We start from the raw sequence: 72,089 nt of genomic DNA, 5'->3' as shown, positions 1-72,089 counted from the left end.
TAAGAGCAAGTTGGACAAACACCTGTCACTTGTTCCTGCCTCTGTACAAGGGCTAGACTAGATGACTTCAAGGTCCCTTCCAGCTCTACATTTCTATGAGTCTAAGGCCTGGTCTACACTGCTGCTTAAGTCGATGTAAGTTACATCGCTCAGGGGGGTGAAAAAATCACCACACCTGAGCGACGTAGCTTACATCAAACTACTGAGGTGTCTACACCATGCTATGTTGATGGGAGACACTCTCCCGCTGACTTAGCTTCTGCCTCTCGGGGTGGTGGAGTAGTGAAGTCAATGGGAGAGCGCTCTGCCATCGACTTATCGTGTCTTTACCAGACCCGCTAAATCAATGTCGCTGCATCAATCGCAGCGGTGCCGATTTAGCAGGCCAGTGAAGACAAGCCCTAAATCTTATGGCTGGGATTTTTAAAGATGTTATGTCCCCAGTTCCTACTGAATTTCAGTAACAATATTGCATTACAAATTGTCAGGTTAAACACCTTAGATGTTTTAGATAACAAGTTTCCTTGCATGTGGCATTAATATAGAACTCTTAAATTCTTAAACCTGAAAGATTTTTGTGTAAAATGTAACTCCTGTCCCTGAGTGCTATTTGCTTTACTTAGGCTAAGGATAGACTACAGTTTAGGTCAGTATAAGTTATATCGCTCAGGGGTGTGAATAAGCCAACGTAAGCTACGCCTACCTAAGCACCAGTGTGGACAGCGGTATGTCGGTGGGAGATCTTCTCCTGCTGACATAGTTACCACCGCTCATGTCACCGTAAGAACTCTCTCCCATCAGCTTAGAGCTTCTGCACTATCAGGGCTACAGCAGCACAGTTCTGTAGTGTAGCCGTAACCTTAATATTTAATTCAGCGCCCAACCCTGAAACCGGATCCACATAGGTGCTGCCTGCAGGCCAAGCATTGGGGCCTCAGTTAGTAAAATTACACTAGACTAGACAGTTTTATTTGTAGTCATTTTAAAATTCATTTTCAGGGGTTAATGCTGTAGTATAATGCTGCACTATTTCTGTTCACCCTTTTAAAAATACAAATAAATATTCCCATGCAAATTATTTTCTTCGCATTTCTTCCTAGAAATCTTTCTATTGATCTTATATTTTTGTTTTTACAAAAGCTTATATTTACAAAACCTTAAATTGTGGGCCAGTTTTTTTGAAAGAGAACCTTACAAATCACACTTGTAAAATCTGCAGGATTGGGACCATTTCAGACACTGGCACACAGAATATTTTATGAACAAGTACATGGTACGTTATTTCATTTTAGGATCCAGCTCCAGTATATGCTGCTTTGTCTACTGACTTGCCAGAAGTGCAAATAGAGATCACTGACAAGCACAATGCGCTCAGGAGATTGGTAAATCCAACAGCTAGAAACATGCTGAAGATGGTAAGATTGTATATAAGAACCTCTTAGTGTTACGATTCTAGCAGTGGTTTTCAAAGATCTCCATAATGGGACCCACCAAGAACTCACTCCTGGTTTGCTAGACGCTAGCTGGGACCTCCATTAACCATTCAACACATTTGGTTGTGATTTCCGGACTCCTACTTGTAACCCAGTTCGGAGCTACCACATTCAGAACGAGAACCCATGTGTCAGCGATTGAGAAGCGGCTCTTTGCTGCCATAGTACAAATAGTTGAGCTGGCTGGAAATTTTGTGACAGAACATTTTTCTCTTGTAAAATGCTGACTCATCCAAAGTGAAACATTTCATGGAAATGTGTCAGGTTTGATTAATTTTTTGAGGGAGTACCGCCAGGTACTCCAGGGCTTCCAGGGTCTACAGCTCCAGAGCAGTTCACTACACAGATTGCCCCAGGATTGGAGACCCCAGGAATTCTAGGATCCCTGATACAGAGCCGGGAGCTCTGAGGCCAGTAGGTACTCTCAGAAACTAAGTACCAACACCGCAGCAGGGAGCCTGGAAATCCTGGGGGCCCTCAGGGCTCCCTGCCATGTTGCTGGTAGCCTGGAAGACCTGTGAGCCCCAGTTCCTAGGCTCACAGCTTAGCTGTAACTCATAGACCTTCTAAGCTTCCAGCTCCCTGTCAGCCCTGATGCTGATGGGGAGCGGGTGACTAGAAGTGCTGGGAGCCTTGGCTGAGCCCATTTTGGAGATTGGTCTCTGAGGTGGAAGTTAATTTTGAAATTTTCCAAAGGAAATGTTTCAGTTATTTCTAAATCAGTCTCCTTCAATTCCCTTCCACGGGGAAATTTTGAAATTTCTACTTCTCACTTCAAAAACAATTTCTTTCAAAATTTTGCAATTTCCCAAGGAATGGAAATTTGGACTTTTAACCAAGTAGCTGAAAACATTATCTAATGTATCAAGGTGGGGAGACCACATAGGTTTCCAGGGGGATGGAAGGAGAGGACAATAAGAAAAGAGAGTAGATGGGAGAGGAGCTGTGAAAAGTGAATGCTAGAATTATTGATGGCCATTGAACAGGATGCAGTGAGTCTGAAAACAGACTTCCATTTGGTTCTCTACAAAAGCATCTTACTTATTCAGTTAGTTGCACATTCCATGATTCTCTGTATTCCATTCAAGTTTAATGTCCAGGACACTGAATCTATTCGATTGCAATATGTTTTACACCCTTAACTTTTGTAATACCGAAGAACCAGATTGTTTTAAAGTACTTGTGAAAACTAAAACAATGAGAGCATTACAATGGAAACTGAAGTACTCTGGCCACAAAAAAAGTGCATCATTTAAGCAATGTACCTATTCTGTTGGTCATTATGGCTCCATCCTGGAGAACCACCCTGAGGGGTGAGAAGCTCTGTCTTCATGCAAATTCAAGTTTGTTTAATTAGGTTCTCAATCATGGTGATAATGGTGAAAATTTGTGCCAACATTAGTGGTGCTCTTTTTGGAGTGGACATTTATTCAATAGGTACTGAGTTGAGACCAACGACCCATTTAGCGTAGACCAACAAAGAGACACATCAACATCCTCCCAAGCCATCCTCACCACCAATTATATTGACAAGCCTAGTTCTAAATTCTAAGAACTGCACAAATCCCATGGGAATCAAAAGGAACCTCTGAAAAATCAACCTCTGAAAAATCAAGCCTCCTTTATTTATATGCCTATCTGTAGATTTAGGGTTGATCAGGGGATTTAGACACACACAATTCCCATTAGTCGGCTTTGAAAATCTCAATCTGGGTTTCTAACTTCAGGAAAGCGAACCAAAGCAGGCAAATCAAATTCACATTTGCTGATTGTTTTACTCTTTGAATTGCTTAAGACTGCCCAATATCTCCCATTTCATTAAGGTATGGAATGCTGAAGCTGCAAAGAATGCTAAAAGTTGGGCAGAACAATGCGTTTATTCCCATAGTCCTGTATCCAGAAGAAAAGTTGGAAGTAAGTAAAATATGACTTTTGGCAAGCAATGTATCATTAAGCAGTCTGGACTACATGACGTTGCCTCATATGTGAGCGAGGAGAGAGAGAGTAAAGGGAGCTCTTGCCCAATAGCACACAAGGGACAGTCATAAGCTAGTTCCCAGAACTGGGGAGACCGTAGTGGTGTAGAATGATATCAGTGCTATAGTAATCTACACGAAGAAAGTGAGTCTGTGTCCCACTGTAATGGCCAGTCCATATAAAGGAGAGGAGTCAATTACGGCTACCAGCAAGAGCAGTTTGGCTCTCCACAACTGGGAAAGGTGGGAATCAGATATTATGGTGATGGATGCCATATAGGTGTATAGACAGATCCCTCTTGCAAAGACCAGGAGGTTGGCCAGAGTGGAGCTGGGTCTTGCAGATTTGGGAAGCCTCAATTAGCTGTGAGGAGTTGGGAAAATATCATTGTTTAAACTGGTTCATGTTGAAAACTTTAACAATAATTTAACCAGGTTCACATCTAAACTTAAAGGGTGTGATTCTCGTTTACACTAAGGCCTGTTTTATGCCACTCTCGCAGTGTAAAGGGGTAAATGAGGATGATACCAAGGAGTTTAGTGTGCCCTTATGTTAAATGGGCAAGTATTCACAGAGCATTGTTCATGAGGGCATTTCGGGGGGCTGATGCAATTTCAAAGCAGTCATTCTTTCTTCTAGGTTGTTTTTTCTCCTGAATGATGAAGGTGTTACAATATTCCCAGAAACTCTTCATTATATAATTGGTGGACTCTCTTTCCATTATTTAGATATCACCTGTGGTGAAAATCTCTATTATTCAAGTGTTCCCAAATCATGTTCATCTGCACTCCAAGGCTGGTTTGATAAGAGAGATTCCTTCACATTCGGTGTTGGACCAACATCATCAAATGCAGTGACTGGACACTATACTCAGGTATGGATAGTGACTATAGCATAACATGCCACATTTGCTAAAGAGTCCTCTAAACTTGTGCCAGAAATCTTATGCATGCAAGCATTCACATGAGAACATGGCATAGTTGCATATCTAACTACCTGATTTTCTAATGCAAATCCAGGTTTTGGGGCATAAGACTAATTTTCTTGATCAAAATTAGATGCTTAAAAGTTTGCATGCACAAAATTGGTGACACAACTTTAGACGCCGTACTGAGGTGATTTGGAAAATGTGTTTAATTTGGATCATCACTAAATTCATAATTTAAGAAGGAAACAGATGCAACTTTTGACATGAGGTACATTATTTTTTCCACCAGGGACTATCCAACATCACTCCTTGAGCCATAATATTTAGTCCACTATATTTAAGCAAGAAGGCACCCCTTCATAATCCTTTTATAGCAGATAAGGCCCAGGCAGTGGATCCCAACTGGTCCTTATTTGACAGACAAAGATTCAGGGTAGTGTCTCATCAATCATATCAACTGAAGATTTTGTCCAGTGCTTCCCCTTTCAAAATGAACCATCCTCTTGGACTTCTGGAGGAATCAGAATTTATATGAGGGGGTAGGACGCTGCTGAAGGTTTGATCTGTGAAGGAGTGGGAGCCGGTAGCAACACTATCTTTCCTAGAATCTCACCTCTAATGTCATCTAACTATCTGAGGATCTTCACTTAGATTCAGCATCTGGATTGCAGTGCGGTCCTGCTTACATTACAGACACAAGGAGATTTGTGATGTCTTTGTAACATAAAGGACTCAGCCCAGATTTGAACATCCAGTATATGTCTAGCCCCCAGTCTAAACAGCAGAGAACACAACTTCTTTAAATACTGAATAAAACTAATTTGAAATGTGCTTCTGTTTGCATTAATGACCCTCTTTCTAGGGAAATCACCGACACACTAGTCAAACATACTTACTTTTAGAAGCCCTCACGGCATCACAATTATAGTATATTGACAAAACGGGGACATCAAGGGGCAGATTCTCAGCTGATGTAAATCAGGGGAGCGCCAGTGAGGCCCAGGGTGCTACTTTGATTTATAGCAGCTAAGGAACTGACCTATGAAATCTACATATTTTACAAAATTCTGCCCTATTTCCTGCTGTCTGAGAATTACACTCAGTGATATCACAGTGATGCTGTCTAGTAGTGAAAGCAAGGAATTGCTAGCTGAGGGACTCTGCCATGGATTCACCATGTGATTGTAGGCAAAGTGTTTCACCTGTCTCTGCCTCAGGTTCAACACCTGTAAACTAGAGATAATGATACCCATCATGACATCCTTCTTAGAGAGCCTTAATATTACTACTACATGGTACAATGATTCTGTGCAAAAATCTCAGTGGCAAAGTTAAATATCACTGTTAAATGTAGATATTATTATTGTTACTCTTTACAAGAATAGATAACATTATCTAATGTGTTTATTTTCCTATTTACAGATGGTTTGGTATAAGTCTTATGAGATTGGATGTTCATTTGCTTTCTGTCCATACTCGGCTCTGTACAAGTACTATTATGTTTGCCATTACGACCCTGCGTACGTATTCACTGTGGATTTTAGTCATTTTATAAATCCCTTTTGTCATTTCATTTCTGAACTAATTCAGTAAGACTTCAGCTAAATAGCAGCATGCATGATAATTACCATGTGTGATTATGAATGGATGAAGTGTGGTAAGGGTCAGATATGTGAATCTCTTGAAAAAATGTACAGGGATACTTACACCAAAATTAAATTCTTCACTATGAAACCCCCCAGCAGAATATCATGAAGATTATCTTTGAATTCCATCACTTTTCCGCATCAGTAAATTAAGACCATCATGGTATGTAACCCTCTCAGACTGAGCCCAGTATATAGTATTATGGCCCTACCAAACTCACAGTCCATTTTGGTCAATTTCATGGTCATAGGATTTTAAAAATTGTAAATTTCATGATTTCAGCTATTTAAATCTGAAATTTCACAGTGTTGTAATTTTAAGGGTCTTGACCCAAAAGGCAGCTGTGCAGGGGATTGCCAGGTTAGTGTAGGCAGGTCGCGGTACTGCTACCCTTACTTCTGTGCTGCTGCTGGTAGCAGCGCTTCCTTCAGAGCTGGGCAGCTGGAGAGCAGAGGCTGCTGGCCAGGAGCCCAGCTCTGAAGGCAGAGCCGCCGCCAGCATCAGCGCAGAAGTAAGGGTGGCAATACCATACAATACCATACTTACTTCTGTGCTGCTGCCTGTAGAACTGGGCCCTCAGGCAGCAGCCACCACTCTCTGACCGCCCTGCTCTAAAGGCAGCAGCGCAGAAGTAAGGGTGGGATGGTGTGGTACCACCCTTGCCACCCTCACTTCTGCGGTGCTGCTGGTGTGGCGCTGCCTTCAGAGCCGTTACCCAGCTACCAGCTTCCGCTCTCCGGCCGCCCAGCTCTGAAGGCAGTGCAAAAGTAAAGGTGGCATTACCGCGACCCCCATAAAATAGCTTTGTGACTCCCCTGCAAGTCCCTTTTGGGTCAGGGACCCCAATTTGAGAAATACTGGTCTCCCCTGTTAAATCTGTATAGATAGTGTAAAAGTACAAAAAAGACCAGTTTCATGGGGGGGGGGGGGGGAGTTAAGACCAGATTTCATGGGGGGAGACCAGATGCGTTTTTCATGGCCATGAATTTGGTAGGGCCTTATCTATGATGTAGAGAGAGAAGAAATTGGCAAGAGAGACAGGAACTGAGGAAGATGGGAACGTTTTAACAGGAATGGGCAAATCAAGGACATCTGGCTAGAGAGAATGGAAAGGAAAAAAATAATGAAACGGGTCTCATACAAAAATTCACTTTATTCACTTTGTTTCTACTCTATTTTATATCCTCCCCGCTTGTCCCCTGTCTGTGTTCTCAGGTAAGCCCCTCATCCTGCAACTGAATCCAACACAAAGGTTGCAATTGAAAATTCTTTGGGGGGATATACGTGTCTCGTTTTATGTCTGTAAAGTAGTTGTTGCACACGTAATAATAATTCATAAGGAACTGACTTTGGGATAAAATGTACCCAGTGAAGATGTCAGAACTGGAGCTGTCCGAAAAAGAGAATTTCTGTTGTGTGGAAAATTCAGAGATTTTGAATTTTAGCCTAAATTAGGACAAACAGTCAAAATCTCAGATTTTTCTGTGGAACAAAATATTCCCAAAGATTTCATGTTCCTAAGGTTGAAATGTTTAATTTCATCCTTCTCATTTTTGACATATATTATATAATATTAGCAGCTGAAAGCCTGTGCTGGCACACAGCTCTAATTTGGAAAGTCATGTATGTAAAAAGCCAAAAATTGTGGAGAATTTAAAAATTGGATGGTAACAGACTGTGAATCCCAGTGATGATTTAACTACTGGTGATATTTCCATCACTGCACACTGACTCCACCGACATTCTAAACTTCAAGGTGTTATGTGGGATTATTGTGTGTGCTGTTAATGTTGTGTAAGCGGATGTGTTGATTTGTGTGTGGATTGTGTTGTGCTGGAAATGTTTTGAGGATTTGTGTGGGTGGCGAGTGAGAGGTGTGTGCTACAGTGAGGGGCTATCTGTGTTCGGGGTTATTGTGTCTACTGGTTGTGTATTTGTGTGGGTGGTTGTGTTGATTTGTGTGAGAAGGTGGGTTGTGCTAGAAGATTTGTGTTGATTTGTGTGGGTGTCAGCTGAGCACACGGGTGTGACAGCTGGGCCAAATAATCCACCATCTGTGGAGTTTTCCTCATATAATCATGCAAATTCTCTGTGGAGTAAAGACTGGTGATTGGTTGAGTTGCCTCTGATATCACAATGGTCTAGGACTCTGGGCATGACATAGATACATGCCTTACTGTAGCTATACACCTCATGGGTGTAATTTGTAAACTCAAAATTACTGAGAACTTAAAAATTGGACTGCAATAGACTGTTAAACCCAGTGATGTCTCAACCTGGTGATACTGTGAACAAATGAGCCCTTAATCATGCTTCTAGCTGTTTCCATCACTTCACCCTGACTCAACAGACACATTAGGTTTCAAAATGACACACAGTGACATTCATGGAATACACCTCTACCCCGATATAGAGTGACCCGATATAACACTAATTCAGATATAATGTGGTAAAGCAGTGCTCCGGGGGTGGGGGGGGCGGGGCTGCGCACTCCGGCAGATCAAAGCAAGTTCGATATAACGCGGTTTCACCTATAACCCGGTAACATTTTTTGGCTCCTGAGGACAGCGTTATATCGGGGTAGAGATGTACATTATATTATATTTATTATATGATTTGAAATGATAAAGTCAAAATGAAATCTTTTACCTTATTGAAATGATTCAGTTCAATGATTTTCCATTGAAAATTTTGTTAAACTTTATATGTTTCCGTTTCCACAATGTTTAAATGTCAGTGAAACAGCATTTTCCAACAGAAAACTACTGTCAGAAAATTTGACCAGCTCTGGTCAAAATGCTACAGCCCAGATTTTAAGTTAGATGCTTGCAATTGCAGGAATGCATTTGTACATGCCAATGCAGTATGCTCATACAAAACACTAACTAGTTATGCCTACATACATATAACTGATTTGCATGCATCAGGCAGGTGATGCAAATGTACATGCACAGTTGTACTCACCTAACTTGACTAATGGCTGCAGAACCAGCCTCTTTTGTATGTACTCTGAATAGAACTTTGAAGTATGAATGAAAAATGAGGTTTGTCAGACATTTTATGTAATTTTAAAATTTTAGGGGAAATGTAGTAAGATCAGCTACGACACCTTACAAAAAAGGAGACCCATGCGGCGACTGTCCTGATGCTTGTGACAATGGACTGTGCAGTAAGTTAATATATTATTGTACCACCTACATATTTTTGGTGTGTCTCATGACGTGCTGAATTCCCTAATCCAGTCCAAGTAGAGCATGGGGGTTTGACGCCTCTGTTTGTAATGAGCAATGATACATATAGACACCACATTCTCTGGTTCAGGGCATTACAGCAGGTGTTCCAGTTCTGCCAGACAGCTATTCCTCTTTTATCTACAGGATTCTTACTTTTTCTGTAGTGTCGTTGTCACTCAAAAGCAGCTGCTATGTAATATGAATGAAGTTATTCTCCCTCCCATCCAGTCCCTCCGTGTCACAGACCCATAGTTCATGTCATTAGTAGGCAGTGCACCTAAGCAATGGTATTGCAATAACTGTAGCGTAGATTCCTTCTATGCAGTTGGTTTTTCTAATGTTACATTTAGTAATAAATTATGCCTGGGGGAATGTAAAGGGTTGCCACAGAGATAAATCAAAAACATCCTGTGGCCTGACTGTGCTCTTATTCAAGTTAATGGCAAAACCTACGCTGATTTCAGTGGGAGAGGAGCAGGTTCATGGTTAGCGACGATCCCTTAGCCACACAGAATCGTCAGCACTTGTAAGAGTCTAAGGCAGCTTGGGGGAAGAGGAAAGGAAGAAAAGTCAGGGCCCTGGTGGGGAGAGGGTTGTTGGTCAAAACTCTTTCTGCCCGTTTCCCATTACCACCATTCTGCCCACATCCCTCTATCCAGCCTGCTCCTTTCAATTCCTGTCTCCTCCTACCTGCCCCCCACCTGCCCTGCAGCCATCTCCCTTCCTCCTCTCACCCCCATGCCAGGCAGTCAGTCATTTCTGTAGGCAGCTGCTTCCGCCCACAATCCCCTCACACAGCCAATGCACCAGCAGGGGGAGGGAGTATTGAGATCCTCCCTTCTGGCTCCTGGTCCCATTGCAGTTGCTGATGGGGGGAAGGAGCAATATAAGAACAACTCCATTCTCTTTGTAGCCCTGCGGGATACATGAGTTTTCTTCAGGGATGTGGAAATGCCTGAGAGGACCACCGCATGCATGAGTGTCGTTCCCAGTGCATGACACTTCTCAGCCCTGCCCTCCCTTGGCATGGACCCCTGGGTCTGTGAACAGGACTCCACAGTGTTCAGAAAGGGGGTGCTGCAAAGTCAGCTGAATCTCCCATCTGCACTGAGGAGGAGAGTCATGCCTATGGGCAGAACCGGCTCCAGGGTTATTGCCACCCCAAGCAGCAGAAAAAAAAAAAAAAAGCCGCGAATGCAATTGCGATCGGCGGCACTCTGGCGGCAGCTCCACCGCACCGCTTTTTTCTTCGGCAGAAATTCAGCGGCAGGTGCTTCCCTTCGAGAGGGACCCACCGCCGAATTGCCACCGAACAGCCCGACGTGCCGCCCCTTCCCCTTGGCCGCCCCAAGCACCTGCTTGCTGGGCTGGTGCCTGGAGCCGGCCCTGTCTATGGGGAGTACATACCATGCCTGTCTCAAGGGTATAATTTGGTCCACAGCTTTCACTCCCTTGGTTTATGTTGGTTTTGCTGAACTAAGGCAGGAGTATAAACTGAGTAAGGGGCTCAGGATTTGGCTCACACTCTGTGGATAGTTAAGCTTCTGTGACCCTTTAATTGAGGAGAAAAAACGGAAGTGAGAAAACATGTTTAATAAGGGTAAAATTCACCCCTGTACAGGAGACCAGCCAAAAGCTTGTGCAACACAAAAATTCCGGTGAATCCCATCAATGGTGCCTAGGCCTTTGTGCTGGCTCTCCACACAGGGGCGACTTTCATCTAAATGCGAATATATTTGAAAGAAAAAAAAAATCACAAGCTAGGATTGCTTTAGTCTCCGAGATCTGCTGTGCATTGTAAAGCACTTTGAGATCTGATGAAAGGGGCTATATCAGTACTGCAAAGAGCAAATAGAAATTTTCAGCCTGAATGACGTTCATAGTAGATTACAGTAAACAACAATACAAAAGAACAAAAGTGAAGTCTCCCTGAGAGAGCACAGTGTCTCCCCCAGAGCCAGTGCTAGCCATTGGGGGCCCTAAGCAGGAATATTTCCTGCCACCCCAATACTAAAACAGGCAAGTTCTTAGAATAAAAAGCTAGTAGGAGGGGCCCTTGAACTGCTTGGGGCCCTAAGCAATTGCTTAGTCTGCTTCTGCCTAGCGCTGGCTCTGGGGTGTCTCCTATAAAACACGATGCAGCCGTTCTGCATCTCAGAATGGCTGTTTATGTTGGCAGACAAGCGAGTTCTTAGAGACTTAAACAAAACAAATGGGTAACAGTCATAGCAAAATAAACCGCATTAACCATGTGCTCCCATTTCTTTCAGCCAATCCTGGCAAGTATGAAGATACATACTCCAACTGTGGTCAAATAAAAAAGGAATTTACCTGTCAATACCCGTTTGTCCTAAAATATTGTGCCGGTTCCTGTCCGTGCACCACTGAAATACAGTAATAACTTAAAGTTAGCCTCTGCCGTAAAATGAAAATAAATAAAATCATATATTTCCAAACTAGATATAATTCTAGATAAAGATTCTAACAATGTATTCTGCATTGTGTGCGGTGATCCTCCTCCTGTGTAAGTTTCATGTTCTATTAAGTCTCACTTAATTATTAACTAGGGGCATCTGGTCTTCTCAATCTGCCTGTAGAACTCCTTACAGAAGGAGCTGATTGAAGGAACTTTCTTTTAAAATGGGCAACGCTTATTTGAAAATGTACTTTTTAGTTTGTATGCAAGAAAAACAAGCAAGGCTTGAAGCCCATAGAAGAAAGAAACCTGACACTTAAGTATATTAATTTCACTTACTTAATAACTTGATTTTGTTTTTGTGACCTTTCTCTTTGTCATATTCCTGCAAAATAAACACCTTAATTATCTGTTTGATTATCTTCATTGGAGCATAATTCCTACTTTCCGCTCTACCTGGAAAAGCAAACAGTTACAAATACCTGGATACATAGCAAGCTCACAAAGCACTTTGTTACATTTTCACATGTGAAATGCTATTGTGGACAAAAGCAAATGACCCAGAGAAAAAACAGACAGAGATTTCATTGAAAGCAAATAATTCCTATTAATTCCACAAACACACTGATTCATCAGGATATACTAACTTAAAGCATCTGAGTTGTCCCATTGACTTCAGAGTGTCTGCTCATGTACTTAAAGTTAGGCATGTGATTAATTGCCTGGCTGAACTGAGGCCCAAAAATTTTTGTAGCTGGTTAGTTCAAAAAATGAAAAGGTGGGACGCGTTGATCTGGTTGGAGAAAAATCAGTAGGAGAGCCCGATGCACAAGGGAAATGCCGTGAGCCTAAGCTTGAGGTGTCTCAGATGTATCGGGCAGTCAGGGGAGGCAAGGTTTTCCACTCTGTATAGTTTGGCCCCTTGCATGGATTCCTCAGCCCTCTGATGCAGTCTTGAGGTGTGAAGAATTTCCCTGCAGCCTTGACGATGCTCATAGGGTTGTAGATCTGAATGAGAAATGCATCCCTGTTCATCTGCTGCATGTTTCTGACAACCACCAATTAGGAAAAAAAGGGAACCAAGTTGCAAAATGTGAACCAGTGTCTCTAGGGAATACAGATATTGAGGAAAATTGCAAAGGAGTAGAGGGTAAGGTGAGCTCCCAGAGCTTCTTTTGGACCTGTTCCAGAGCAGTGCTCTACACTAACATAGGGAACAGCAGAATAGTCTAAGACACTTTCTGGTTAGGAATCAGGAGTTGTTCTCCCAACCTAACAAAGATATAGGCCGTGCACAAGACTGGTACTGGTGGAAATCAGCCCATTAAATAGCCAGCTCACCATTTACTAGTACAAAAAGGGAAGAGGCATTTACAGGCCCTTAAGGAAATGTGTCAGGAAGGCATAACTGAGCCTTCATCCAGTTATTGGGTCTCACTCATAGCTCTGGTTAAGAAAAAATAAATGGAAGCAGCAGCTGATTCTCTGTGGACTATAGAAAAGTACATGAAGTTACTTTAAAGGATTCTTATCAATTACCATGAATAGATGATACCCTGGATGCTATAGCAGGTTCTTCTTGTTTTCCACACTGGATCTAAAAAAATGGGTACTGGCAAGTGGAAATGGATCCAAAGGACAGAGGAAAATTGCTTGCACAAGAGGACAACGCCTGTGGTCATTTAAAATGATGCTTTGGCTTGTACAACGCACCATCCACATTTGAAAGGCTAATGGAGAGGGTAACGTATGGAGGGTCTTCCTCATCCTCTTTGTTTTACCTAAATGATATCCTGGTGCGTGCTAAAGCCTTTGAACAAGAACTGATGCATTTACAGATTCTCTGTGATAACCTGAAGGCTTCCATTTCTTTTGATGGTTTGTAGAGCAGCGATCAATGAGGGCACAAAGGGTATCCCAACACTCCTCACATTTGGGCATGAACTAAGGACCCCAGCAAATCTCTTGCATTGAGTTCCTGAAGAGGAACAAAGGAATTTGGACCATTTGGACTATATTGAAAACCCTAAAATCCAAAATTGAAAAAAACAAACAAACCTTACATCTTTGAGGATAGCCTCCAATAAAATGAAAAGGCTCTATGACATAAGGTCATTCGGAGGGGGAGGAGTGGAGAGACCTGGTATGGTTCTACATTCCTAGGAGAAGGAAGAGTAGGAGTCCTAAGCTAAGTAAACCTTGGGAAGGACCCTCTTCTGCACTGGCCCAAATAAAAGTGGTGTCTAGGATATAGTTGGGTCCCAGGGCTAAACCCCAAATGTATCCATAAAGACCATCTCAGAAGGTATCGGTGGGATAGAATTTCAGCTTGGTTGCCCCCCAGAACTGGCAATGTAACTGTGGGTGCTGAAGCCGGAAGAGTGGTTACAGAAATGAATTCCCCTTCAGAACAGAATGAAAGAAGTCTGATTCAACCAGCAGATTCCACAGAAACAATAGACACACTTCAAGAGCATTGTGACATACCTCGGGTACAATCCAGACGAATGAGTAGCTGCCCATTAACCTGGGATGCCCTTTACAAAGCTTTGCTGCTGTAGCCTCTAGTCTGGACTGCTCACAAACAGCCTCCAGCATGCAAGTCACTCCCAGCTATGTGTGTGTGTGTGCTGCAGCCAGCCAGCCACACGTTGGCTCTTACCAGCCTTGTTTATACAGCAGTGTGACCCCACCACACTCCCAGTCTTAGATTTTCCCCCAGAAATGGATGCCCTGTACTGTTCAGCCCTCTCCTGCACAATACAAGCTTATATAAAGTCCATCATTTTATTAATAGAAACAATATGCACATACCTTGTCACTCCAAATGGCGTTTCCCAGGCACTTCAATTCAAACACACTAGATTAGATAAAATAATAGAACAAATTTATTAACGACAAAGAGAGATTTTAAGTGAGTACAAGTAATAAGGCATAAAAGTCAGAAATGGTTACCAAAAAAAAGATAAACCGCAACTGGTGTCTAACGTAACAAGCTATGTTCAATTCAAAGCAAAGTTTCTCTCACCATAGGTTTTCAGTAATCTTACTGACCAAACTTCTTAGGCTGCGACCCCTTCCCCAGTTCCATGCTGCTTCCTTTGTTCTTTCTGGTGCAGAGAATAGATGGAGACAAAGAGAGAGAGAGAGTGGACGGGTCCATTCGGTGTCTGTCCCTTCTTTTTATAGTCTTGTCCCCTCTTTGAGAATCATTTCCAGCTGGGAGCATGGCAACAGGCAGTCTGTGTGGACAGAAACTCCATGCTCTTTCTTTGCTAAAATGTAGATTTTTCACCCTTGCCCCCTTTCCTGCCAAAGTATAGCCACTTAGCAGGTAATGGCCCTGTTAGGAATATTAGTGCCAATGTAGGATCCAGGGCTGTAGTTTCGCCTGAGATAGTACTTTGAGTTCTGCTTCCCTGTTTGGTTTTGGATATATAAACATTCTTACTAATATGTGTGAACAAAGGGATTCTTACTAAGAACAAAGACAGCTACTGTGTATGTTGCTTTTGCCTAAACCAGATGGGTTTGTTAGTATAATGGGAGCAGTTAGTGTGTTACTGGGCATGGTGGGAATGTAATATATGAGTTCACACTTGAAGACTGTCTCAACTTCTTATCTTAAAGCAAGGTCAAGCAACCAGTTGGGATGGGCAAGGGGGGATTGGGCAGGGAAGGTAAAACACTAAAAGACCAGAGAAATGCTTGCCCCTGACTGAAGTACAACCTCACTCCTTACCCCTCCCATGGCGTACAAAAGGGGTGGGAATGAAGACCCCAGCCCGACGACCCCGCAAAATGGAACATGACCATAAGTTGTAAGGGGTGGGACTGTGGGCGTGCATTTCAGGTATAATTATGCCTGCTGAGGATGGGGGAGTCGGAACACTGGAAAACAGGGCTCTGCAGCATCAAAGTTAGGGTATACATATGCCTGCTGGAAATTAACCCTAATAAACATTGCATTGCTTGCACTTTGGACTTCTGGTCTTCTGCTTTCTGTCTGCATGACAAGAACCAGGGGACAGGGTGAAGTGAAAGCCCTCTAACAGGCCCATTGACCTTGTTTACATCTGGCTGAAGCCTTGGCTTGCCCTTTGTCTCTGAGGAAGTGGTTTGGACACTCCCCAGACTTGGGACATGTGTTAGTAACATCATACAGTGCAATCTTATAATTTTACATACAATGTTGCCAAACATATTCTATTAGGACAATACTGACCAGCAAATTATGAGCTTTCAAATGATACCTCACAAGGCATACCTTGTACAAAGTTTACCAGAATAGTGGACACTGGGGTATATTCTGTCCCTTACAAAGCTGCAAAAAGGTTAGCCACTGGCTGACCTGGAGGCAGCATGTCAGAGCCCTCTTTTCTGCACAGGGTATCTGCCACCATGTTTTCTTTAATCTCCATATCAAATTATTGGCATATAAGACTCCAACGTAGAAGCTTGGAATTTGACCTTTAGTTTTGTTTAGCCAGATCAATGTGACTGATCGGTTAAGACCCTGAACTTTCTGTTAAAAAGGGAAGGTCTTAACAGCTTGACTGTCCACACTAAAGCATAGGATTCCTTTTCTATAACAGAATAATTCTGGTGTCAGTTGTTTGTTTAAGAAAGCAATTGGGTGCTTCCCTTGGGTATTGTTCTCCCCTGTTTGCATCAGCACAGCACCTAGAACAATGTCTAATGCACCTCTATGCAGTTCAAATTGTTTATCAAAATCTGAACTAGCTAGTACAGGCTTTTAAGACAAGAGTTGCTTTACCTTATGAAACCCTCTTGACGTGCCTTCATCCATCCAACTTTGTTAGGTTTACTCTTTTTACATAGATCTGTGACTGCAGATACCGTGTCACTGAACCCAGTATTCCAACTAAAGACCTCTGGCTGCTCCACTTTTACACCCAGAGGTGTTTATGGTGATGCGTGCCTCTTTGAGCTTTGACAGCACAATTTCCAAGTGTTTTTTTGTGATCGGCCCAAATGTTGCTAAACACTGCGATGTCATCCACACACGTCCTTGCAAAGCTCTGTAAATCCTTTAACATTTGGTTGACTAGCCTCTGGAAGGTGGCTCCGGTATTAATTAATCCAAATGGTAACATTTTGAACTCAGAGTCCCATATCAGTGATGAAAGCAGATCTTTTTCCGTGCATCCTTATCTAAAGGAATCTGCCAACACCATCACGTTAAATCAAAAGAGCTGTGATAGCTAGCTTTGCTTGAAATGGGACAGAAGCATCCATCTGCTGGCCTGACATGGCATCCTGAGAGGTATGCTGCCTGCCAGGGGCCCATATCTGAGATGATATGGAGGATCATCTGGTCCTCTGACTACTACCCCATGCTACTCATCCACGTGGGCACTAATGATACTGTGAGGTATGAGCCTGAGAAGATCAATGAAGTGACTACTACAGGGCTCTGGGAGTAAGGGTGAATGAGTTAGGAGTGCAGGTGGTATTCTCTTCAATCCTTCCAGTCAAGGGTAGGGTCCCAGGCAGAGTCAGATGCATCCTGGAGGTGAATGCCTGGGTGCAAGGATGGTGTTGCCAGGAGGGCGTTGGCTTCCTTGACCATGGGATGCTGTTCAGGGAAGGAGGACTTCTAAGCAGAGATGGGGTCCACCTATTGAGGAAGGGGAAGAGCATATTTGGCTAGAGACTGGCTAACCTAGTGAAGAGGACTTTAAACTAGGTTAAATGGGGGCAGGTGACAAAAGCCCAAAGGTAAGTCAAAAACATGGAGACCTGGGAGAAGGGTCAGAATCTGTGGGGAGCACGGGCCATTATAGCAGGGATAAGGGAGAGACAAGAGAGAACATGGGGGGGGAAATCAAATCAGTATCTTAGTTGTCTGTATACTAACGCGAGAACTATGGGGAATAAGCCGGTAGAACTTGAAATGCTAGTTAATAAACACAACTATGACAGTTGGCATCACACTTGGTGGAATAATACTCATGACTGAAATATTGGTATAGAAGGGTACAGCTTGCTCAGGGACAGGGCCGGTACTTCCACGTAGGAGACCTAGGCGGTTGCCTAGGGCACCAGGATTTGGGGGGGCGGCAATTCGGCGGCGGGGGGGTCCTTCCGCGCTCCGGGTCTTCGGCGGCAATTCTGCGGCGGGTCCTTCACTCGCGCCGGGACCCGCCGCCGAAGTGCCCCGAAGACCGGGAGCGCGGAAGGACCTCCCCTCGCCGCAGAATTGACGACGACGACCGGGAGCACGGAAGGACCCCCGCCTCGGGCGCCAAAAACCCTGGCGCCGCTCCTGCTCAGGGAGGATGGGCAGGGGGAAAAGGGAGGAGGTGTTGCCTTATATATTAAAAATATATACACTTGGACTGAGGTTGAGATGGAAATAGGAGACAGACTTATTGAAAGTCTCTGGGTAAGGATAAAAAAGGTAAAAAACAATAGTGATGTCATGGTAGGGGTCTACTGTAGACCACCTAACAGGAAGAAGAGGAAGTTGAGGCTTTTTTTAAACAACAACAAAATCATCCAAATTACAGGACTAGGTGATGGGGAAAATAACACAAATTATCCAACAAGTTCTTGGAATATATTGGAGACAATTTTTTTTTTAAATTTCAGAAGGCGGAGAAAGCTACTAAGGGCGAGGCTGTTCTAGATTTGATTTTGACAAATAGGGATTAACTGGTTGAGAATTTGAAAGTGGTAGGCAGCTTAGGTGAAAGTGATCATGAAATGATCGAGTTCATGATTCTAGGAATGATAGGAAGGAAAATAGCACAATAAAGATGTTTCCGAAATATCGAGTCCGCCTAGCTGAGAGCCAATAACAGCCAGACAGGGATAAGGAAGAGGTTGCTTTATTCTGCAGAAGAAAGGAGAGCTTTGCACCTTAGTACAAAAACTCTAACTCATACAAAAACCAAAAATCTTTTATACGCACTCAAACACAGGCTCCGATCGTGTTAACATTTGATTGGTGGTTGCCAAACCCTGCACTTCTAGTATCTGGTCAGTGAAAACCGGTTTGGGACCAGCTTCAACTACCTCAAGGCAGAGAAGGGAAGACAGTTCATGAGGTGTCTGTTTCCCCCTAATGGCCGCTGACTGCCATAAAGGCTGCTAGCTGTTAAGGGGGGGGTCACTGCCGACTGTCACAAAGATAATGGATTTCAATCAGGAAAACTTTAGCAATCTCAGGAAGTTGGTAGGTAAGATTCCATGGGAAGCAAGTCTAAGGGGAAAAACAATTGAAAACAATTGGCAGTTTTTCAAAGAGACATTATTAAGGGCACAAGAACAAACTATCCCACTGCATAGGAAAGATAGGAAGTATGACAAGAGCCCACCCTGGCTTAACCAGGAGATCTTCAAGTGATCTAAAAATAAAAAAAGAGTCCTACAAAAAGTGGAAACTAAATCAAATTACAAAGGATGAATATAAACAAATAACACAAGTATGTCAAGATAAAATTAGAAATGTCAAGGCACAAAACAAAATTAAACTAGCTAGAGACAAAGGGTAACAAGAAAACAGCCTACAAATACATTAGATGCAAGAGGAAGACCAAGGACAGGGTAGGCCAGTTACTCAATGAGGTCAGGGGTGGGGGGAACAATAACAGAAAATGTGGAAATGGCAGACGTGCTTAATGACTTTTTTATTTTGGTTTACACCAAAAAAGGTTAGTAGCGATTGGACATCTAACATAGTGAATGCCAGTGATAATGAAGTAGGATCAGAGGCTAAAATACAGAAAAAATAAATTAAAATTACTTAAACAAGTTTGGTGTCTTCAAGTCACCAGGTCTTGATGAAATGCATCCTAGAATACACAAGGAGCTGACTGAGGAGATAGCTGAACCATTAACGATTATTTTCGACAAGTCATGGAAGACAGAAGAGATTCCAGAGGACTGGAAAAGGACAAATATAGTGCCCATCTATAAAAAGTGAAATAAAGACAACAGGGAAATTACAGACCAGTCAGTTTAACTTCAGTACCTAGAAAAGATTATGGAGCAAATAATTAAGCAATCAGTTTGAAAACATCTAGAAGATAATAAGGTGATAAGTAACAGTCAGCATGGATTTGTCAAGAACAATTTGTGTCAAACCAACCTAATAGTTTTCTTTGACAGGGTAACAAGCCTTGTGGATGGGGGGGGGGGAAGCAGTAGATATGGTATATCTTGACTTTAGTAAGGCTTTTGATACTGTCTCCCATGACCTTCTCATAAACAAACTAAGGAAATCCAACCTAGATGGAGCTACTATAAGGTGGGTGCATAACTGGTTGGAAAACTGTTCCCAGAGAGTAGTTATCAGTGGTTCACAGTCAAGTTGGAAGGGCATAACGAGTGGGGTCCTGCAGGGATCAGTTCTGGGTTCTGATCAATATCTTTATCAATGATTTAGATGATGGCATAGAGAGTACACTTATAAAAGTTTGTGGACAATATCAAGCTGGGAGGGCTTGCAAGTGCTTTGGAGGATAGGATTAACATTCAAAATGATCCGGACAAACTGGAGAAATGGTCTGAAGTAAATAGGATGAAATTCAATAAGGACAAATGCAAATTACTCCACTTAGAAAGGGACAATGAGCTGCACACATACAAAATGGGAAATGACTGCCTGGGATGGAGTACTGTGGAAAGGGATCTGGGGGGTCACAGTGTATTAAAAGCTAAATATGAGTGAACAGTATAACACTATTTCATAAAAAGCAAACATCATTCTGGAATGTATTAGCAGGAGTGTTGTAAGAAGTAATTCTTCCGCTCTACTCCATGCTGATTAGGCCTCAGTTGGAGTATTGTGTCCAGTTCTAGGCACCACATTTCAGGAAGGATGTGGACAAATTGGAGAAAGTCCAGAGAAGAGCAACAAAAATGATGAAAGATCTAGAAAACATGACCTTTGAGGAAAGATTGAAAAAAATGGGTTTGTTTAGTCTGGAGAAGAGAAGACTGAGAGGGGACATGATAAAAGTTTTCAAGTACATAAAAGGTTGTTACAAGAAGAAGGGAGAAAAATTGTTCTCCTTAACCTCTGAGGATAGGCCAAGAAGCAATGGGCAGCAAGGGAGGTTTATGTTAGACATAAGGAAAAACTTCCTAACTGTCAGGGTGGTTAAGCACTGGAATAAATTGCCTAGGGAGTTTGTGGATTCTCCATTATTGGAGATGTATAAGAACATGTTAGACAAACACCTGTCAGGGACGGTCTAGATAATATTTAGTCCTGCCATGAGTGCAGGATATAGACTAGATAACCTCTTGAGGTCCCTTCAATGATTCTATATCCTCAATTCTAGGCATGGAATACACATCTGGTACCATGACAGAATTAAGTTTTCCATTATCAAGACAAAACCTTTACAGCATTGTCTTTCTTAGGGACCAAGATCATAGGTGATGCCCAAGAGCTGACAGACTATATAATTACTCCTAGATCTAACATGCTTGTATTTCTGTATGAATTTGTTCCTGCACCTTGCCAGTGGCCCTGTAGGATCTGCTGAGAGGTGGCTGTGGTCCTTCTGTAATGCTTTTATGAGTTAGCAAGTGTGTCTTCCCTAGTTTGTTAAAAAACGTTTTTAACAAATGTTTTTTCAGCACAGACAACATCTCTGCCCTTTCAACTAGTGTTAATGCACTGCAGACATCAATGGTTTCCAGAGTTCAGTCAATTTGGCAGTCAGCCATTAAATCAATGAGGTGGTGTGCCTCAGTTCCCCTTCTACACAGTAGATCATGTTTACCATAGCTTCATTGCTGTGATAGGCTTTGTCTGTTTACATGTTGTAGCTGTGGAACAGCATTACCATGAGGCTTTTTAACTTGATATGTATCTTCATTCAGGGCTTTGGAGCTGTGCTCCGGCTCCGCTCTATCTCCAGGCAAAAACCTGCAGCTCCACTGCTCCGGAGCTGCTCCGCGCTCCAGCTCCGGGCTCCGCTCCAAAGCCCTGTCTTCATTTACCACTTCTATTACCTCAAAAGGTCCTTTTGCATTTTCACAGAATCATAGAATATCAGGGTTGGAAGGGACCTCAGGAGGTCATCTAGTCCAACCCCCTGCTCAAAGCAGGACCAATCCCCAACTAAATTATCCCAGACAGGGCTTTGTCAAGCCTTGCCTTAAAAACCTCTAAGGAAGGAGATTCCACCACCTCCCTAGGTAACCCATTCCAGTGCTTCACCACCCTCCTAGAGAAAAAGTTTTTCCTAATATCCAACCTAAACCTCTCCCACTGCAACTTGAGACCATTACTCCTTGTTCTGTCATCTGCTACCACTGAGAACAGTCTAGATCCATCCTCTTTGGAACCCCCTTTCAGGTAGTTGAAAGCATCTATCAAATCCCCCCTCATTCTTCTCTTCTGCAGACTAAACAATCCCAGTTCCCTCAGCCTCTCCTCATAAATCTTGTGCTCCAGACCCCTAATCATTTTTGTTGCCCTCCGCTGGATTCTTTCCAATTTTTCCACATCCTTCTTGTAGTGTGGAGCCCAAAACTGGACACAGTACTCCAGATGAGGCCTCACCAATGTCGAATTTTGTACTCTTTTTTTTGTTTTTGTTTTTACAGGTCATAATGCCACCACCAAGTCTCCTATTTCAAAAGAGTGTTTACAAATATTTTTATCATGCCACACGTATTGTTTGGATTGACTGTCTTTGAGGTTAGTTTGAAAAATACCCACCATGTCTTTTAACTCCTTTCTAAACCTTTGTACATGTTCAGTTAGTGGCTCTTCCTTTGCCTCAGTGTGCCCGTCACAGAAGTCTCTGATGAGATCTAGGGGACCCCTCACTTTCTTTCCATATAGGAGATCAAATGGGGAAAACCCAGTTGATTCTTCTGGTACCTACCTATAATCAAACAGCAAATATGGTAATAATTCATCCCAATCTTGAACCCTCTTAATTGCAACATACCCAGCATGGATTTTAGGGTCCTATTGAATCTTTCCACCAAACCATTTATTTTTGGATGAATTGAGGTAGCTTTTAGTTATTTCTCCCCACATGACTTCCATGGCAAACTGACTAGCTGAGACATGAAATTTGACCCACGGTCAGATAAAATCTCATTAGGGAAACTCACTCTGCTAAAAGATAGTGAAAAGGGAACTTGCTACAGATTCTGCCTCAATGTTAGAGCTACTTCTTCAGGATATCTAATCATCACCACCAAGATATATTTCTTCCTCCTACAAGTAGAACGTGGCATAGGGCCCACACTGTCCCTTGCTACCCTCAGAAATGCCTTTTGTATTACAGGCTACGGGCATTGGGGAACTTTCTGGGGTCCTGAAGCTCTTCAGCAATAGTTCCCCACAGCTTCCTGTATTGCTGGCTAGTAGAGATTTTTCTTTAATCTGGCATAATTCTCTGTGCCCTAAAGTGACCAGCAAAGGGACAATCATGTGCTAATAACATTAATTCCCCACAGTGCTGGGTGGCCATAACTAACTTTTTATAGGGCTACTCAGGGCTTTTGGTTTTTTCCCATACAGTCTCTTTCCCCATTTTCCTTTCCTGGGCTCCCCCTTTAGGACACACACTCTTATTCTCTAGAGAGTGGCATCTATCCTTTGTTCAACTGCAAAATGCTGGCAGCTGATATCTGGAACAGCTTATTCAATCACAGGGGTTATTTCCTGCCCCCAACTCCTCCCACACCTGGGTACACACTGTTTCCTTCTGCTGCAGGAGCGTTAGAAAGACCTTCCCCATGCCCTCCTTCAGCTGTTTCTGGGATTTTACCATTCCCCTTGGGATTCCAGCACAATATTCCCTTTTGCTACAGGTTACTACATGAATAGCCTTAGCCATATGCAAAATATCATTCCCTACAAGCATTTCAACAGGGATATTATACAGCACCCCTACTGTCAAGATTCCTTTTAAACCTTCCCATTCCACATTCACTTTGGCTAAAGGTACAGGAATCTTCTATCCTTCCACTGCCAGAAGCTTCACTTTTTGGTCAGGTAACATGTTAGTTTCTTGGACCATACTTCCCTTGACCAGAAAGATCTGTGCTCCAGTGTCTCTCCACTGTATGGACTCCTTATTATTTACTCTGGCAACCTTAATCAATTCCATATCCACCCCCTCTGTGTCAGTCCTTACAAAACTCACCAGGTGAACTGTAGGTTCCTCTGGGGCTTCTGTGTTAAGGACAGCTGCATTAATATGGGTTGGATGGGGCTAAGTTTCTTTTAGCTCAGGGGACTGATCTCTTGGGTGCTCAGTGGAGTTACATTGGAAACAGTTTCTTGGACCCTCCTCCTTCGCAGGAGGCTTGTGATGAGGACTTCCATGAGGGGAACATTTCTGAGAGAGTGAGTGCCTGGACTCCCAGACACCCTCCTCCTTTCCTGGGGTAAAACCGGATCCCCCCTCTACGGCGGGTTTGTGTCCCTACTTCTGGGGTTGCATTTATTGGACATCTGGGCTTGCACAAGGGCATCAACCAGAGTGGCCATTGCTAATACAGATTTAAAAGACTTATCCCACCGGTTATTTCTTACCTCTTCAGTGCTTATACTTAATAATTGTTCTTGAGCAAAGAGATTAAACAATTAGTCATAATCCTTAGATTCTTTCCCCTTTACCCATTTTCTCATCAAGTCACACATCTTATAGGCATCTTCATTATTACTCATGCCAGCACCTTTCCTGAGATTTCTAAATGTTAACCTATACAGTTCAGGAGTAATTTAAAATCTTTGTAAAACAGCTTTCTTAAATTCAGTATATATCAATTTATGGGTCTACTGTCAATCAAATGTTGACCCACCCCTTTACCATTAAGGCCCCGCCTTCCTGTCACCATAAGCCCCTCACCCTGGGATATTACTTCTGGGGTCAAGATTGACACATGACTGGAAGCAAGGGGTGGCATGTGACCCTTCTACCCACTACTCTCCACCAATTGGAGTGGGTTTCAGACCCATAGAAACTCCCCTAGAACAGTTTTGAACAATCAGGTCAAGTTTCGGGGGTGAGGTGACCCGTCTGGAAGTGGGTAGTGTGACACCTCTACTAACTGGGGCAGGTTTTACCTTTATAGGCCTAGACAAAAGGGAAACATGTGGCACTCAGAAAAGGTATAGAAGAGGGTCTAGGTCAGAACTTTCCATCTCTGGAGATCAAGGGTTGGCCAGTCACCAGAACTGCCCCTGAAAGCCCCATTCCTGCATGGAAGAGGCCATCTCATTTCAATAATATGTTTCTCAGGTATCATGGAAATGCTGAGCGGAAACATGGCTTCCATCATCAGTTCTGTGAGAGCCACAGAATTCGTTTTAGCTCCAAGGGAGCTCAGTCACCTACAGAGAAAGTGCTACATCAGGAACAGTTCTGAGGAGGAGGTGAGAGCCACCAAAGGGAGCCCTTTGGCCCAGCCATTGATGGAACCTGTCCCTGAGACCCCAGTGCTCGTGAGGCAGACTGACAAATGTGATGGCCACCCGGCCTCTGCCCCTGTGGAGGAAGGTGACCACGGCTCGCTGGAGTTGGACAAGCTGAATGGAGAAGACATTGGTCAGGTAAATACACTATAAAAATGTCTGTTCAGGATCGAGTATAATGGCCAAGAACTGACCCGGGGCTGCATACATCTAAAAACAATGGACTTACAGCTGTTTTTTTCTGACAATCTCTTGACAGCTTGACACTTTTCTGGAGATCTTTGAGAGCCTACACATTGGTAGCCCTGTGGGGCTAAATCTATCGGGCAACTGCTGTTTTTGCTCATGCCTCAGATACAGATCTCAAAAAGGAGACCCTGGATAAGAACAAAATGGAAGAATGAACCAGCTCAGACCCCCTATAAAGACGAGGGGCCCGGCTTCAGTTTTCCATAGACAGCTGTAAAGTGGGGTGTTGAACCAGGTGATTATTAAAACTTGTTTAAATTTGTCATTATGAACATGTCCTCTCCTTACTCGTGTTAGTAAAAAGACGCTACAACTAACGATCATGTCTACACAGATGTCTCTGTTAAAGAAAATATATTACACCCCTGGGGAATCTGGAAGCTTCAGAGGGGTGAACCCTCTTTTTCAAGCTGCCAAAAAGCATAGTAAAACTTTGAAAAGATGATAGCTAACAGCTTGGCTTTCAGACCAGGATGTTTACACTTTATACAAACTGGCTCAAATATGTTTTAAAAGAAACAAGACTGTCGTTTCAGATGTGGATGCACAATGGCAGGCAGATTTGGTGGATATGCAGCAGTTCTCCAAACACAATGGTGGTTTTAAGTACATCTTAATAGTGCTAGTATGTCTATCTAAATACGCCTAGGCCTTAGGCCGTAAAGACAAGATGGGTGGTGAAGTATTGAAGGCCTTTAAAATTATTTTCAGTGAAGGTCATATGCCTCAAAAATTACAAACTGATCAGAGAAAAGTATTTTTAAACAAATTGTTAAAATAACATGCTGTTCCCCATTTTGTTACTAATAATGAAGTCAACGCTGAGGTTGTGGAGCAGTTTAATAGAGCTTTAAAATCTAAGATGTGGAGATGTTTTACATGCCACAACACCTTTTGCTACATTGACATATTACCTGAGTTTATAAAGAGTCACAACCAGAGCTTTCACACAACTATATGTACCAGACCCATTAATGTTAACCTCTCAAATTCTCTGGAGGTATGGAAAATAGCATTTGGAGACAGTTCTGAAATAAAACCAGTTGTTGTCCCTTTTAGAAAAGGCAACCACGTGAGACGACCAAAAACCAAAGGAGCTTTTGCAAAAGGTTCTGAACAAACTTCAATCAATGAGATATTCATAGTGGATGAAGCCTTAACCAAGGGACAGAGACTTGTATACCAATTAAAAGATTACAGGAGTAAGACAGTTACTGGATCTTTTTACTCTGAAGAATTATAAAAAGTTAACCCGAAACAGGACAGTATTTAGAGAACTGAAAAAGTTCTAGCTGAGAAAGGGAAGTGGGGGGGGGGGGGAGAAAGAGCTATTGCTGGAATGGCTTGGATGGCCCGATAAGTTTAACAGCTGGGTGGAAGCATCTCAACTCTGTGACATTTAGACATGACAGAAAACAATTACTCCTGCCAAGAGGGAAAAAATGAGCGACAGCAGCTTTTACATCACTTTACCCAGCAATGCCAACTCTGGGGTTATTCCCCAAAACACCAGTTTGAACATTACAATACAGCTATTTTTTTAAACTCTTCGCTCTTCTGGGGACATGGGCGGTGGGGTTAGTGGAAATTCAATACCTGCACAGCTGGAACAGTATCAGCGAAGACACCCCTTTCGCAATCACTTTTGGAGCTAAGAAATGTGTTACACCCTATGATGAAACTATTACTCATCTATATCTGAATTACTGGGTCACATGAACAATACCATGGCTAGTCAACCTGGACCGCTGGAGGTGGTCATGAGCTATGACCTTGTGAGTAAAAAAGTTAGACTTAAATCCTCTGACGTTGCTTATGCATTTTCAGGAGCACGTAGACAGACACTTCAACTTGCCTGAAAGGAAATCAGGCAGAGAGCAAAAAGCTCTAGAGCGATTATGGTGGAGGTAAAATCTATTTGGTATGGTGACGTAAAAATATCCTGACAGGAAGACATTATGTAAATATGCAGATAGTTAAGCTTGCATCATTTTGCAAGTTTGTTAAATTATTTCCTTTCCGTCTCATATAGGTTGTTAAGGGTCACAATTTTAGGCTCCATAAAGGTGATGGACAAAAAATAAACCTTGTTGTTATGATTTAGGCGTAACCACCTCTTTCATTCAGGAGAAATGTAAATTGTACCCCAGTGTCTGAAACAATAGCAACGCCTTCAAAAACACATGCACATGGAAAAGCTGGGGTAGAAGCTGAACCATGTGTCCCAATGGGTTCCTCATGGTACTGAGAGCAAATAGAAGGGGTAGGTCTTTGACTGGTGGAACTGTTTTGACAGATTATAAGAGAGAGAAGGGACAGAAAGATACAGAAGTGGCTAGAAAGCCCAGCAGACAGTAAAATAAGAGCTGGTAGTGTGATGTGAGAGGACGCTCTGAGAGAGCGAGAGAGAGAGAGCACTTTGGGGGGCAAAGCGCTGGCTGGAAAGGCAGGTTAGGAACTGTATGTGAGCTAAAGAATTGTCTCTGACTGTCTGACTCCTACTGTGTTCAGGGAAGCAGGACTTAATGTATAATCTGTGTAAATAAACAAGATTGCATCAAAGGAAATACCTGACTCCATCATCAATTTCTTCTTCTACTGGGAAGAAGCTGCAGAGCCCCCAGCTTGGGCTATTTACTCAGGCCAAAAAAGAGTGACAATATTGTTATCCCCAGTTTTTCGAATGGAAGCTGAGGCACAGAACAGTGAAATGACTTGCCCAAGATCAGAGAGACAAGGTGGGGGAGGTAATATCTCCTGTTGGACCAACTTCTGTGGGAGAAAAAGACGAGCTTTCAACCTGAAGAAGAGCTCTTCATCGGATCAAATGCTTGTCTCTCTCACCAACAGAAGTTGGTCCAATAGATGATATTACCTCACCCTCCTTGTCTTTCTAATATCCTGGGACTGACACAGCTACAACAACTTTGCCTGAGATCACATAGTCATCAGCAATCTCAGGAATAGAACATAGGTTTTCTGATTGCCTGGCCTCTGCTTTGAGCACTAGACAATGCTTCTTCCCTTAGAGCAGACTCTTTCAGGTCAGTGACAGTGAGGGCATCCCTGTTTCCCAAGCCACGGTGTTATCTCCACTGGGAAAGGTATCTTTCTTGGGGTGTGTGGCAGCAGAGTTCCTTTGCATCCTTTAAAAAAAATCCATCTGGAAGAGAGAGGAAGGAATCAACACACTATGAAGAGCCTGATCCTATGAGTTGAGGTCCCTCAGCTCCTATTGAAGTAAATGGAGCTACTCAAGTGTTACAAGTAAAACCCATGCTTATGTGCTTCACTCGATCAGGACCAGGGTTCTCAGCAACTGGCAGGATCAAGCTCTTAGGTGTAAATCAGCATTGGTCTATTGCCTTCAGTGAAGCGATGCCCATAAAGAATTGGGTTAATCACCAACATTTCTGGAGTTGTGCAAAGTTTGTGTGAACCTTTAATCAGTTTTGATCTGTGTAGCTTCACAAAACTCAACCTTTGCCTTGAGTTATGGTTAAGAACATTTTAAAATAAACTCAACTGAAAACACCAAGCTTCTCTTGGTCTCAGAGTAAAAGTAGAGTTGGATACAAGTCAACAAAAAAACAGACCTGGATTTTCCAACAACTGAAAGATTTAATTCCCAGAAGTACTTACTTGTAGCAACATTAGAGCATACTGAGGCCACTCAGCAATTCACTTCATTGTGGGCATTGAGCCAAATACTCATTCTGCCATGCGGGCAGGGGACTGGACTCGATGACCTCTTGAGGTCCCTTCCAGTCCTAGAATCTATGAATCTATGAATCTATGAAACAAAGGCCTTTTCACTTCAGAGAGCCATGAATCTTCCCTGACACTTTTCCTTATATAACTTATTAACCGTCTTTCTCTTCATAATCCTGTTATTTTACCTATGAATTGTGGTGAGAAGCTGTTCATGACAAAGTGTCTCAATTCATAGTCACCTGCCATTGAGTTCAATTCTTACCTCAGCCACACAGATTTCCTGTGTGACCTGGGCAAGACACAATATCTCTATGTCTGTCAACGAGGCCTGAGGTGTCCCCATTATGTAGTGGCATTATAAACTCATGGTGCATCTACACCTTGGATTCTGTGTCCAGTTCTGGTCACACTATCTCAAAAAGGCTACAGTGGAACTGGAAAAGGTTCAGAGAAGGGCAAAAAAGATGATCAAAGGTTTGGAACAACTTACATAAGAGGAGAAACTACAAAAATTGGGGCTGTCCAGCTTAAAAAAGAAACAAATAAGGGGGAATATGATAGAGGTCTATAAAATTATGAAAAAAAGGAATAGAGACATGCTATCTACCCTTTCACATAATGCAAAAATCAGGAGTCACCCAATGAAATTAATAGGCAGCAGGTTTAGTACAAACAAGAGGAAGTACTTTTTCATACAACACACTGTTAGCCTATGGCACTCATTGCCATGGGGCATTGTGATGGCCAGAACTATAATTGAGTTTAAAAAGTAGTTAAATTAATGGAGGATAGATCCGTCAATAGCTATTAACCAAGAGAGTCAGAGATGTAACCCCATGCTCAAGGCAACTCTAACCCTCTGACTTCCAGATGCTGGAAATGGAGAACAGAGGTGAATCACTCCAGAATTGCCCTGTTCCGACACTCCCCCTGAAGCTCTGGTACTGACCACTGTGGGAGACAGGTTACTAGTCTGACCCAGGATGGCAACTCTTTTCCTCCTATATTCTTATTTGTATCATACAGATATTATTAGTGCTTCCCTATTGCACAGAATGAATTCAGTTATATTTGTGAGTCCCTCAGTACCACTGGGTTGTATGCCCACCTAGACAGTTAAAGTCTTTAGAAGCCAAAGGATAAATATTGATGTCCTTTAGGAGTTCTGGCCTGAGAGGCAGAAGTGGATGGGCCAACTCTCTCTCTCTCTCTCTCACCTTTTCCTCCTTTCCTCCGACAGCTTCTCTCCTTTTCACTCCCAGAACTAAAACGTGACTTCAGGGCCGGCTCCAGGGTTTTGGCCGCCTGAAGTAAGCCAAACAAAAAAAAAAGCTGCGATCGCAATTGCGATCGCGATCTGCGGCGGCAATTCAGCAGGAGGTCCTTCGCTCCGAGAAGGAGTGAGGGACCGTCCGCCGAATTGCCGCCGAACAGCTGGACGTGCCGCCCCTCTCCGAAGTGGCCACCCCAAGCACCTGCTTGGTAAGCTGGTGCCTGGAGCCAGCCCTGCATGACTTCTCCCATCTCTGAGCCCTCTGGTAACATTTTTTTTCCTCATGGGTGCTGAAAGCCCTGTGTCCTCCCCCACAAACCCCATCCTTCATCAAAGGCAAAGAGACAGCTTTACCTTCAATTTCCTGATCACTATCACTGCTCCTGACTCTAAGCCGGCTCCCCTCCTTCCCAAAGCTGCCTTCATGATGTGTGACTTCTCCAATCCTGAGATACGGGCTAGGAAACCGAAACAGGATGAGACATAGAATGGCAGGAGAGCAGCATGGGTGTGAAGGGGAATTCAGAGTAAGGGGAAGGAAGGACAGGTGGGACTCATTCTAGGCAGGAATCCTGCCATGACCCTGCCTCCAATATGCCTGTAATCTACCCCTACCCTTTCCTCAACACTTTCTCTTGTCCTCCTGGCCACCAAGTAGAACTGGCCAGACCTTAGACTTCTTGTGCATTTTGTATATTCAGTCTTACATACTATACGTATGGCCCTGTATATATACCAATTGAATTTAAATAAAGAAATAGAAAAGATATATTGCTGATCCTCCTAGTTCTGTCCAGTTACAATCCATCCTGTCTAGCAGGAAGGAGGTGGCTTTGTAACAGAAAAGGGACAGGACTGGATATAGAGCCAAATTCTGTACTTATGCCCAGTGCTTAGTGAGATCAATAAAATCATCTGGGTTTAATTGAGAGGAGAATTTGGCTCAGAGTCTCCAACAGAATGACAGTGCTGAGTCTGTGAATGGTGTCAGGAGGCCTGGTACCTGAACATCAAGCAGGTTTCCTGCTTCCTCACACCCCTTCAGCCAATGTTAACACCAATGACGGCTCACAGGTTAGAATCTGTTACATGGATAAAATGTGTGGCAGAGGAGGAGGAGAGTGCGCTGGTGTCTGCATCTCTCCAGCCTCTGCAACAGTTGGGACAATAAAAACAATTTCAATGTTGGGGAGAGTAAAGTCAGGCACTTCAAAAAAACCCTGCCTAATTTTCAGAGGGGCTGAGCATGCAAATTCCTAATGGATTCAGAGGAGCTGCAGGGGCTCAGTACATCTGAAACAGCCAGTGCCTAAATATGGATTTAGGAGCCCATATTTAGTTATATACAGTTCAGAGATGTTGGGTAAAATTTTCAGAAGTGCCTATATGACTTAGCACCTCTGTCCCACTGAAAATCAGTTGGCCTTAAAAGTCCATGTCCCAGATCCTCAAAAGTATGTAGGTCACAAACTCCCATTAATTTCAGGCGGAGTTAGGCACTTAATGCCTTGAAGGATCTGGGCCTAAGGCACTGAGGTGTTTTGAAATATTTTACCTTTAGCCATTTTAGGGGGGAGAATGACTTTGTGTTTTGGCTGTGAACTCTGGGGATGTGACTGTGAAGATAAGCAGTGTCGCACCAGCCATAGACGCAGGTGGCTGGAGCAGTAGAACTCCAAAGCACAGATGTAATGATATGAAGCCTATTGAATATTTACCACATAAGAAGCAGCCATAAAAAAAAGAGTCTGTGGTACTGTGTATATCCCCTTATCTGACTATAACCACACTTGGCTAGGTTCTGGCATGGCAGCTCATTAGATAGGGAGGCTGATATGTGAAGCTTTCCATGCTCTGCACTTCTGTTGCCATTGGACACCGGGAGAAAAGCCCAGTTTTTATTACCTGAGCATGGGACTTAAAGTGGGCACGGAAATACTATTTCTTCAGAAATCCCTAAGAGTTATGACCTTGCAACTGAAAATAGAATGTGGCCCTTAATCTCTAGAAGGAGAGAGTGAGGTTAAAAATAGAATCATAGAATCATAGAATATCAGGGTTGGAAGGGACCTCAAGAGGTCATCTAGTCCAACCCCCTGCTCAAAGCAGGACCAATTCCCAACTGAATCATCCCAGCCAGGGCTTTGTCAAGCCGGGCCTTAAAAACCTCCAAGGAAGGAGATTCCACCACCTCCCTAGGTAACGCATTCCAGTGCTTCACCACCCTCCTAGTGAAATAGTGTTTCCTAATATCCAACCTGGACCTCCCCCACTGCAACTTGAGACCATTGCTCCTTGTTCTGTCATCTGCCACCACTGAGAACAGCCGAGCTCCATCCTCTTTGGAACCCCCCTTCAGGTAGTTGAAGGCTGCTATCAAATCCCCCCTCATTCTTCTCTTCTGGAGACTAAACAATCACAGTTCCCTCAGCCTCTCCTCATAAGTCATGTGCTCCAGCCCCCTAATCATTTTTGTTGCCCTCCGCTGGACTCTTTCCAATTTTTCCACATCCTTCTTGTAGTGTGGGGCCCAAAACTGGACACAGTATTCCAGATGAGGCCTCACCAATGTCGAATAAAGGGGAACGATCACGTTCCTCGATCTGCTGGCAATGCCCCTACTTATACAGCCCAAAATGCCGTTAGCCTTCTTGGCAACAAGAGCACACTATTGACTCATATCCAGCTTCTCGTCCACTGTGACCCCTAGGTCCTTTTCTGCAGAACTGCTACCTAGCCATTCGGTCCCTAGTCTGTAGCAGTGCATGTGATTCTTCCGTCCTAAGTGCAGGTCTCTGCACTTATCCTTGTTGAACCTCATCAGGTTTTTTTTGGCCCAATCCTCTAATTTGTCTAGGTCCCTCTGTATCCGATCCCTACCCTCTAGTGTATCTACCACGCCTCCTAGTTTAGTGTCATCTGCAAACTTGCTGAGAGTGCAGTCCACACCATCCTCCAGATCATTAATAAAGATATTAAACAAAACCGGCCCCAGGACTGACCCTTGGGGCACTCCGCTTGAAACTGGCTGCCAACTAGACATGGAGCCATTAATCACTACCCATTGAGCCCGACGATCTAGCCAGCTTTCTATCCACCTTACAGTCCATTCATCCAGCCCATACTTCTTTAACTTGGCGGCAAGAATACTGTGGGAGACTGTATCAAAAGCTTTGCTAAAGTCAAGGAATAACACATCCACTGCTTTCCCCCCATCCACAGAGCCAGTTATCTCATCATAGAAGGCAATTAGGTTAGTCAGGCACGACTTCCCCTTGGTGAATCCATGCTGACTGTTCCTGATCACTTTCCTCTCCTCTAAGTGTTTCATAATTGATTCCTTGAGGACCTGTTCCATGATTTTTCCAGGGACTGAGGTGAGGCTGACTGGCCTGTAGTTCCCCGGATCCTCCTTCTTCCCTTTTTTAAAGATGGGCACTACATTAGCCTTTTTCCAGTCATCCGGGACCTCCCCCGATCACCATGAGTTTTCAAAAATAATGGCTAATGGCTCTGCAATCTCATCCGCCAACTCCTTTAGCACCCTCGGATGCAGCGCATCCGGCCCCATGGACTTGTGCACGTCCAGTTTTTCTAAATAGTCCCAAACCACTTCTTTCTCCACATAGGGCTGGTCACCTTCTCCCCATATTGTGCTGCCCAGTGCAGCAGTCTGGGAGCTGACCTTGTTCGTGAAGACAGAGGCAAAAAAAGCATTGAGTACATTAGCTTTTTCCACATCCTCGGTCACTAGGTTGCCTCCCTCATTCAGTAAGGGGCCCACACTTTCCTTGACTTTCTTCTTGTTGCTAACATACCTGAAGAAACCCTTCTTGTTACTCTTAACATCCCTTGCTAGCTGCAACTCCAAGTGTGATTTGGCCTTCCTGATTTCATTCCTGCATGCCTGAGCAATAGTTTTATACTCCTCCCTGGTCATTTGTCCAATCTTCCACTTCTTGTAAGCTTCTTTTTTGCATTTAAGATCAGCAAGGATTTCACTGTTTAGCCAAGCTGGTCGCCTGCCATATTTACTATTCTTTCTACACATCGGGATGGTTTGTTCCTGCAACCGCAATAAGGATTCTTTAAAATACAGCCAGCTCTCCTGGACCCCTTTGCCCTTCATGTTATTCTCCCAGGGGATCCTGCCCATCTGTTCCCTGAGGGAGTCAAAGTCTGCTTTTCTGAAGTCCAGGGTCTGTATTCTGCTGCTCTCCTTTCTTCCTTGTGTCAGGATCCTGAACTCGACCATCTCATGGTCACTGCCTCCCAGGTTCCCATCCACTTTTGCTTCCCCTACTAATTCTTCCCTGTTTGTGAGCAGCAGGTCAAGAAAAGCTCTGCCCCTAGTTGGTTCCTCCAGCACTTGCACCAGGAAATTGTCCCCTACACTTTCCAAAAACTTCCTGGATTGTCTGTGCACCGCTGTATTGCTCTCCCAGCAGATATCAGGGTGATTAAAGTCTCCCATGAGAACCAGGGCCTGCGATCTAGCAACTTCTGCTAGTTGCCAGAAGAAAGCCTCGTCCACCTCATCCCCCTGGTCTGGTGGTCTATAGCAGACTCCAACCACGACATCACCCTTGTTGCTCACACTTCTCAACTTTATCCAGAGACTCTCAGGTTTTTCTGCAGTTTCATACCGGAGCTCTGAGCAGTCATACTCCTCTCTTACATACAATGCAACTCCCCACCTTTTCTGCCCTGCCTGTCCTTCCTGAACAGTTTATATCCATCCATGACAGTACTCCAGTCATGTGAGTTATCCCACCAAGTCTCTGTTATTCCAATCGCATCATAGTTCCCTGACTGTGCCAGGACTTCCAGTTCTCCCTGCTTGTTTCCCAGGCTTCTTGCATTTGTGTATAGGCACTTAAGATAACTCATTGATCGTCCCTCTTTCTCAGCATGAGACAAGAGTCCTCCCCTCTTGTGCTCTCCTGCTTGTGCTTCCTCCCAGGATCCCATTTCCCCACTTACCTCAGGGCTTTGGTCTCCTGAGGTGTCATGGTAATACTTCTGAGGTGTCATGGTAAACCTGGAAAAATATTCTGCGTAGAGACCATGAGTTGGGTTTATGAAGTGATAGGACTGGGGTAGGGCTATGGTTGGGCATAGCCCGTGCATGAGGGTTAAGGCAGGGGAGCCATGTTGCAGTGGGCAGCTCACAGAGAATTTTGGCTGACTCAGCCAGAATTCTTTCTGGAGTCCGCAAGGAGCACAAGCTGCATGAGCAGTTCTGCTAATGTTCTATCAGCAGTGGTGTGTGTTCTCTTCTGCCCTGACCCCATCCCTCCCTTTGTGCCAGCAACAGCACTATCGGGGAGAATCACATAGAAGATCAACTTTGCAATGTCTCCTTGACCCTGTCTCCCTTCCCTACCCACCCATACAAGGTCAAATAAAATTGAGCCTCTAGAGCTAGAATGATGGGCTAGTAGTTAGGGCCTGTCCCCAAACCATCTCCTGGGGCCACAGTTCCTTCCTTGATTTTCTCTGTGGGCAGCATTGCAACACAACACCACTCACCCAGGGTGGCATGTCAAAGCTTGAACTAGTCCATAACGTCTTGCTTCAGTCCTAATTCCTATCATCTTCCTCTGGCAGGTTTGAGGATTCATACCGGGTCAATGGTACTTTGAAAAAGATGTCTACTTTTGGAACCAAAATTGGCAGTGAAAAATGTCCCGCTTTCTGCTGTTGCATGAAGGGATAAAGTAATCCCTTCTTGCTCATCGCTTTCTCTGCTACAGTATCTCTCTGCTGCCTTCAAGTACATACAGACTCATGAGAAAGTAAACACTAGATCAAATTCTTAATAAAGATTTTGATTCCACATCTGAGATTCCACAGTCTATTATAATCCTGAATGATACACAATGCCTGAGATTCTATTACTGTAACTAATCTACTCCACTGAAGATCAAAACCAAAGATCTGCATAGCCATAATGCCATGAGGGAATACTTATTACCACTTTCCTGTCAAACTGTATAAACACAATCTAGCCCCAAAGCTGTGGAGATTATTTTTTTTTTAATAAATTATGGTGCTGTCACCTAATTTTTAGCGTATTTCACTTTTCTGTGCAACTTATCTAGTTCTAAGTAACTAGGTTTAGCTGTTATGATTGTTCATACTTCTCCACATAATGCAATTATCATTCTAAATATATGTGGTGTTGTGAAATGTCTATTGCTTCATAAATACATTATTAATAAGTCAATCATCAGCTTGCTAAATACATGCCTTGATTAAGCAGATGCTAACACACTTAGTCTTGCTTGGCATTCTTGACTCTAGTGCCTAAGTAGTCCTGTAGAAGAATCATAACAATACTGAATTATATTTTGAACAAACAAACTATCTCTCATAGATTAAACCCAGGTGATACATGGACAGGGAGAGCTACTTTGTTTAAACTAATAAAGAAACAAAATTTATGCTCCCCAAATAAATGAAGTCAATGTGGGGAGAAGGAATGCTAGGAAAGAATGGGGTCCATTGTATCTAAAATATCAGAGGAAGAAGCTCCACTGAAACTTCCCTAGGTTCTTAATGTTGAGAGCTAATGTACAATACATCACTCTCAACCCTCTGCCACACATGGCACTCTGTACTGATACAAAGATACCAGTGTTTGCCTGACGCGCATTCAAATTATAAGACAGACAGTCTCAACAGAATCCATTATCGCTGAGTGCTCAGTTTATTACACAATTTATGATTACTATTTATTTGTATTTCTGTAGCACCCAGGAGCCCTAATCAGTACCCCACAGCTCTGGACAAACACACATCAAAAGTCCCTACCCCAAAGATCTTATACTCTAAGACAAGAGGCAACAGGTGGGCACAGACAGACAAATAGGAGAACACAAGGAAACAAAGAGACAGCTTTGGTCACCATGATGGGCTGTAGTCTCAGCACACCAGCAGCCTAATTGTTGCCACGATTTTAATAGGAATCACTGAAAAGAGTTTTAAGGAGGACAATGAGGAAGCTTTCCAGATGTTTACAGGTAGCTCCTCCAAAGGGACAGCATGGGAGAAAGCACAAAAATACTTGTTTGAAAATGTAATGAGTGGGCGATGAAAGCTGACATCATTACCTGATTGGAGATGGCAGTCATCATCTGAGTAGTGTATGAAAGAGGATAGGGAGGGTGAGGATTGGGCTATGAAAGGTCTTGAAAGTGAAGACAAGCAACTTATGTTTGCTGCAGTGGAGAAAGGGAAGCCAGTGGAGGATTATAGAGGAAGACCAGGAGTTACGTTCATGCTAGCAACTCTATAGTTCTGGTTCTCTTATAAACACTAATTATCCGTTTCTTATAAGTTGACCTGAAATAATTAGGAAGGAATTGATTGAAAACGTGAGCCTAATACAGAATTCAGATACCAGGGATAGCAAGTTATTTGATCTTAGCATAGTACAGAACTGGGTTCACAGAACAGAGCAGTAGAGGGGGAAATGGATTCAGGAAAACAAATGCTGTAGAACTAAGAATTCTAGTAAATGTGATGCAACAGGAGGAAATATTAAAATTCACGAAGATGCAAGAAAAGCTAAAAATTCTTTCATGCTTTAATAAAAGACCAACAGACTATGATTCCTCTCCAAAAACAAAAACACTACCCACCCACAACCTGAGACAAGATGTTATCAATATGACATCATGATGATCCGCTGAGATTCAGAAGGGTAAAAATACATGTATATTGTTAATGAAGAAATTGGTGGTGCACGGGAAGAAATCAAACAACAACATGAAGTCAGTTAAGCCATTCTGGAAGTTAGTCTGAACCCCCTCACAAATAATGGACCTCCATGTAAAGAAACAGTCATATTGTATCTGGAGATCCTCCAATGCTTGCAGACTGACTGTTCCTTCAGTTGGGATTACCAAAATCTTTGGAGTGAAGACAGAGTTCTGAACATTATCCTCATCTTGTTAGTATGTCTTTTCCTGATTTAATTAAACCACGAGTAGAAAAGGTGGAAAAGCCCACAACTTCTGACTCATTAATGGAGCTTGATCTAACATCTATATAGGTGTAAATCTGGAATTTCCTCAACTTGAGGAAATTGGTGTTATTCCAGCTTTCTACCTGTATAGCCGGTATCAGACTCTAGCCCTAAAACCACAATGGACAATGAATTTACTCCAGTTTCATAATAGTGAAGCTGAGCTGAATTGGAGAGGATTCAGAGAACAGCCATGAAAATGACGACTGGATTGGAAAACATGCATGATAGGAGAAGAATCCAGGGGCACAATCTGTTTAGTTTATCAATAAGAAGGCGGCTAAAGAGTGACTTGACCATGGTCTCTAAGTGCCTACATGGGGGACAGACGTTTGATGTCAAAGGGCTCTTTCATTTAGTAGACAAAGATATAACAAGATCTGATTACTGGAAGTTTAAGCTGGACAAATGCAGACTGGAAATAAAGGTGCATATTGTTAACAGTGACAGTAATTAACCATTGGAATAATTTACCAAGGGTTGAGGTGGGTAATCCATCAAGGGAGATCAAGATTGGATGTTTTTTTCTATTTTAGGAGAGGAGACTAAAAGGCCTTGCCTTGTTTAGCCAATCAGAACAAGGATTCAGAGGGGAAATGGTTGCTCTGTATAAATACATCAGAGGGACACACCAGAGAGGGTGAAAAGCTATTTAAGATAAAAGACTGTGTTGTCACAAGAACAAATGGGACTAAACTGGCCATGGATAAATTTAGACTAGGAATTAGATTAAAGTTTCTAAACATCAGAGTGTAGTTAAAGAACAGCCTGTAATAGAAGTTGTGGGGACAAACAGCTCAGTAAGTTTTAAGAGCGAGATGGAGATATTTCTGAGTGGAATTGCATGATGGGGCTGCTTGTGGAGGTAGGGATTAGCAACCCTGGGGGTCCCTTCCAGTTCTCACTTTGGGTTCCCACAATTTCATGCTTCAGGGCCTCACCTGGGGCCAGGAAAGGATTCTTCCCCTCCCCTCACCAATATATTCTGTGGGGGAGGTTTTGTTTTGTTTTGTCTCCTTCATCTGAAGCATCAGAGATGACCATGGCTGGAGATGGGACACTGGATGGGGTGGGCTGGTGCTTTGAGTTGGCACTGAGCAGTCTCTCTCTCAGGTGCTTAGCTGGCTGGTTCTTGCTCAAATGCTCAGTGTCTAATTGACGATCATATGTGGGTTTGAGTAGGAATCATCCCCCATCCCAGCTGGGCAGGTGCCTTGGGGTTTTTCTGTCTTCTTCTGCAGCATGAGGCCTGGGTGACTTGCCGGGGTCATCTGAGTATATCTCATTTAATCAGCTCCCTGCAATTACAGGGACTTGATGGCATCGGTGCAACTCAGTCCCTCCTATTCTCGGCCTATGGCATACACTAGTTTAGCCTCTAGAAAGCTGTAATAGTTTGGTCTCATTTTGATTGTTGGGTTTAATGTCAGATGCTGGTGGTGTTGGTGGTGCTGGTGGTGTGTGATATACATGGGGTCAGACTGGATGATGTGGTGGTCTCTTCTGGCCTTAAACTCTATTACTCTGCTTTATGGCTCTAAAAATATGGTCTTGTTCAACCTTGCTTTGACTCAGGAATGTACTATAGCCTGTCAAGTATCAGGGGGTAGCCGTGTTAGTCTGCAACCACAAAAACAACAAGGAGTCCGGTAGCACCATACAGACTAACAGATTTATTTGTCAACACTGTTGTCAACACTGGTTCTCTACTTGTGAGGTACTCCTTTCTCTTCATGTTTCATTATATAATGCCTTCATCTGTAACTTTCACTCCATGCATTTGAAGAAGTGAAGTTTTTTGCCCACGAAAGCTTATGCCCAAATACATCTCTTAGTCTTTGAGGTGCAACCAGACTCCTTGTTGTTTCTATAGCCTGTGTTACTCTGGAGGTCAGGCTACATGATCACAATGGTCACTTCTGGCCTTAAAAATTTATGACTCTCTGAAAACCTGAAGTCAGCCCTTATTGTTCATAACAAGGAACTAGCTTGTGTTGGTTACGCTTGATTTCCCATATAACTATTGATAATTAATCATTGATAATCAATAATTTGTCAATAACCACCAATTAACGGATAACTAATAATTGAGAAATTAAACTGTGATTATATGTTTAGTGAGAAGGTTCTCTCATGTCCTGATTTAGTGCAATAATAAAAAACTCAGCTAAATCCACTTTGACTGGTTAGGGTATGTCTACACTATGAAATTAGGTCGATTTTATAGAAGTCGATTTTTTAGAAATCGATTTTATACAGTCGATTGTGTGTGTCCCCACTAAGCGCATTAAGTCGGCGGAGTGCGTCCACAGTATTAAGGCTAGCTTCGACTTTCAGAGCATTGCACTGTGGGTAGCTAACCCACAGTTCTCACAGTCTCCACGGCCCACTGGAATTCTGGGTTGAGCTCCCAATGCCTGATGGGGCAAAAACATTGTCACGGGTGAATTTGGGTACAAGACGTCAGGCCCCCCTCCCTCTCATCCTCCCTCCATGAAAGCAATGGCAAAACAATCATTTCTCACCTTTTTTCCTGGGTTACCCATGCAGACGACATACCACGGCAAGCATGGAGCCCGCTCAGCTCACCGTACGTCTCCTGGGTGCTGCTGGCAGACGCGGAACTACATTGCTACACAGCAGCAGCTCCTTGCCTTTGCGGCGGCAGACGGTGTAGTATGACTGCTAGCCGTCGTCGTCTCCTGGCCAACATCAGTAAGGTCGGTTAGGGGCGCCTGGGCAGACATGGGTGCTCCTGGCTGATCTCGGTCAGGGGCGCCTGGACATAAATGGGAGTGTCTCCAGGTCATTCTCTTCTTTAAGTTTCGTCTAATGGAAATTCAGTCCTGCCTGGAATATCATGCGAGCTGGAGGCTTCTGCCTCAGGCTGCTCTCCCAGCCGGCAGCACCGCGCGGTCACACCGACCCCGCCTACCCCTTGCTCTCATAGCTCATGAAGCCTGGACAGTAGTAAGGAGCAATTCAACTATAGGCTGAGCAAATGCAGAATGGTGGTAGAATGTGCCTTTGGACATTTAAAAGCTCGCTGGCGCTGTTTGCTGACTAAGCTGTTTGCGATTAGAAGAGCACAGCAAGGCACGCTGCGCATCACAGAGGCTTTGAAAACCAGTTTCATGACTGGCCAGGTTTCGGTGTGACAGTTGTCCCCCTTGTTGATTTTAATTCCCTGTGAGCCAACCCTGTAAGCCATGGGAATTTCGTCTTTTGGAACAGAGTTCTGATAGCACGGATTCCTCTCCCCATACAGCGATCAGATCCAGTACCTCCCATTCAGTCCATGCTGGAGTTCTTTTGCGATTCTGGGACTGCATGGTCACCTGTGCTGATGAGCTCTGCATGGTCACCTGTGCTGATGAGCTCGCCACACTGGCCAAACAGGAAAGGAAATTCAAAAGTTCACGGGGCTTTTCCTGTCTACCTGGCCAGTGCATCTGAGTTGAGAGTGCTGTCCAGAGCGGTCACAATGGAGCACTCTGGGATAGCTCCTGGAGGCCAATACCATCGAATTGCATCCACACTACCCCAAATTTGATCCAGCAAGGTCGATTTCAGTGTTAATCCCCTCGTCTGGGAGGAGTACAGAAATCGATTTTAAGAGCCCTTTAAGTCAACAAAAATGGCTTCATTGTGTGGACAGGTGCAGGGTTAAATCGATCTAATGCTGCTAAATTCGACTTAAACTCGTAGTGTAGACCAGGGCTGGGTTTATTGATTCACAATTCGTAGAGATGCACATACACAGAGGCATGCAGGACCAACTGTTAAAGATTTTCCCCCATCGTTCTCTGACACCCTGCATCCAGACTGCAGATGGTCTTACTCCCGCTATGATTTAGGGGCAATTATACCCTTTTTAGCCTTTTAGTGTGTCATTCTGGCCCTTATTTATTGTCTCTTCTTCATACACACTTTTTATCTTAGGCTCTTTCCAAGGTGCCCTGTTCAATTCCAAATTTCCAACTGGCACAACATCTCTCGGGTAGTCATTATTTATGTTTCTTAAGACATATTTATTTGTTTAATATCTTGCGGTTAGTACCTTGCTAAGATATCTCCTAGAACAGTTTTCAAAATGTGGTAAAAATTAGTGCTTGGTAAAATTCTACTTTCTAAAATTACCTTCATCTTAACTACAAAGCATCATGGGAATCTTGCTCCTATAAAAAAAGGAAGAGTTTCCCAGCTCAATTAGTAAAAACAGCATATCTGTTACCAAGCACAACAAGTTTCCCTTATGCTCTATGCAAGTATAAGTAATACAGCAGCTAAACTAGTCATGCCATCTTACTGCTCTGTCCAATAGCACCAGTGTCCTGGCTCCCCGGGAAATAATGGAAGGCTGTAGATTGTATCAGCAGAGAGAAGCTATGAAAGAGAACAACTATGATCACCACTGACTTGGATATGAATGTCTTCACCAGTCAGCTCCTGTGCAAAGTGAGGGTAAACCATTACTAATTCTGATCTGGTAGTATTTCACACTCACTTTATTTGGGTCTAATTCACTACACAAGGTGCAAGTCAACGTACTTTGGCTAATAGCGATTGGACATCAAACCTACTGCACTTGTGAAACACTGTCACCTCTAGAAGGCTTCTTGCTGTCTTGGAGTTCAATTACCCTGTAGCTAACAACTGTGAGCCTTTCCTTTCCCTTAGGTATTACATTGTTAAACAATACATGCAAACAATGCCATTTTAAACTGTTTGGAGATCAGTCACCTGCATCACAAATAAAACACTGATTGTTTCTTTGGCAGTCTTTTTTTTTTTATTTCAAAGGCATATCCCATTTTAAAAAAATGTTTTGAATCTTTATCCCATATTCGTCTACAGCTGGTTGGGAATATTTAAACAAAATGTTTGTCATTGGAAAATGACAACTTGTTATAACCAGAGCTTGTCATGGGAAACGGTCTGTTCTGACAAAACTTTTGCCAGGGAGTTTTCAGCTGCATGTATAGCCTGGTGATTAAAGCACTCACTTAGCATGTAGGAGACCCATATTCAAGTCCCTGCTTTGCCTGATTCAAACCAGAGACTCTAATGTCCAAACCACCAGCTCACGAAGTCAGTCTCTCTCTGAGCCCCCATAATATTTAATTATTTATACAAAGTGGAACAGCTCCAACTGGCAATTTTGAGAGCAACCCACCACAAAATAGCCCACTTGGTTAGAATAATCATCTGGGATATAGAAGACCCAAGTCCATGCTATGCCTACTTCAGGCCAGGGACTTGAACCCAGATCTCCCACATACCCACCACTTGTTCTGACCAAGTGAGCTTTTGGCTATTTAAGGGTGAGTCACTTTCCCTCTCTCCCTCTTGTTTTCCATGAAAAATTTTGAACTGTCTCAGTTTTATCCCAGTGAGGAATGGAACGTTCTTCAAATCTCATAAATATTCACAGGATGGGAAAACCGCTATCCACTCTGCTCTATAGTAGGACAGATTCTCATTTACACTAAGGTCCTTTTACTCCACGCTGAATTTTATACTTCCACAGTGATGAGGAGAGGCCCTGGTATAAAGAGGAATCTGCCCCATTATCTTTCCAATACCAAGACAATGGCCTATGCTCATTCTCTCAGTTAAACCAGCTCAGTTATGCCCAATTACTCCATTGATTAGCTAAATTAATTGGTACGGGTGTAGATGAATATCAGATCCACTAAACCTTAGAGATTACAGAGAGTTGACACATCTAGTTAAAAGCCTTTGTGACATGAGTTTATACCATTCACTCTTCCTGCTAATCATAAGTAAATTTCACAATGTACAAGAAACTCAGGTCAGCTTAACTGTAAAGCAAAGATTTCCATGCACTTTATGTACGCAATAGGAGGAAGTAAAAATCAAATACAAACAACATCTTTTGGCAAAAATGTACGGGAAACCCAATGTTCTAGCCAGCTCCAATTAGGGTTTTATAATATCCTCTGTGACGTTGACTCACCTTACCACAGCAGGAAAACAGGTGAGCTATATATCATGCTCCAGTGAAGAAATCCATTCACTTCCACCAACTCTTGAAAGGTGCAGAAGACATTTCCTGTCTTACTAGAAAGGAAAGGTAAGATTTACATTCCTTTATTTAACATACAGGGAATTTATTCTCAGGTTTTAAAATATAACTTACTACAAAGAAGGCTGTTTGAAACATTAGGGCATTCAGAGCAATATAATGCCTTGATTTTTTTTTCAATGAAATGAGGAAGAGTAAAAAATAGTCAAAGGGTTAGCAAAAGTAAGAGAAAATATGGAAGGAATCAAGAAAAAAAATAAAAAGTGGCCTTAGATGAATAGACAATAAAGCAACAGACAATAGATGAATAGACAATAAAGCAATAGTTAAGCAGAGGTGTTAAATAATGTATAAATTTAAATTCCAGATCTTCTGTGTGTGCACTGTTGGCTTCGATAATATTCTCTTCAGAACAGGGATCCTATCTCTGTCCAAATCCATAAACTGGCTTGCACACATAGAAAGCTACCTAAAGAACAATAATAGTTTATATAATTAAAAAGCAATTTCAAGAGATAATCAATAATGAACTGGGGGGTTGCACTTTTGTATCAAAGAAAGGAAGACAGCCCGGTTCGTATGAATAATTTAGGACAGATTGAGTCTTTCCAAGACTCAGCCCTCGGGAGGGGAGCGGAAGCACATACACATGAGGCTCTCTGCCTGTAATGCTGAAATAATACAGGCTGAAGGTACACAGGTGCTGATCCTGCAATGGTGCCCATGAAGCACCCCAATGAAGTCAATGGGACTTTGAACATGTCTATTGCACAGAACTGATTGCAGGATCGAGCTCAAAGGTTTAACTCTTAGAGCAACCAGGTCTACATCTTGTGAAGTATAAGCATTTGGTTGAAAAGGATGAGATTTTCTAAAGCATCTAAGTGACTAATAAAAGGAGTCCCATTGACTCTCAATAGGATCCCACAGGCATTTTCGTAACTTTGTAAGAATCATGTACAAAACTCATTTCTATTTTGTTTCTTATAAAAGTTTAAAAATATACAGAGAGATATTCTATCTCCTAGAACTGGAAGGGACCCTGAAAGGTCATTGAGTCCAGCCCCCTGCCTTCACTAGCAGGACCAAGTACTGATTTTTGCCCCAAATCCCTAAGTGGCCCCCTCAAGGATTGAACTCACAACCCTAGGTTTAGCAGGCCAATATTCAAACCACTAAGCTATCCCTGCCCCCTGTTAGAATGAACATGTTTTCCATTTCCTTGGGGGAGATTTCTCAGTCCTATGTGCAAATTTAACCATATTAACAATTTCTATGAGTTGGTTATTTTCACTACATGCCACAGCATATATTTTCTCATGGTTTTGATGCAAAATCACTTGTATATGCAAAATGATTTCTTTTCACTTGGATATGAGCATAGTTTGCTCTAAGACTGGCCCAGTTTCATTTGAAAACAGATGCATTTTAGCTTGAAATACTTGTGTACAGCTACAAATTTACCAAAAGATCCTCCCATTGTCTAGTTCATAATGAAATGCGGGGGGGGGGAATCATTTTATTAAGAATATTTCTTTAATCTCAACTCCTGGTGCAGTCATGCATAATAGTACATTTGGAAATAGTAAGGTAAAGTTATAAGATAACAAATGTGTGGTAACGATACTTTAGAGTCAAACAAACAGAGCACCATAAACATGTATTAGCAGGAAAGAAAATTTATGTTTATTAACCCTAAAGATAAATATTAATCTGTTTAGTGTTAATATATTTTAGAGATTTGGGGCAGATCCTTAGCTAGTGAAAATGAACATAGCTTCATTGCAAACTGAGGAACTGGCAATGCATAATGAATCCAAATGCCACAGACTGATACAATTATTAGATACTTTGCATGTACTGTGACAGACCCAGACCAGTGGGGTACAGGAGTCTGGTAGAGGACAAATATACTGGTCACTGGATGAGTAGTTTTCTGTTCCCTGAGTGACCAGAGCAGGGGCTGCACTAGAGTAATCAGGAACCTGCTAGAACCAGTAAGGCAGGCAGGCTAATTAGGACACCTGGAGCCAATTAAGAAGAAGCTGCTAGAATAAATTAAGGCAGGCTAATCAGGGCACCTGGGTTTTAAAAGGAGCTCACTTCAGTTTGTGGTGTGAGTGTGAGGAGCTGGGAGCAAGAGGTGCAAGGAGCTGAGAGGGTATGCTGCTGGAGGACTGAGGAGCATAAGTGTTATCAGACACCAGGAGGAAGGTCCTGTGGTGAGAATAAGGAAGGTGTTGGGAGGAGGCCATGGGGAAGTAGCCCAGGGAGTTGTAGCTGTCATGCAGCTGTTACAGGAGGCACTATAGATAGCTGCAGTCCACAGGGCCCTGGGCTGGAATCCAGAGTAGAGGGTGGGCCCGGGTTCCCCCCAAACCTCCCAATTGACCTGGACTGTGGGTTCTTCCAGAGGGGAAGGTCTCTGAGCTGTTCCCCAGCCCACATGGTGAATCTCTGAGGCAAGAAAATCTCCCAATAAGTGCAGGACCCACCAAGATAGAGGAGGAACTTTGTCACAGTACATATCAGTATCTGGGGAGCTGAGATTAGAATCTTGGTTGCACAAAATACAGGACCAGACCAGTTCAGCTAAAGCAGAAACTCTTTCCAAGGTAGCAGTAGGAGGTCCCTTATCCTCTATGTGAATGAGCAGCTAGAGGACAATGTCACAAGGCCATTAGACTACTAGATTGCCAATACCTCTCATCAGATATGTCTTCAAATAGCCAATACCTTACCTAACCCAAGAGGAGTGCAGGCAGACATTAAGACTATGTCAGACAAAATGGACCAATTCCCTAGCTGATAAAAATGGGTGTAACTTCACTGAAGCTGATAGAGATACACCCATTTGCACCTCTTGAGGTTAGGACCCATTGCTTATGGTGTCATACAAGCAATACGGTGAGCAGTGGAGCTGGCTATACAACCCGCTTTCCCCCGATGCTCCCTGTCAACATGCTCTCTTTGAAAGTGGCTCTAGAGACCCACTTCTGTGGCATATGGAAATTGCCATTTTACCAAGACTACATTAAACTAAAACCAATAACCTCCCGCTAAACCAAGCACAAAATAAAGCTAATAACAAATCTACGTGGCATCATGCCCTTAAACTTACTAAGACTGGGGCTTGGGCAATGGGCCAATGGAAGTGAATTGCAGCCCAGCCACTAGCCCAAGCCAATTAAACCACAGGTAGTGAGAGTCAAAGCCTCCAAGCTGATCCTAACGACAACAACAGGGAACAAAGATCCCCAGAGATAAATGGGTCCTGGGCCTTACAGGGATTTGAAAATAATCCTGAGCACTGTTTGAATTGCATCCAGAATGAAACGGAAATGCAGTGTAAGGATTCAAGCACACCTCTCAGAAGCTAAGAGACCTGTCCAGTGCAAGAAATGGGCAGCTGCATTCTGCACTGGACAGGGCTATTGGGTGGACCTTTAAGGCAGCCCTGCATCCCATCAGCTCATCACTATTCCAGTGCTGATCATTAACCAACTACTCATAGAACATGAATATAGGAGACATCTGAGTGTTTATTCATCTCAGTTATTCAGCTAGATTGTGACTAGGACTATGCATTCACACTGGGGAGAAGGAATCCCCCCTCAGCATTCTCACATGAGCTACTCAAAGGTTGGGTAGGTGTAGGCGGAGTTACTTACCCACTTACTCCCTCCCCAGAGCAGGTGAAAGCTGAATGGACAGAGACTCCACTCCTGCCCTTACTCACTGGCCACAGTAATGAGGAGAGCTGGGAATAGAAGTTGGCATTGATCCTATAGACCAGCAATAAATTAGCATCCTGAGGAGCAAGGAGACAGCAAGGGAGGAATTGAGGCAGAGAAGGATGTCTCCCAAGGATACTTCTGGGAGCTCATGCACCACCCCTTGCTCAGGGTTGTATCTAATGTTACCATCTAGCCCTAAATCTTATTTTCCTTCCATGCAGATGGCCAGCTCTCTGCTTTCAATTATAAACTAGGGGTAATGGTGTGAACTAAACCTAAGGGGCTGAATTCAAACTGGGTTTGCACTGGCTTGTGCTGCTGTAACCCCAGGTGCATGGTCCCATGAGTAGAAAGTCTTCTGGGGAGACATCTCTGCTACCATGTCTTCAGCATCCCCTCCACAATGGGATGGACAGTATGGGCAAGAGCAATGCCATAAGTGGCTAGGAAGGGAGTATTGCAAAGGTGGGTAGCGCACATGCTAATTCAGTGCATCCCCTCTGCAGTCTCCACAGGGAAGATTCCTATGGATCTTTGACTAGAAACTAAAACTGTCCCCTCACAATGAAAGCCCGAAGACAGTGGCAGCAGTAGTAATGTCTCCCTTTCCTCCATGCAGGGAAACTAGTACCTCCCTCTACACTTAACTTAGGCCACTGTGTTTGACCAGAGTCTAAAAGAAAGCCCTCTAGTAGAGGAGCATGTACTTTGAGGAAAACATGGAAAGCTGGTTGGTTCATAGTGCTGTTAGAAATGAGAGAGAAAGAAAGGAGGATTTTTCTCTCTAGTATAAAGACCTGGTGACAAAACCACTACCTTTCTGATTGAGAAAAACCCCAGACATATACAGCACATGGGAGCACACTTCCGCTGGAATGTATTTAAATAAACATAAGCTATAGGCAGGAAAGAGAACTAAGCAGGTTGCTCTTCCCTTTTCAGAGATGATTCTGCTGGCTGCATTCCTGGGCCTGGCTGCTGTGCTGCAGCCATCCAGCGGACAGGTAGGACAAGAGCTGGGTGGGAAACATTTTTCCAATCCCAGGAACATTTTGAGATTTCTGAAATGTTTCTTGTCCTGAAACAGGACGAAAAATAAAAATATCAACGATTTTTTGCAAACTGAAAAAGAAAAACACATTTGGTTCAAGTCATTCAAATCATCCCACTTCAGTCATTTCAAAGCACTTCATGTTGATTTTGACTATTTTCGGGCAGGGTGAAATGTTAAGAGTCCCTAAAGCCACAGAAGCATTTAACAACAAGGAGTCTGGTGGCACCTTTAAAGACTAACAGATTTATTTGGGCATAAGCTTTCGTGGGTAAAAACCTCACTTCTTCAGATGCATAGAGTGAAAGTTACAGATGCAGGCATTATATACAGACACATGGAGAGCAGGGAGTTACTTTGCAAGTGGAGAACCAGTGTTGACAGGGCCAATCAATCAGGGTATATGTAGTCCACTCCCAATAATAGATGAGGAGGTGTCAATTCCAGGAGAGGAAAAGCTGCTTCTGTAATGAGCCAGCCACTCCCAGTCCCTTTTCAAGCCCAGATTAATGGTGTTAAATTTGCAAATGAATTTTAGTTCGCCTGTTTCTCTTTGAAGTCTGTTTCTGAAGTTTTTTTTGTTCAATGATAGTGACTGTTAAATCTGTAATAGAATGACCAGGGAGATTGAAGTGTTTACTTACTGGCTTTTGTATGTTACCATTCCTGATGTCTGACTTCTGTCCATTTATTCTTTTGCGGAGGGATGGTGGGGTGGAAATTGTTGAAGTCCAGGTGGAATTCTTCAAGGGCTTCCTTTCCGTGGGTCCATATGATGAAGATGTCATCAATGTAGCGCAAGTAGAGGAGGGGCACTAGGGGACGAGAGCTGAGGAAGCGTTGTTCTAAGTCAGCCATAAAAATGTTGGCATACTGTGGGGCCATGCGGGTACCCATAGCAGTGCCACTGACTTGAAGGTATAAATTGTCCCCAAATCTGAAGTGGTTGTGGGTGAGGACAAAGTCACAAAGCTCAGCCACCAGGTGTGCTGTGGCCTCATCAGGGATACTGTTCCTGACAACTTGTAGTCCATCCTCATGTGGAATATTGGTGTAAAGTGCTTCTACATCCATGGTGGCCAGGATGGTGTTTTCAGGAAGAACACCAATGCATTGTAGTTTCCTCAGGAAGTCGGTGGTGTCTCAAAGATAGCTGGGAGTGGTGGTAGCGTAGGGTCTGAGGAGAGAGTCCAAATAGCCAGATAATCCTGCTGTAAGAGTGCCAATGCCTGAGATGATGGGGCGTCCAGGGTTTCCGGGTTTATGGATCTTGGGTAGCAGATAGAATACCCCTGATCGGGGTTCTGGGGGTGTGTCCATGTAGATTTGTTCCCGTACTGTAGCTGGGAATTTCTTGAGCGGATGGTGTAGTTTCTTTTGGTATTCCTCAGTGGGATCAGAGGATAGTGGCCTGTAGAATATGGTCTTGGAGAGTTGCCTGGCAGCCTCCTGTTCATAATCCGGCCTGTTCATTATGACTACAGCACCTCCTTTGTCAGCCCCTTTGATAATGTCAGAGTTGTTTCTGAGGCTGTGGATGGCATTGCGTTCTGTACGGCTGAGGTTATGGAACAAGTGATGTTTGTCCACAATTTCAGCCTGTGCACGTCTGCGGAAGCACTCTATGTAGAGGTCCAGTCTGTCATTTTGACCGTCAGGAGGAGTCCACCTGGACTTCAACAATTTCCACTCCACCATCAACCTCAGCCTGGACCAGTCCACACAATAGATCCACTTCCTGGACACTACAGTGCAAATAAGTGATGGTCTCATAAACACCACCCTATACCGGAAACCTACTGACCGCTATACGTACCTACATGCCTCCAGCTTCCATCCAAGACACATCACATGATCCATTGTCTACAGCCAAGCCCTAAGATACAACCGAATTTGCTCCAACCCCTCAGACAGAGACAAACACCTACAGGATCTTTATCAAGCATTCGTAAAACTACAATACCCACCTGGGGAAGTGAGGAAACAGATTGACAGAGCAAGACGGGTACCCAGAAATCACCTACTACAGGACAGGCCCAACAAGGACAATAACAGAACACCACTGGCCATCACATACAGCCCCCAGCTAAAACCTCTCCAGCGCATTATCCACGATCTACAACCTATCTTGGAAAATGATCCCTCACTCTCACAGACCTTGGGAGGCAGGCCAGTCCTCGCTTACAGACAACCCCCCAACCTGAAGCAAATACTCACCAGCAACTACACACCACACCACAGAAACACCAACCCAGGAACCTATCCCTGTAGCAAACCTCGTTGCCTACTCTGTCCCCATATCTACTCTGGCAACAGCATCAGAGGACCCAACCACATCAGCCACACCATCAAGGGCTCATTCATCTGCACATCCACTAATGTTATATATGCCATCATGTGCCAGCAATGCCCCTCTGCCATGTACATTGGCCAAACCGGACAGTCCCTCCGCAAAAGAATAAATGGACACAAATCGGACATCAGGAATGGTAACATACATAAGCCAGTAAGTGAACACTTCAATCTCCCTGGTCATTCTATTACAGATTTAAAAATCACTATCATTGAACAAAAAAACTTCAGAAACAGACTTCAAAGAGAAACAGCAGAACTAAAATTCATTTGCAAATTCAACACCATTAATCTGGGCTTGAATAGGGACTGGGAGTGGCTGGCTCATTACAGAAGCAGCTTTTCCTCTCCTGGAATTGACACCTCCTCATCTATTATTGGGAGTGGACTACATCCACCCTGATTGAATTGGCCCTGTCAACACTGGTTCTCCACTTGCGAAGTAACTCCCTGCTCTCCATGTGTCAGTATATAATGTCTGCATCTGTAACTTTCACTCTATGCATCCGAAGAAGTGAGGTTTTTACTCACGAAAGCTTATGCCCAAATAAATCTGTTAGGCCTGGTCTACACTAGGCGTTTGTCGAATTTAGCACCGTTAAATCGAATCAACCCTGCACCCGTCCACACCACGAGGCTATTTAGTTTGACATAGAGCTCTCTTTAAATCGATTTCTGTAATCCTCCCCAACGAGAGGAGTAGCGCTAAATTCGAAATGGCCATATCGAATTAGGCTAGGTGTGGATGGAAATCGACGCTAATAGCTCCGGGAGCTATCCCACAGTGCACCACTCTGTTGACACTCTGGACAGCAGTCCGAGCTCGGATGCTCTGACCAGCCACACCCCGGGAAAATTTGAATTCCTTTTCCTGTCTGGGCAGTTTGAATCGCAGTTTCTGTTTGGACACCGTGGCAAGCTCAGCAGCAGTGGCAACGATGCAGAGCTCTCCAGCAGAGATGGCCGTGCAATCTAATAGAGGGCCCCAGCATGGACTGATCGGGAAGTCTTGGATCTCATCGCTGTGTGGGGAGATGAGTCCATGCTTTCCGAGCTGCGCTCCAAAAGACGGAATGCAAAGATCTATGAGAAGATCTCTAAAGCCATGGCAGAGAGAGGATACAGCCGGGATGCAACGCAGTGCCGCGTGAAAATCAAGGAGCTGAGACAAGGCTACCAAAAAACCAAAGAGGCAAACGGACGCTCCGGATCCCAGCCCCACACATCCCGTTTCTACGAGGCACTGCATTCCATCCTAGGTGCGGCCGCCACCACTACCCCACCACTGACCGTGGACTCTGAGGATGGGATATTGTCCGCGGCCGGTTCCTCCGACATGTTAGCGGACGAGGAAGATGAAGAAGGAGATGAGGAGGACGAGGCAGTCGACAGCGCTGGCACCGCTGATTTCCCCGACAGCCAGGAGCTCTTTATCACCCTCACAGAGATCCCCTACCAACCGTCCCCCGCCGTTACCCCAGACACAGATTCAGGGGAAGGATCAAGCAGTAAGTGTTTTAAATATCTAAACATTTATTTATAACATAACTGGCATATTTAAAATATTAACAATAGCTAAAGTGCTTTCAAACATGTAAACATTTATTTATAACAGGACAGGAAGATTTAAAATATTAACAATGGGTAAAGTGCTTCAAAACATGTAAACAGGAAAGTGCAACAAAAAGGGGAATCTGAACAAAGGGTATCATGATTACTGTGTCTTTGTCCGCTTCAATGTATAGTCCGAACCATTTTAAGAAAATTCAACAATGTCCGCTTCATGATTACACTGCCCAAGACGCTCCACTCTTTTGTCCCTCCAAGGGCACCCAACCCAAAAGCTGGTCGATGTGTCCGGGGATAGAGGCGAGATCCCCCAGGGAGAACTCCTCATAGACCTCCTGCATGTGTCTTTCCAGCCTACTTAGCAGGTTCTTTGGCAGGGAGAGCTTATTAGGCCCCCCGTGGTAGGACACGTTTCCCTGCCACAACGCCAGCAGGTATTCGGGGATCATGGCCTTGCAGAGCATTGCAGCAAATGGCCCCGGTTTCTGCAGGCTGTCCCGAAGCATCCGCTCCTTCTGGCTCTCCGAGACCTTCAGGAGGGTGATGTCTGGCATGACTCCCTGCTGTGAATTAGGTAGGCGAAAGTTAGTATTGGGACTGCTTGCCCGTTCCTTTGCAGAACTGCAACCGCCGGTTTACAGCCACGCGGTTTACAGCCACGAGGGGCTGGGACAGGGGCAGAGTTCATGCTTGCAGGATTGCTGCCAGCAGAGACTCGCATTGCTTTCTATGTGAAAGGAGGCCAGTGCCACTCTTAAAGTTTTAAGCAGCCCCAAGTCTACGGTTTACCATGTTTGCCAGCTAGACAAAGTCCGGTGTCCTGCCCCGCTCCTCAGCTCGCCACAGCAAGACCGCAGGCACTGTAGGCGAGGGCCGAAAATTCGACCTTGTCCTCAGTGCGCGTGTGATAGGTGCTCTGCATGGTCTTGTTCACAGAGAAAGACTATGTTCTCTGTTCACAGATACATTGATCTGTCTCAGGAATTCACTCCCTTTTTCCAATTCCCACAGCCACATCTGCCCAGAGGCTAGCGCACATTAGGAGGAGGAAGAAGCGGACACGGGAAGACATGTTTGCTGAACTAATGGGATGCTCCCGAGCACAGGCAGCCCAGCAGACACAGTGGAGGGAGAACTTGTCCCAAATGCACCGGGCAAACATGGAACGGGAGGAGAGGTGGCGACAGGAGGACTGGCAGGCTACTCAAACGCTGCTTGGACTAATGAGGGAGCAAACGGACACGCTCTGCCGCCTTGTGGATGTTCTGCAGGACCGGAGGCAGGAGGAGAGAGCCCCGCTGCAGTCTCTCTCTAACTGCCCTGCCCCGCCACCAAGTCCCATACCCCCCTCACCCAAAGTCCAAACACGGAGGGGCGGCAGGGTCCATGAAAAATTTCACTCCACCCCTGCGGACTGCTCTACCACTAGAAGGCTCTCATTCCCCAAAATTTGAAAAGTCCTTTCCTACCCGCCTCACACAAGACCCCGTCCAAGTTTCACCCCCCCGTTCCATGTGCGGTTGTTAATAAAAAATACGTTTCTGTTCATTACTGTTTCCATCCTCTTCTTTTGGAGGAGAGTCTGTCTGAAGGGGGGGGAAGGGGCTTGGTAATTGGACAGGACAGTCACCTTTAGCAGGGGGCAGGTCCAGCAGCAGGGCACATATACAGTGCAGTGACTAGTTACCCTGGTCAGTCTGGGAGGTGGTTTTCATGTCCTGGGGGGGAGGGGGGGTTGCTCTGTGACTTTGTGGCGGGGGAGGGCAGTTACAGATCTTATGCCACAGTCTGCGTCCCAGGTTTAAAACATTCCCGCGAAAACAGTAATAAAGACAACGGTGTCCATTAACAAAACAGAACAGATTTTATTTTTTGGGAAGGAGGTGAAGGGGGTATGTAACTGGAGAGGATAGTCGACGGCAACCGGGTAAAGAAGCCCTTTCTGTTGATGTACTGGCTGGCCTGGTGGCCCGGTCCCAGGATAGGGATGTGAGTCCCATCTATAGCCCCACCGCAGTTTGGGAATCCCATCGCTGCGAAGCCATCTATGATGGCCTGCGCGTTTCCCAGGGTCACTACCTTTGACAGCAGTACCTTGACGATTGCCTTGGCTACTTGCAGGACAACAACCCCCACGGTAGATTTGCCCACGCCAAAGTGGTTCGCGACTGACCGGTAGCTGTCCGGCGTTGCAAGCTTCCAGAGGGCTATGGCCACTCGCTTCTGGACAGTCAGGGCTGCTCGCATGCGGGTGTCCTTGCGCTTCAGGGCAGGGGACAGCAACTCACAAAGTTCGAGGAAAGTCCCCTTCCGCATGCGAAAGTTTCGCAGCCACTGGGATTCATCCCAGACCTGAAGCACTATGCGGTCCCACCAGTCCGTGCTTGTTTCCCGGGCCCAGAATCGCCGTTCAACAAAATCCACATGCCCCATTGCCACCGTGATGTCCTGGGCGCTGGGGCTCGTGGTTTCTGACAGCTCTGTGCTACTCTCCGACTTCAGGCCCTCACGGCGGTGCCGTAGCCTCCTCGCCTGATTTCTCTGCATCTGCCTCTGGGAAAGGTGTATGATAAGCTGCGAGGCGTTGAGAACGGCCACAACTGCAGCGATGGTCGCAGCGGGATCCATGATCGCAGTGCTGTGGCGTCCGCGCTGTGACTGATCAAAAAGTGCGCGAACTGATTTCCCGCCGGCGCTTTCAGGGAGGGAGGGCGGTAGTGACTGACGGATGACGACAGTTACCCAAAAGCACCCTCGCCACATTTTTTACCCAGAAGGCATTGGCGGCTCGACCCAGAATTCCAATGGGCAGCGGGGACTGCGGGAACTGTGGGATAGCTGCCCACAGTGCACCGCTTCCAATGTCGACGCTTGCCCCGTTAGTGTGGACTCACAAAGTCGAATTACTGTCCTTAGTGTAGACACACACGTTCGACTTTCTAATATCGATTGCACATATTCGATTTAACTAAAATCGAACTACTCTCGTAGTGTAGACATACCCTTAGTCTTTAAGGTGCCACCAGACTCCTTGTTGTTTTTGTAGATACAGACTAACACGGCTACCCCCTGATATATGAAGTAGGGTGCTATTTAACATAGAACACATATCATAACTGACCCATAATTTATTAATTAATTATTGATTCATCTGGATTAAATTAATTTTAAAATATTTCATGAACTAATGATGTTAATAAAGACACATTACTTGGAATTGATTCCTAGCTTCACATATAAAATATTTTTGACTCTCACAACCTATATACAAAAAAACATGTTTTTTTTTTATTTAGACATCAGGTTTTGCTGCTCTGTCAACTGACAAGGCAGATCAACAAAAGGAGATTGTTGACAAGCACAATGCCCTAAGGAGAGGTGTGATGCCAACTGCTAGCAACATGCTGAGGATGGTAAGATGCATTTTGCAAACTAATCTGTAATGTATACTAATGTTAGAGAATTTGCAAGGGCACAGCATTTCAGCCGGCAGAAAACATGTCATTTGAATCCTTTCCCCATTAAGATGTTAGAGAACATAGGAATTATCAAGGGAAAAAAGCACATTGGGGGTGACAAATCTTGCTACTCATGCACAACATCTCTGTAAGCGTGCGGGACTCACTCCTGCGGCACCTCCTGCTGGTCTCTGTCGGGAATTAGCTCGTCCAGCTTCTGGAGCGCCCTCTGCAGGCCGGTGATCCACCTTACCGCTGGCCCGTGTCCCTTTCAAGACCCTGGTGCCCCTTTCTCTGGGGCGCTGTGCCTCTGGTAGTAAACCCTTGGTCTCAGGGTCTCCCCACCCAGGGAACCCCCACCCCTTATCCCCACCTTGCCTCAGTGTAAGGCTACTGCCAGTCAGCAACTAGCCCCCATTCCCTGAGGCAGACTGCAGTGTAGGCCACTCATCACTGGCAAGGTGGGGTTGGACCTGCTGCCTTTGCCTACCCCTGGGCTGCCCTCTGCAACCCCCAGTACCCATTGGCCTTCTGCTAGGCCGCAGTCTGGGGCTTTCCAGGCTGGAGCTCCCCAGCCTTTCCCCAGCCCTGCTCCACTCAAGTAATCTGCTCAGGTCCCTGCAACCAGGTCCATCTCCCTCTACAGCTAGAGAGAGACTGCTGAGCTCCTGGCTCCCAGCCTCTTATATAGGGGGCAGCTGGGCTCTGTTTGGGGCGTGGCCGCCACTCTGCCTGCTTCCCCCAATCAGCCCAGTGGCTGTTTTCTCCTGCCACAGCCCTTTCCTAGGGCTGTTTTAAGCCCCTCAGGGCAGGAGCTGGTGTCCACCCCTCTACAGTCTCCTTTTCAAGTGAATGGAAGCTCTGGTCTCCCAGTTGTCTTGTGGTACGTTCTCTCTAGCCTTCTCCTAAGGTGTGCAGCTACTGAGCTCCTTCTCCTTTTACTACCCAAATGAAAGAGAGAGTTGTCAAGATTATAAACACTCTGAAAATGCAATATCCAAGTGTATGTTCTCTTCTACATTCTGCATTACTAGGAGATACACATCTGAACACACAATGTTTCTCATTTCATTAAGGAATGGAGTCGCACAGCTGCAGAGAATGCCAAAAGTTGGGCAAATGAATGTACTTTATCCCACAGTCCTGAAAGCAGAAGGACAACTAGTAAGTAAAATGTCAGTTTTAAATTAATAATGCACAATTCATCCAATTATATGAACAATTTTCAGATAATATAACCCCACTCATATTTAAGTGGTATTAATATTTTGCTGAATGAATAAGATTTATAACAGTGGAGTGTATGGATTCATCTATTCTGCTGTGTGATATTTAGAGGTAAGCAATATTTTTTGAATATAGACTAAATTTAAACATTAAAGAAATAATGAAAAATTTCCAAGAAATTTCACAATTTTTAATTTTGGGGAAAAAAGGGAAAATATTTCAAATGTTTTTGTTTAGATTTATCTCATTCCAATCCCCCTCCTCCGACTCCTTATCCCTAAACAGCTCTAATAATATGAAGAGTATTGTGTGAAGGTAAAACACTTTTAATTGAGGTCACAGAATGGTGAACAATGATGTTGTTACTTTGAGCTTATTCGAGACTGGACCCAAAACAAAACAATGGACATGACCACTCCTGACACATGAGAAAGTTTGAATCCAGATCCAAATTTAAGCTTTGATTCTGATCTATGTTGCACCAGTTTTACATTAGTGTAATTCCACTGACTTCCATGGAGTTACTCCTACTTTAAGAATCATTGCAAGAAAACCTATTTTCTCAATATTTTCATAACAAACACCAGGGTGGATTAAGAACATAAGTACAGCCATACTGGTTCAGACCAAAGGTCCATCTAGCACAGTATCCTGTCTCCAACAGTGGCCAATACCAGGTGCCCCAGAGGGAATGAACAGAACAAGTAATCATCAAGTGATCCATCTCCTATCACCCATTCTCAGCTTCTGGCAAACAGAGGCTAGGGACACCATCCCTCCCCATGCTGGGTAATAGCCATTGATGGACCTATCCTCCATGAATTTATCCAGTTCTTTTTTGAACCTTGTTATAGTCTTGGCCTTCACAACATCCTCTGGCAAAGAATTCCACAGGTTGACTGTGCATTGTGTGAAGAAACACTTCCTTGTGTTTGTTTTTAAACCTACTGCTTATACATTTCATTTGGTGGCCCCTAGTTCTTGTGTGATGAGAAGGAGTAAATCACACTTTCTTATTTACTTTCTGCACACCAGTCATGATTTTATAGACCTCAATCATATTCCCCCCTCAGTCTCTTTCCCAAACTGAAATGCCCCAGTCTTATTTATCTCTCCCCATACAGAAGCTGTTCCATACCCCTAATCATTTTTTTTTGCCCTTTTCTGAATCTTTTCCAAGTCCAATATAACTTTTTTGAGATGGGGCGACCACATTTGCAGGCAGTATTCAAGATGTGGGCATACCATGGATTTATATAGACGCAATGTGATATTTTCTGTCTTATTCTCTATCCTTCTTAATGATTCCCAACATTCTGTTAGCTTTTTTTGACTGCCGTTGCACATTGAGTGGATGTTTTTAGAGAACTATCCACAATGACTCCAAGATCTCTTTCTTGAGTGGTAACAGCTAATTTAGACCCCATCACTTCATATGTATAGTTGGGATTATGCTTTCCATTGTGCATTACTTTGCATTTATCAACAGTGAATTTCATCTGCCATTTTGTTGCCCAGTCACTCAGTTTTGTGAAATCCTTTTCTAGCTCTTCACAGTCTGCCTGGAACTTAACTATCTTGAGTAGTTTTGTATCATCTGCAAATTTTGCCACCTCACTGTTTACCCCTTTTTCCAGATGATTTATGAGTATGTTGAATAGGATTGGTCCCAGTGCAGACGCCTATTTTCCTCTCTCCATTCTGAAAACTGAGCATTTATTCCTACCCTTTGTTGCCTATCTTTTAACCAGTTACCAATTTATGAGACCACCTTCCCTCTTTATCCCATGACAGCTTACTTTGCTTAAGAGTCTTTGGTGAGGGACCTTGTCAAAGGCTTTCTGAAAATCTAAGTACACTATATCCACTGGATCCCCCTTGTCCACATGTTTGTTGACCCCTCAAAGAATTCTAGTAGATTAGTGAGGCATGATTTCCCTTTATAAAAACCATGTTGACTCTTCCCCAACAAATTATGTTCATCTCTGTGTCTGATAATTTTGTTCTTTACTATAGTTTCAACCAGTATGCCCGGTACTGAAGTCAGGCTTACCGGCCTGTAATTGCCGGGATCACCTCTGGAGCCCTTTGAAAAGATTGGCGTCATGTTAGGTATTCTCCAGTCATTCAGTACTGAAGCTGATTTAAATGATAGATTATAGATGACAGTTAGTTCTGCAGTCTCACATTTGAGTTTCTTCATAGCTCTTGGATGAATACCATCTGGTCCTGGTGACTTATTACTCTTTAGTTTATCAATTTGTTCCAAAATCTCCTCTAATGACACCTCAATCTGGGACAGTTCCTCAGATTTGTCACCTAAAAAGAATGGTTCAGGTTTGGGAATCTCCCTCACATCCTCAGCTGCGAAGCCCGATGCAAAGAATTCATTTAGTTTCTCTGCAGTGGCCTTATCGTCCTTGAGTGCTACTTTAGCATCTCGATCATCCACTGTCCCCACCAGTTGTTTAGCAGGCAAAAAAATTTGCTATAAATGTTTGAGACTTTGGCTAGTTGTTCAAATACTTTTTTGGCCTTCCTAATTATATTTTTACACTTCGTTTGCCAGTGTTTATGCTCCTTTCTATTTTCCTCACAAGGATTTAACTTCCACTTTTTAAAGGATGCCTTTTTGTCTTTCACTGCTTCTTTTACTGTGTTATTTAGCCAGGGTGTCACTTTTTTGGTTCACTTACTATGGTTTTTAATTTGGGGTATACATTATGGTGTCTTTAAAAAGTTTCCATTCAGCTTGTAGATCCTTAACAGTAGCTCCTTGAAAAATAGACATAGTTTATGGAGAAAACCAGAAGGCTGGGCCAGTATGAGACTATTCAGGATGCCGTGGACAGGGAATGAGTGAGCAATGTCAAGGAGTTTTTGCTGGCAGCAACATCTGTCCAGAGTGGGTGGATCTCTCAGTTTTTGGGATCCCTTGGCATTTTGGTAGATCTGGGCTTTGAGAATTTATTGGAACCATGAAGGTTCAGATAAACATCTGAATCTTTGAATGCTTATGAGAATCAGAGTTAACCTTTGAACCATTGGGATTTCCCCAACACCATTCACTCATGACCTGGAGAGTGACAGAGGGCAAGGCTGTAGTGTGTGGGTATTCAGGAAATGAAACAGATTCTTCCCACCAGACTCTCCTAGAAATTCCTGAATCTTCTACTGGTTCTACCCACATGGCAAAGTGCTTGTTTCTTCTTACGCCCCTTTCTTCAGCTTTTGTGACTTGTTTCCTTTCCATTTTCAGCAGTGGGCTGTGGCGAAAATCTCTACATGTCAACTGCACCCAATTCCTGGTCAGATGCAATTCAAGCCTGGTACAATGAGGTGGAAAATTTCATGTATGGCATTGGGCCAACCACACCAGGTGCAGTGATTGGCCATTATACTCAGGTAGGGACCATAGTACCACTTGTTACATTCATGTTTTAACTGATACATGTTTGACTAAATGATTATCATGGGTAGGAGAATAACAGCTTCAATATATTTAAAGAAAATAAACACCATGAAGGATAAGAATTATTCCAACAGAGCAAAATTAATGTGACCAAAAAAAATAAGAATATGGAAACTGTAGACTAAATATTATGACCAACTTCCTCACAGTAAGATGTATTAGACCCAGGGATATGGTGGAAACCCTATGGCTTGGATATTTGAAAACTAGGCTAGACCAAGCTACTTAAGTTGTAGGGAACAGTAACACATTGGCAGAGGGATAGACTCGAAAAATCTACTAGATTTTTTTTTCTTGTGGGAGTAATGTTCTTCTTGCTGTACTGATGGCAAATTAGGTTATAAGTTATTATCTTCCCTTAGTGTTCCTTCAATAACTTCTTCAGACACATACACATTCACAAATTATAAACTAATCAAGCTAATTCTCCTACAGGTTAGGAAGGAAGAATGTGTGAAAATTTATTTGTATTTTTTTTAATATTTTGGAGGCCCTAAGTTATTACTGGAATGTGGGTGAGATAAGAACCTAGGGAGATAAACATCTTTACATTGGTTTACAAACTCTGTAGAATTGTATTGTCTTAGACTTCATGCCCTGAAGGGGCCATTATGACCATCTAGTATCACCTGCTGTGGGTAACACTGACCAGATACTTTTATCTAGTGACTCCTGAATCTTGCCCAACAGTTTGTGGTTGAACCAGAGTATGTGTTGTTTGTATGTATATGTCTTGATTTAAATATTCCAGGTGACTGAGAATCTACCATGTCGGTTGCATTTCATTCCCATTACATCCTACAAAGGGTGAATAAGACCATATGAAAACTACATAGTCTGGTTTCTCTCCTACAAGATGTGACTTATATTCTGCCACATTGTGTGATAAGATAATGTGCCCAAATCCAGCTTCATAGAAGTATATTTTATATTAAAAAATATAGTCTTTCACATTCACTCATGTAGTTACTCTTCTATCTCCAGGTGGTTTGGTACAAGTCTTACCAGATTGGATGTGCAGTTGCCTTTTGTCCTGAGAGTGAATACAACTACTTTTATGTTTGCCATTACTGCCCTGCGTATGTATTAACTATAGATTTAATTGATTATTGGAATTCCTTAGTGTTTTAATTCATTAAAATGACCCAGGAAACTTTCAGCTACATTGCTGATTGCATCATAATTTTTTAGTGGGTTTATGGTCAGAGGGGCAATTCAGTAATAATGGTATGCAGAAGCGTATATGCAAATTACCTTCTAAAATAAAACAACTCATAGAACCCTTAATTGCCCATTGAGGTCTGCTCTGCTTAAAAATCTAAGCATTCTTTTCTAACTGCTTGGTAAGTGAGAAATGCGAGTGTCTTCTTTTTATCCACAAAAACAACAAGGAGTCCGGTGGCATCGTAAAGACTAACCGATTTATTTGGGCATAAGCTTTCGTGAGTAAAAAACTTCACTTCAGATGCATGGAGTGAAAATTACAGATGCAGGCATTATATAATGACACATGAAGAGAAGGGAGTTACCTCACAAGTGGAGAACCAGTGTTAACAGGGCCAATCCGATCATGGTGGATGTAGTCCACTCCCAATAATAGATGAGGAGGTGTCAATTACAGGCGAGGCAAAGCTGCTTTTGTAATGAGCCAGCCACTCACAGTCCCTATTCAAGCCCAAATTAATGGTGTTAAATTTGCAAATGAATTTTAGTTCTGCTGTTTCTCTTTGAAGCCTGTTTCTGAAGGTTTTTTGTTCAAGTATAGTTACTTTTAAATCTGTTATAGAATGTCCAGGGAGATTAAAGTGTTCTCCTACTGGCTTTTGTATGTTACCATTCCTGATGTCCGATTTGCCCAACAAGGAAAATAACAGAACACCACTGGCCATCACGTACAGCCCCCAGCTAAAACCTCTCCAGTGTATTATCAACGATCTACAACATATCCTGGAAAACGATCCCTCACTCTCACAGACCTTGGGAGGCAGGCCAGTCCTCACTTACAGACAGCCCCCCAACCTGAAGCAAATACTCACCAGCAACTACACACCACATCACAGAAACACCAACCCAGGAACCAATCCCTGTAGTAAACCTCGTTGCCTACTCTGTCCCCATATCTACTCTGGCGACACCATCAGAGGACCCAACCACATCAGCCACAGCATCAAGGGCTCGTTCACCTGCATGTCTACTAATGTTATATATGCCATCAAGTGACAGCAGTGCCCCTCTGCCATGTATATTGGCCAAACCGGACTGTCCCTACGTAAAAGAATAAATGGACACAAATTAGACATCAGGAATGGTAAAATATACAAAAGCCAGTAGGAGAACACTTTAATCGCACGCTGCCCCCGCCCCGAGCACAGACTCCACAGCTCCCATTGGCCGTAAGTGTGGCCAATGGGCACTCCCGCGTGCAGCAGCATGCAGAGACCCCCTGCCTCCTTCTCCCTCCTCCCCCACTAGGAGCCGCTCCTGAAGGGGTTTCTGTGCCGGTCGCTTTGGGAGCCGCACCATCCGAGTTAAGCGCCGCCCCCCTCCCACAGCCCAACCCCCTGCCCCAGCCCAGAGCCTGCACCGTGCCCCCAACCTTGCTCCCGGAAATGAAGCTGCGCAAAGGGCCCCACTAACTCTAAATCCGCCACTGCTCCTGCAGGGTTAATTGTACATGCTTCTGACGTAGCAGTGCTGGTCGCTGTGAGCCCTCTGTGCAGGATGGCACATGAACACTTGCAAGTACTGTAAGCAATACGTTAACAATAAAGTCAACGAGTAAGAGTTTCAAAGCAGTGCAGGGGGGTTGGTTATACATCTCTGGTTCATATTAAGAGTTACACTTTGAAATTGTTGTTTGCTACAGACCAGACTAAGGGTGTGTCTACACTGCAGCCAGGGGTATGTCTACATGAGCTGCAATCACACCCGTGCTAGTTTTATTCTAGCTCGCTTGCAAAAATAATAGGAAGCGTTCATCAGAACAGGCATCAGCCCAGGCTGGATAAGCCTGCCTGACCCCTCTGGGCACATACTCCCTTGTGCAGCCTGTGCTGAAGCCTGCCCCATGACGTCGTCACTTATTTGCAGCCTGGTAGCAGGATTAGAGCTAGTGAGGGGATGTCTGCACAACCTGCTAATCACACCCACTCCTGCAATGTAAATGTCCCCTGTGTGTAAATGAAGATGTGTGTTGTAGACTGACTTTACATTTTATGCTGTTTAATTTTACCCTTTCAGGGGGAATATCAATACCTTAATAAATACACCTTACAAATCAGGAGCAGCGTGTGGAGATTGCCCTAATGCTTGTGACAATGGACTATGCAGTAAGTTTTAGCAATTTGAAGTATTAATAAGTGACAACTTAGCCACTGCAAAACAATGTTTAATTCCCTTGGAGGGAAGGCTTTGGGAAATTATCACTCAAAAACCATGGCTCCAGAGCCAGACTGCAATGCCCTTACCCACGCTCATTGCTAAGCATGCCATGTTTGAAAATGAGCATGTGTTGGGGCTCATGTAAGGGCTTCTGATGGGAGACTGGTATGTCTGGGGAATGTCGTCATGTTATCACGTCCCCCTCAAAAGAGAAGACTGAGGGGGACATAGTCTGCAGAGATGTACAATTTTGTTATAAAGGAGATGGTGATCAATTGTTCTCCACATCATCCCAGGGTAGGACAAGAAGTAATTGGCTTAGTTTACAGTAAGGGAGATTTAGATATTAGGAAAATCTCTCTAACTTAAGGGTAGTTAAGCACAGGAACAGGTTGGAATCCCCATCATTGGAAGTTTGTTTTTTTTAAGAATAGGCTAGATTAACTTGTCAGGGATGGCCTAGGAATACTTAATTCTACCTCAGCATGGGAGCAGATGACCTCTCAAGGTCCCTTACAGCCCTACATTTCTGTGAATTGGTACTGAATAGGACTTTATACCATTAGTCTGATTTATTATTTGTATCGTGATAGCACTTAGGAGCCACTGTCATGGACCAGGACTCTGTTGTGCTAGACATCACATAAATAGATAATGAATAGTCCAATTGAAATCAGTGAGACAACTTGTGGAGTATGCTGCTGCTTAATCTGAGCAAGGAGATCACCATTAACTCTGCTCCCTTCCCACCCCCCCGAAAAGAAAAAGGAATTTGTGAAAGCATTAAAAATATTTAACACCTACAATGGCAAGAGCAGTTCTCACAGGGATTTTAGACTGTCATTCGTCCAGTCCAAGTGGAGTAACGGCATTTTCCTACTTCTCATTCTGGGTAATAACCTTTGAGCCACGGTGTGGAACCTTTACTCACCCTGGTGAGCACTTACTCATGCAAGTAGCTCCATTGGCTTCAGTGAGACTGAGTAAGTGCTCCTCCACCTGAGTGAGCATTGCACATTCTAGCCCTTGGTGTTTTATATACACCTCTACCTCGATATAACGCAACCCGATATAACCCAAATTCGGATATAACGCGGTAAAGCAGTGCACCGGGGCGGGCGGGGCTGCGCCCTCCCATGGATCAAAGCAAGTTCGATATAGCGCGGTTTCACCTATAACATAGTAAGATTTTTTTTGGCTCCAGAGGACAGCGTTATATCGAGGTAGAGGTGTACTAGACCCTTTGCCTCTGAGCAACAAGTTTCTCCTAAGATTGCTGTAGTGGGAGAGGTACCACAGCAAAGCTGCCTCGTGGTGTGCAAGGAAAAAACAGCTGAGTCTCTAATCTGTTATGTCGCCTAATGTGCCTCCCCAGGCAGAGAGAGGTGGCTTTCATCCCCCTCTCTCATATGGTAGACCAGGGGTAGATAACCTATGGCACGTGTGCCAAAGGCGGCACGCAAGCTGATTTTCAGTGGCACTCACACTGCCCGGGTGCTGGCCACCTGTGCGGGGGGCTCTGCATTTTAATTTAATTTTTAATGAAGCTTCTTAAACATTTTAAAAACCTTATTTACTTTACATACAACAATAGTTTAGTTATATATTATAGACTTATAGAAAGAGACCTTCTAAAAAGGTTAAAACATATTACTGGCACGCGAAAACATAAATTAGAGTGAATAAATGAAGATTCGGCACACCACTTCTGAAAGGTTGCCGACCCTTGTGGTAGACTGTCAGGGCCCTTTGCTAACAACCAAAGCCACTTGGATTTGTACACTAAGAACTGCTGAGTGTATAGAAAAACCTGCAATGGATTTAGCGGTTGTAACTTCCAAGACACACACATGGACAGACTGGAGGTGGAACGACTGGAGGTGCTGCACCTGAGGCAGGCACAGTAGTTCTGGGAGGAAAGGGACAGTATGGCTGCCCTGACACCCTGTGAAATGATGCAGACAGCACACCCCACTGAGCGTGCACAGAGGAGACTGGGTCCATTGCTCTGCCCTCCATTCAGCTCCTCTACTCATTTTGGGGTGACTAGCGCCATCACACTGAGTCACTGAATTCCCTAAGGATGAAACTTACCCATGTGCAGAGGGTCATCACAAAGCCGATGCCGCATTAAGGTCCCACCAGTTGCTATTTTCATGGGTTAAGTTGGACTGTAATGTGGCACAGGCCTTGTACTGACCCTCACACAGGGATGGATTTCACCTTGAGCTCAAAGGGAGATTGTGCCAAGCCCCTGGGCAAAGGTGCAAGGGAAGTAGGACAGTTCCTTATGACGTCTTCCTCCTGGATGACTGGGCCGATATATTGATACAGTCCACAGAATACACTAGGTTTGCAAATCTTGATAGCTCATTTCTGGGACAAAAACGCTACTGGGAAATAAAAGGACCGAGAACAGATCCCGTCTTCTTAAAAAGAAACCAGCCTCCAAACCTGACTTCTCCTTATTGTAATGGTATTGTAATAAGCTGTACTAAAGCAAAAAGCATTGCTCCACCTAATACAATGCCTTGAATTAAGTAAACAATATTTCTGTGGCCAGTTAGACTTTTAGAACCTTACTGGGGAATAAGTAAAACTGTGCTGAAAAAAATACACTGGAGTCAAAATATGCTGTAACAAGAGGAAAAACACCCTACACTGTTTCCTTTAATATCTAATCTCATGATGTGTTTCGTTTTCAGCCAATCCTTGTACGTATGAGGACACTTACTCAAATTGTCCTGGTTTAGCAAAGCAATATGGATGTGCACAGCCCGTGGTCAAGGAATACTGTCCTGCCTCCTGCCATTGCCCCACTGAAATAAAATAACCGCCTCGGATTCCTCTCTTCATGGCAATTCTTCTCTTTAATAACGGCCCCTTTTAGAAAATCAGGGTCCCATCTTGCACCCCTTATGTGTGTAGTCCTAGTGACTTCAATGGGACGACTCATCTGAGTGTAGGATCTGGCCACTCAACTTATGTTCTTATCCTAGTTTAATTCTTTGTTTTAAAATGTTGTAGATTTTTCTTTTTTGCTTGAAATTCAGCATCTTACATGCGAGACGTATATAATATTCAATGACTGAGATTTCTTCTCCATCAATGTCAACTTCACTCTCTACAAAATACCATTTAAAGTACTATCTATCTAAAGATCAGTTCCTGCCAAGATATACATGTATAGTCCTTATTCTGTAAGTAATCCCATTGATACAATGGGCCAGACATCTCCATCTTCATTCATGTGCAGAATCACCTTACCGCACAAGCGTTCCTGTTAGTTGCAACAGGAATGCAAAGGTTGTAAGTGGTAGCAGAATGCAACAGGAATGCAATGGGAGTAAGGGTAGCAGAACTGTTCCCACTAAAAGTACTGAGGGCTGGATTCTGCCACCCTTGATCACATGGAGTAGTACCTTACTCTGCAAATAAACCTGTGGACTGCATTGCAAGGAGGACATCAGAATTTGGTCCATTTAGATTAATTGGACTACTCCTAGTATAAGATACTACTCAGCATGAATGAGAGTGTCAAAATCTGACCCTCAGTGAAAAAGGGCTCTTGGAACAATGGGATCAATAAGTCTATTCTTGAAAGTAATTATCACACAAGGAAGGAAGGATTATGAGATGGGGAACTGTTCTTCTAATAACAGATAGAGAGCTGTCACCTGAGTTACTTTTAAATCATTTGTCATTTCTGTATTACTCATTAAATGACTCGTTCAATACTGCACAACTTGTTTTGGCTTTTATTACTTTTGCTTCATGTAAAATACTGTTTCGCCAACTTCCATGGAGTGTAAGTCTTTTATCACAATTCTTTGTCCGTATAGCCTTGGTGCAGCAAGCAATGTTTGACTGATATGCCTGGAAACACTTCAGAAGATCTATAACACTCACTTCTATTTTGAAAAGGTGAAGTTTCTCAGGTAGAAATAGTCAAAGAATGTAGATATCAGAGAAGCAATTCTAGTCCAAGTAACAACAAACAAACAGACAAAAAGTTCTGTGACTCACAAAGGTCGAATGAGTCTGGCATCTACTTGGTTTCCTTCCACCTCCCTATCACAAAGAGGGAGTGTTATACATAATACACAACCTGTCTCTGATCTTTGGGAAAGAGCTGTTGCATTGGGCGTGCAGCAGAGAGTGGATGACAATGAACCCACAGTTCCCATAGCATCCCTTTAGTTCTCCATATCATGACTTGTCCTTTAGGCATTCTGCCATTCAGGGCACCTCTATAGATTTAAAGGCCCTGATTCATCAAAGTACTTAGGCAGATGCTGAACTTTAAGTGCATGCTTATGTAAGCAAATGTTTGCAGTTGAGCACATGATTAAGTGTTTTGCTGAATCAGGGCCAAAAGCATGAGTAGTGAATTTTACATTTATTCATTTTACACCTGCCAAAAAGTGAATATCCAAAGTTACAACATCTTTGGATGAAGAACATCCACAGTTACAATTAATACATTTTAGAAGGGATATTAAACCTTGTGCTTCAGGGCTAAGCTAAATTCCAACTATTAGAGACAAGAATGAGAGATAATGTGCGGGAAAGGGGACTGCAAGGTTCTTACTCCTTCCTCTGGAATAGCTGGTACTGGGCACTCTCAGAGACAGGATATTGAATTAGATGGACCCGGGTCTGGTCCAGTTTGGCATTCCCTAGGTTACCTGTGAATAACAGACATCAACCCATTGTGCAAGTGACACTATATATGGAATGTGACTTCCTCTCTAAAACCTTATGTTGGCTTGTTGGCAACTGTCTCAAAATACAGTTGTTGTCAAATGTTGGCCGTGTGTGTGTGTTTTTTCTCTGTGTGCTGTCCTGGCTCTGCGCAGATAGTTGGCACAGCAGACCGATTGATCCACCCAATAAAACCACAGACCTGATTTAGTAGCAAAGGCACCCAGCCAGGTTTTATTGTTAACGAAGCAAGGACCTAGTATCCCTTAGACTCTACAGGACCACTAACACATGTATGACCGTTACAATGGACGAGCTCAGTCAGTGGCGGGACTTTCCACTGCCTTCTTGGCTGCCCAAAGACACTCCCTGAGACCTCATTTTATACACCAATAAGAACATAAGAATGGCCCTACTGGGTCAGGCCAAAGGTCCATCTAGCCCAGTATCCCGTCTTCCAACAGTGGCCAGTACCAGGTGCCCTAGAGGGAATGAACAGAACAGGTAATAATCAAGTGATCCATCCACGTCGCTCATTCCCACCTAATGGCAAACAGAGGCTAAGGACACCATTCCTGCTCATCCTGGCTAATAGCCATTGATGGACCTATCCTCCATGAATTTATCTAGTTCTTTTTTGAACCCTCTTATGGTCTTGGCTTCACAACATCCTCTAGCAAGGAGTTCCACAGGTTGACTGTGCGTTGTGTGAAGAAATACTTCCTTTTATTTGTTTTAAACCTGCTGCCTATTAATTTCATTTGGTGACCCCTAGTTCTTGTGTTATGAGAAGTAGTAAACAACACTTCCTTATCTACTTTCTCTATACCAGTCATGATTTTATAAACCTCAATCATATCTCCCGTTAGCCGCCTCTTTTCCAAGCTGAAAAGTCCCAGTCTTAGTAATCTCTCCTCATACGGAAGCCGTTCCATACCCCTAATCATTTTTGTTGCCCTTTTCTGAACCTTTTCCAAGTCCAATGTATCTTTTTTGAGATGGGGGACCACATCTGCACACAGTAGTCAAGATGTGGGCGTACCATGGATTTAGAACAGAAAAAAATCATGTTGCCTCTGTATATTTTCTATCCCTTTCTTAATTATTCCCAGCATTCTGTTTGCTTTTTTGACTGCCACTGCACATTGAGTGGATGTTTTCAGAGAACTATACACAATAACTCCAAGATCTCTTTCTTGAGTGGTAACAGCTAATTTAGACCCAATCATTTTATATCTATAGTTGGGATAATGCTTTCCAATATGCATTACTTTGCATTTATCAACATTAAATTTCATCTGCCATTTTGTTGCCATCACCCAGTTTCAGAGATCCTTTTGTAGCTCTTCGCAGTCTGCCTGGGTCTTAACTATCTATCTGGGGGACACCACTATTTACCTCTCTCCACTCTGAAAACTGACCATTTATACTTACCCTTTGTTTTCTATCTTTTAACCAGTTACGAATCCATGAGAGCACCTTCCCTTTTGTCCCATGGCATCTTACTTTGCGTAAGAGTCTTTGGTGAGGGACCTTGTCAAAGGCTTTCTGAAAATCTAAGTACACTATGTAACCCTTCTGCCCATCTAAGTTGGCAGCAACAAGGGCCGGGTTCTGTATCTAGGGGTTCCGTTTCAATAACACAATGCAAAACCGGCTCGAGCCCCCACCCAGTGACCTGGGACAATTACATACCACCCCCCTGGGTACCTCTAAGAGGCAATACTTCCCCTCTCGCAAGCACGGAGTCTGAGTGTAGCAGAAAATGTTTAATAACATGAGGTAAACGACATCAGCATAAAATTGGAAAAACACCACAAACAGGATTCATAACACAAACCATGAGCCAAACCCACCCCAGCAAATGGGGCTGTGTCCTTTCCCTTTGGTTCTTGAATCCAGCAACCCAAAAATCACCCAGAGTCCCCAAAGTCCAACACCCCCAAAGTCTCTTGGGTCCAGCAACCCCCAAAGTCCCAAAAGTCCAACAACCCCCAAAGTCTCTGTCCCTGGTCAGTGCAGCCCCAGAGTAAAAAAGGGGGGGGCACGCAGGGTGTTAAGGGGCACCTTACGTGATCCAAGGCTGGCCAGCCATCTGTTTCTCCGTGGGGGTTCCGCCGCAGCCTTTACCACGAGCCAGTCCACTTTCCTGCCATCCCACGAACTGCTCCGCTCTACAAGCTGCTCCGCTCCGCTCACCGACCTGTGAGCCGTTCCAGCCGTCCCCGCAAACAGCTCCGCTCGCCGTTCCTTGGGCCACTCCAACCAGCCCCGCAAGGCTCCACGTTGCTCACTGCTCCTCCAGTCGTCCCCACAAATTGCTCCACCAGCTGCTGAGCAATATAGCTTCAGGCTCCCCCACTAGCTAACACAGCACTCAGTGATCTCAGCTCTTAATAACATCAGCTCTTTTGTGATTTCAGCTCTTAGTGATTTCAGCTCATAGTATAGTAGGGGAGCCCCAGTGCTGGTGCACCATTGGCCCAAAGTGAATTCAGCTCAGCAGCCTGTACCTAGACTCCTAAGGGAATCAAAGTTAGCTCTGACATTCAACAGTGGAGAGAGGAGGCAGTGCAATTGGTGTTTCAAACCCTCAGAGGGGGCCCATGCCATCAGGTACAAATACCTGTCCCCATCCTCTCTCAATGCACTGGGTTTTGTAACCCATGCCCCTTGTCAAGCAAGTGCTACTTAGGTAATGGTG

At 43.8% G+C, this 72,089-nt stretch overlaps 2 protein-coding genes across 2 annotated transcripts in view; both read left to right on the top strand.

Annotated features, from left to right (window-relative positions):
* LOC112108261 (cysteine-rich venom protein helothermine-like) overlaps positions 1-11,676 on the top strand; it is a 70,133-nt gene extending 58,457 nt beyond the window's left edge. The window contains exons 2-7 of the mRNA XM_026653348.1: positions 1,293-1,415; positions 3,317-3,407; positions 4,199-4,344; positions 5,821-5,918; positions 9,126-9,214; positions 11,549-11,676. Coding sequence (XP_026509133.1) covers positions 1,293-1,415; positions 3,317-3,407; positions 4,199-4,344; positions 5,821-5,918; positions 9,126-9,214; positions 11,549-11,676 — 675 coding nt within the window. The remainder of the gene's footprint in view (positions 1-1,292; positions 1,416-3,316; positions 3,408-4,198; positions 4,345-5,820; positions 5,919-9,125; positions 9,215-11,548) is intronic.
* Positions 11,677-49,115: 37,439 nt separating this feature from the next.
* LOC112108258 (cysteine-rich venom protein TEL1-like) lies at positions 49,116-67,514 on the top strand. Its single transcript, XM_024202316.1, has 7 exons — positions 49,116-49,175; positions 56,440-56,556; positions 57,678-57,765; positions 61,088-61,233; positions 62,285-62,379; positions 64,541-64,629; positions 67,387-67,514. The coding sequence occupies exons 1-7, from the start codon at positions 49,116-49,118 to the stop codon at positions 67,512-67,514; spliced, it is 723 nt and encodes a 240-aa protein (XP_024058084.1).
* Positions 67,515-72,089: the final 4,575 nt, after the last annotated feature.

This window comes from Terrapene carolina, unplaced genomic scaffold (assembly GCF_002925995.2).
Source record: "Terrapene carolina triunguis isolate 2854851 unplaced genomic scaffold, T_m_triunguis-2.0 Scaffold42, whole genome shotgun sequence".
NCBI lineage: Eukaryota > Metazoa > Chordata > Testudines > Emydidae > Terrapene > Terrapene triunguis.
The sequence above is the reverse complement of the archived record's forward strand: the minus strand, read 5'-3'. Positions and strand labels throughout refer to the sequence as shown.

Excerpts from the sequence above, each read along its gene's own strand:
- LOC112108258 (XM_024202316.1), top strand. The coding sequence starts at position 49,116 with ATGATTCTGCTGGCTGCATTCCTGGGCCTGGCTGCTGTGCTGCAGCCA. Across the intron at positions 49,176-56,439 it reads TGCAGCCATCCAGCGGACAG|ACATCAGGTTTTGCTGCTCT; the intron begins GTAGGACAAGAG and ends TTTTTTATTTAG. Across the intron at positions 61,234-62,284 it reads TGATTGGCCATTATACTCAG|GTGGTTTGGTACAAGTCTTA; the intron begins GTAGGGACCATA and ends TTCTATCTCCAG.